The 72,089-nt window shown below is 42.8% G+C and overlaps 1 protein-coding gene across 5 annotated transcripts; it reads left to right on the top strand.

Annotated features, from left to right (window-relative positions):
* The first annotated feature begins 38,942 nt into the window (after positions 1 to 38,942).
* Positions 38,943 to 71,074, top strand: LONRF1 (LON peptidase N-terminal domain and ring finger 1). 5 transcript variants are annotated; one of them, XM_036456127.2, is made up of 13 exons: positions 38,959 to 39,791; positions 48,168 to 48,286; positions 49,648 to 49,770; positions 52,300 to 52,449; positions 55,102 to 55,342; positions 55,445 to 55,541; positions 56,803 to 56,917; positions 57,850 to 57,966; positions 61,865 to 61,986; positions 65,014 to 65,172; positions 65,291 to 65,453; positions 66,737 to 66,889; positions 69,752 to 70,275. In XM_036456127.2, the coding sequence occupies exons 1-13, from the start codon at positions 39,050 to 39,052 to the stop codon at positions 69,908 to 69,910; spliced, it is 2,460 nt and encodes an 819-aa protein (XP_036312020.1). In that variant the 5' UTR covers positions 38,959 to 39,049; the 3' UTR covers positions 69,911 to 70,275. The 5 variants fall into 5 exon arrangements, with proteins under 5 accessions (XP_036312025.1, XP_036312023.1, XP_036312021.1 ...); XM_036456132.2 differs by lacking the exon at positions 57,850 to 57,966 and having other exon boundaries at positions 38,943 to 39,791; positions 69,752 to 71,074; XM_036456128.2 differs by lacking the exon at positions 49,648 to 49,770 and having other exon boundaries at positions 38,957 to 39,791.
* Positions 71,075 to 72,089: the final 1,015 nt, after the last annotated feature.

The following is a 72,089-nucleotide window of genomic DNA, read 5'->3' as shown; positions in this document are numbered from 1 at the left end:
TACTAATAGTTTATTGTTGACTGAAAGCCTTATTCATAACAAAAACATTTAATTAACACATATTTTTTGTGGTATATGTATTACATACTATATCTTTAAAATAAAGTAGTCTAAAGAAAATATTATTAAGAAAATCATAAGGAAGAGGAAATACACTCAACAGTATTTAATGGCAAAATGCACACATCAGTGGATCCATGAAGGTAAAATCTGAGCTGTTTAAGAGTCAGTTGTATATGAATATAGTATAGTAATAATACTAATTTATAGATCTCATTTAGAAATATTATAGTCTTTCAATACAGAACATAGAGGGAAAAAAAGAAACTAAATTGAGTTTTGTTTGGTCTTGGCAACGCATTGCAGAGTCCTCAGAGGAAGCATGGTCTAGACCTGTGTTGTCTAATATAGGAACCACTAGCCACGTATGCTTATTTGTATTCAAAAACTGTAGTTAAATATTCATTTCCTAGTTGCACTAGCCACAGTTTAAAAGCTCTATGCTATATGTGGCTATTGGATAGAACAGATAGGAAATATCTCCATCCTTGCAGAAAGTTCTATTGCCAGTACCAGTGTAGACACAGAAATTCTCCGTAGGCTTCGTCACTACTGTCAACAGCAACTGTTCAGGGTTAGACAGCCCCTCGGAGTGCGGGAAACTGAACAAGCCTGTTTGTAGTTCCCCTTCCCCACCACACCCATTGGCTTCTCAGTCCCTGCTCCCTTGTCCCATCCTACAAGACACCCAGGGCCATTTTCCCACTCTTATACAGCTACCAGAAGACGGGCCGGGCCCTTAACTGTTGGAAGTGTAATATATAACTTTTTACGTAGGGGTGTCGAACTCAATCAGAGAAGGGGCCAAAATCTAAAATCCAGCCTAAATCGCGAGCCGAATGGTTTACTGAACAGTCATAAACTGTCATTGTGATGGAAATGCAGCGGAGTGCAGTGATGACAGCGCTGTGCGGGCCACATTGCAAGGCCTGGAGGGACGGATTTGGCCCGAGGGCCTTGTGTTTGACACATGTGTTTTACAGGAATAACTCTGCTTTCAAATTTAAAGTAATTATTTAAAATGCCTCTCCTTTTAGAATTTCAGGAGGAAACTCTGGGGCATGGGATATCCCCTATTCTCTAAAAATCATGGTGGCCCCCTAGTTTTCTGGGTCCACAGCTGGTTTTATTTTGACTGCACTGACTGGCTAAATTAAAACATGAAATATCTCTTAGGGGGATCAAATTTTTAGACACAAACATAGCATTGTAGCCAATACACTAGTAAGTTTTTAAAGTTGATGCTACACATCCTATGTGCCACATAACTCTAATGAGGCTGCCGGAAACCAGTTCAAGCCTGTCATAACTGCAAGAGTTTCATCGAAAGGTTGATGGAACTTAGGGACTCAATAAGGCCTGAGTCACATATGTTATCGCCTGTTGGGAATAGCTAAAGGCATTTCCCCAAACCTGAAAAAGATACATAAATTGATTGTTTATGGCCAGACAGCTCAGGCATATTAATCCACATGTTATTGCCTCCTGTTTGCCAAACACCTGAACAGCCGGGGGTAACTCTTCCAGTCTGACAATGGACTCTGTACAAAACACTACCCTTGGAAGTGTATATCTCCACCTCACCTTAGGACAATTTCTGTTAATAAAAAGCAAGGGGTCCTAAGATGAGGAGAACTTGATTTCTTCAGCAGCTCCTCTGCCTTCCCCGATATACCTTTCAAAATTATGTTTTGTATCTGGACTCTTATTTAATCTATACACAGCCCCTCTCCAGATTGCTGAACCCTTCTAGATGCCGGATCAAGACCACTTAAATGATGCCCAATGTCCGGCACATGTCAACTGAACAAGCAAGAGTTTCATCAAAAGGTTGATGGAACTTGGGGACTCAACAAGGGCTGAGTCACATATGTTATCACCTGTTGGGAATGGCTAAAGGCAATGTGCCACATAACTAATGAGGCCAATAGAGCAGTGAGTCTGAAGTGGTTAAACAATAAAATTTGAAGTCTGCTGCCAAGTAGAGCACTTAATGATGTTTGACCTTAAGTGTCACGGTGTTAATAGTACAGGGTCATATCTATTTAGATGAGATCAGGAAATTATTCTTCCTGCTTAAAATTGCTAAGTTTTAAATGTTTCTATTGCCATAATGAGGCAGAATACGGAAGTCTGAATCAGAGGGAGAAATGTGAGGTCACATAATAAAGAGAGGAGACATTCCTATTATATGGTAGGCATTCAAAGGGGTTCTTGAAGGAAAGCAACCCCTTTAAATTAGCTGGTGAAGACTATATCAAAAACCAACACTGTGAACATATATATTACGACTATTTTCTACCTTTCATATATGAACCTCAGTACAAAACAACCTCTGATTAAGATCACACAGAAAATATATAAAAAAAAGAACAATAGAACCTAGAGGCTCAAAATAAGATGAGAATTCTGACCAGACTAGAACAGAAATAATTCTACTGGTCACATCAAGGAAGGAAGCCAACAAATAAAGACTTACTGGAGGGAAAAAGATATGAATCAATATTAGAATTCTCATTCTACATTAAGGATTAATTAAATTACTAACTAAACTCTATACTTAAATGCATATGCTTCATGATGTATAGTCTGATTATTTGTTTTTTAAACCCCAATTAATATTTAATTATTCATAGATAGATGAACAGATCTCATATTCATCCTTTTTATTCATAGGTAAGTATTTGGGTTGGCTGGACTCAATTGATACTTGAATTTGAGATTGTGTGTCATAAGTGACAATTTGAGAGACAGGGTACTCTACCCAAAAATACCTTAATAGGGCTTGTTCCTAAAGTTAGCAGTCTAGTTCACAAAGGTAAAAAGACTCACAGAAAGAAAAAAGTATTCCAGTTTGCCATAAGGGAAATGACTATTATTCTAAAGCAAAACTGTTTTGTGAAAAGCCAGTTTGTCAAGCTGCTAACTCACTAAAGGCCATTTTAGCAAAAATCAATTCACTGTGATCAGCTGTTAGACTACTGAGGGGTTTATGGTTTGTTTTTTGTTTTTAGCTTTTCCTCAGTGTCACAGCAGTCATATCATTATGAATTTCTAAGTCCAGCTCAGCTGAATGTGAATCTCAAGTGTGTTTCCAGTTTCAGATACAAGAATACTTCTGTAATGTGTAATAGGAGACAGTGAGCCTTACCTCAGTGATATTGTTTTGTTCTCTATGTTTAAGGACTCATATCCTATCCCAGTTGCCCTACAATTGCTTCTGTTTCCCAAGGCAAAACACCAAAACACCTGGTTTAAGACCGTTGTCTTTCAGCATTCACTTGGTCAACTGGCTAGGGCCAGGCGATCATGCGGGTCATTGGCTTTTGGCAACTGGGTCATCCAGTGAAGTGCCCGCTAATTAAATAGTCACTTAGTGAATTGAATAGAACCAACTTTGATTCTGTCCCATCTTGAAGATGATGTGTGCATGGGAGCTACCACCCAGAATAATTTAGATAGTCCATGACATGCACTGACCTGCACATTGATCTTTCTCACACTGCTTACATTAATTTTTAGTCATTCTCATATCAACTTCATGATTTTTTAAATATCCTCATAGTACCTATACTATTATTTATTTAATATGCTTATGTAAATGGACCCGCTTTTTAAATTAATTCATTTATAGGAAAATTTTATATGATCTTACAGAGCATATATTTCTGTAAATTCCCTCATTTGACATGCCTGTATTTTAATCTTTTAAGTGCGCATAAAAATACATAACTCTGTGAATAAAAACTATTCATCTCAACTACCCAAGCTCATCTCACATATCATTATAGATATATAATGGGGTTCAGGACAGGCCACCCCCAAATATGCCACATTGCATATTAATTATTTTGAATTAAAGTTATTCACCAAATAGCCAGTGGAAAAAAAGAACACTTTGACCCTCATCTGTTTCTCCTGAAAGTAGGAAATAAATCTCTCATACACACCAGGAGATAAAGAGGCATCCTTATGCCAGAGATAGAGAATTCAGGGCTGAGAAGACTATGTAAACAAACTCTGCTTAGGATCTTCACTAATTATGTGTCCATGCCTAAGTTTTTTTTGTCTTGTAAATTCCTCACAAATTTATGGGGTTTTTTTTGGCCTAAAAAATAGAAAAGCTGCCTGTTTTGGCTACTTTTTAGTACCATATCTCTGAGACCTACATACATACAAAATAATATTTGCTTTTTCTCCTGCTAATCTGTTTAGTGTGACTTTAATTCTTAAACCAGCAAGAAGAACCTGGAAAGGTAGCAGGAAAATTTCTTTGCTTCCTGACACATGAATGGATACTTTGGAAAAAGTTTATATCTCTCTATATAAAAGCCTAAGCTGCCTTTAGGACCAGTCAACCAAATGACCATTCAATTAGTCACTATGATGTGCACTGATCACCAAGGGGCAGACATTCAATGCAGGAGCTGCCCCCTGGTGATCAGTGTGCTCCCACAGCCAACTTTTTGCTGCTTGCCCGATTGGGACTGGGCAAGATGGCCCCAATTGGCCCCAATCACTGGCCAGGTGGAGGTACCCCACTAGTGCACGAATTCGTGCACGGAGCCTCGAGTAAAGGAATAAAGAACATGATAACCTTGCATCCTGCTTAGCAGCTGCCTTCTCCACAGCAATATTACATAGGACCAGTGGTTCTCAACCACTTGCCCAGGTCAAGTGATTAAGTATCCCCCAGTGGAGTGGGACCCAGGCATGACATTTTGTTTGTTTGTTTATTTACTTGTTTATTTGTTTTCTTTATTTTATTGATTTCAGGGAGAAAGAAAAAGGGAGAGATAAAAACATCAATGATAAGAGAGAATCATTGACCGCCTGCCTCCTGCACGCCCCCTCCTGGGGATCGAGCCCACAACAGAGCATGTGGCCTTTGCCTGGAATCGAACCTGGGACATTTTAGTAGGTAGGCCAACACTCTATCCACTGAGCCAAAATGGCTAGCATGGGGCATGACATTTTATAAAAGCTTCAGGTTGATTCTAACTGCAGTCAGAATTGAGAACCATCGCACTGGCCCATATTTTCCTCGTTAATCCCATAAGAGAAGGAGCAGAGAGGAGTTTGTGCAATGCCGCATTCCCTAACACTAGAACAACAGCTACCCTGAGGCAGTATGGAGTGACTATTCTAAAAAGTGTAGCTAGTACTGCCACTTGGGAAGCAAAAATATTGTTTTTAAATTTTCTGCAGTAGAGTAAACGACTAAGAGGGTGATCCTAGAAGACTGTGTCCTCAATGATGAAATTAGGAATTTCCTTAAATTGTATCCTCTGCTTTTTGTGGTTCTGTTTTTTTGGGATTTTTTTACTTTACCTCTTTGCTACTCTTTGTTCTTGTGGTCCAAGCAGTATTTCTGAGACCTAATTTATCTCTCTTTCTGATTTCCTCTTTGTCCTTGAGTGGAGTCACTCAACTTTTAGCTGCCTCACTCTCCTCACTCTTAAAATAAAAATAAGAAGAATAAAATTCCTGAGCCAGTTAACAGGACTGCTAGCCTGCTGTACTGGAACTATGTCCTACAAAAGCTCTGATGAATAATAATAGCTTGTTTTTAAAATGTCTTCAGCTATGATACATGTTTCTATGAAAGATTAAACAAGTAGCATTAATCATTTTAAACTTTCTCCCCCTTCCCTCCCAGGCTAAGCATACATGAACAGATACAATATGGGCTTTTATTGTGTTGGCAAGAGTATTTACAAATGAGTGTGTGTGTGTGTGTGTGTGTGTGTGTGTGTGTGTGTGTTTACACAAGCGGTTTAAAAATAACCCAAGTGAACTAAGTAAAGTAAGTGTATGGCATGCTAACCAGGAATATTAGGACGCAAAGGCCTTTCAATATCTGAATTAGCTCTGGCACAGTTTCAGGAAAGAACAGGCTCACATCTCTTGCATAAGACTTATGTAAGAGATTAGATGTGGTGCCTGAACTATTCCAGCAAGGGAAAAAGAAAAGTATGCTACATTGTCATTACTTGCTTAGCTCTCTCAGTTTTAATGAATTCTTTGCTTATAGAACAAAATGATCTCTAACTCTTTAAAAAATAAAAAGCTTAGTTTTTCTAGTGTTTGTCACACAAGAATAGGTGGATGCAAACCAAGAAAACAAAGCTTTGGCACAGGCAGTAAGTAAGTAACTTAGAAACCGGGTAAATATTTAAATAGATTCATATATAAACAATAACCGAAGTAGCAGTTTTACTATTAAACTTAAAATCTCAAGGCCACATTCCACACATAGCGGTTACATATCACTAAATAAATAATTAGGTTTTCCCACATAACAGAAATTATTAGCTCCTCAAACTTTTGAACTAAAAATTTATTGTCATAATTATTATACTCTGAAAAGGATTAGATCAAACCTGATACCCAGATACTTAGGCTTCTCTGTAGTAGAAGGTTTTGTTTGGTTCTCATTTATAACAAATATATATATTTTCTCATGGAGCTGGGTGGTATAGAGAAAAGAAGTTGTCAGACAAACCAGTTTAGGAATAGATGCACATATCATCACTTACTTGTATGATTGCTGGGGTACTTGTCCCAGCCTTACAAAGGGTTCAGCATTCTGGAGAAAGGGGCTGCGTGTAGATGAACAAGAAGGAGTCCAAAGAAGAAAGATAATTTTGAAAGGCATTGGGATCAGAGAATCTTCAGGTGAAGGAGCTAAAGACTCCTACCTTGACCAAGGACCCGTGCTTTTATTCAACACAATTTGTCCTAAGGCAAGATGGATATAATACACTTCAAATGGTAGGGTAATAAAAGCATTGTCAGTTTGAAGAATAGCCTACAGCTATTCAGGTGTTTGGCCAACAGGAGGCAATAAAATGCCTTGAGCAGTTTGGCAGTTAATCTTATTCAGGTTTGGGGGAAGTGCCGGTTAGCCATTTCCAACAGGTAAACTACATATGTGGCTCACCCTTGTTGAGCCTCCCAAGCCCCATTAACCTTTTGATGGAACTCTTATAATTATTACATGCTGGAATTGGTTCCTGGTATATGACCCAAGAAAACTGTTTAATTACTCTGAGCTTACTTTCCCAATTATAAAAGGAGAATAAGATATACCTCTTAGTGTTGTTGGGAGGGCTTCTTCTTTTTTTTTCTTTTTCTTTTTTTTTTAAAGTATATTTGTATTGATTTCAGAGAGGAAGGGAGAAGGAAAGAGAGCTAGAAACATCGATGACTAGAGGCCTGGTGCACAAAAATTTGTGTACTAGGGGAGTCCCTCAGCCCGGCCTGCACCCTCTTGCAGTCTGGGACCCCTGGGTGAATGTCCACCTGCTGGCCTAGGCCTGCTCCCTGGGGGATCAGGCCTAAGCTGGCAGTCAGACATCCCTCTGGAAACCCAGGAGCCCTCGGGGGATATCCGACTGATGGTTTAGGCCAGCTTCCCAGTAGTGGGCCCGCAATCAGATATCCTCTGATTTATAGCCAGTTAGTCCGAAGCATAAGTGACAACCTGGACTTATAATTGGTGTCTTAAGTGGGCAGAGTGGAGGGACAGGCTTGTAGGCTTGAATCTTTAACCTGTGGAGTCTGACATTAACTCCAGGTAGGTAATATCAAAACTCAATTGAAGGGCACACAGCTAATGAAGCAGAACTGTAGTGTGGGGAAGCCCACCCCACACTTGATGACCAGAGTACAGAAATGTAAACATAGCCGGGTCCGGTTTGGCTCAATTGATAGAGCGTCGGCTTGGGGACTGAAGGGTCCCGGGTTCGATTCCGGGCAAGGGCATGTACCTTGGTTGCGGGCATATCCCCAGTAGGGGGTGTGCAAGGGGCAGCTGATTGATGACTCTCTCTCATCAATGTTTCTAATTCTCTATCTCTCTCCCTTCCTCTCTGTATAAAAATCAATAAAATATATTTTTTTAAAAAGAAATGTAAACATAGAGAGCAGAAGAGAAATGCAGAAGTGCCTTTCCTAGACAGCTTGCTATGAAACTGGCATGTTCTCAGCACTTTACTTAGAAAACAAATCCATTTAATCCTCATACTAATCCTGTGAGGTAGGTATTGTTATTATCCTTCCTTTCTTGATGAGCAAACTTAGCCCAAGTCACCCATCTTCTAAGTGGGTAATAGGATTGTGTGAGGTTGTGTGCCTTTAGAACCTGCAAGTGGGTGAGATAAATAAATATATCAGCACTTAGTAAACCACAGGGTTCATATGACATTCTCCTGAAAGGTCATTACATCTACTTCTCGTTCCAGAGAATAAATTTTGCAATGAGGTAATATATATCCCATGAATCTGTAGTGCCCCTACTGAGCCAGGATGTCCCTTAGATGGCACTTACCACTCAGTTTGAGCTGCATTTTTGAACCAGCTGTGCCCTGACACTGAGAGTTATAACAGGCCTCACTCAATCCCTGAGCCTGGCTTTAATGAGAAAACAGGTGCTAGGGTGGTTCGTCCATACACTGTACTTTGAAAAGCGCAAAGTTGAAGGAATTGAAAGCAGATTTAGTGATCTATTAAGCACTGGGATAATGGAAACAAGTCTAAAATATCCGCATAGAGAGAACTTGGGCTTCGCAGTATGTTATCGGAGAAATGAAAGTATGCACATGTGTTTGGCTTATGTACATGAAAACATCAAGTCACAATTGTTTTAAGATGAGGCACAGTCAGAGTCATAAAATGTCTTTAGAAACATTATGTAATGAGATGGATAATGTGCGTAAACTAACCACAGGGCCATATATGGAGCAAATATGAGGTAATCTGCAATGGTTTTATTATAATCTCTTTTAGAGCATCTAAACTTCTCAGAATTTATGGTTGGAATGAGAAATGGGCCTTTCCCCAAGTATTCCTAGATGGGAGGTAGGTTTAAGGTAAGCTGTACTGATTTCACTAACTTGCCCAAAATCTCAAATGAAAAGCTGGAGCCCTGGCTGGGTAGCTCAGCTGGTTAGAGCATCCTTCCATTATGTCAAGGTTGTGGGATTGATTGCTGGTCAGGGCACATACAAGAATCAACCAATGCATGCATAAAGGAGTGGAACAACAAATCGATGTGCTCTCTCTTTCTCTCTCTCTCTCTCTCAAATCAACTGAAAAATAAAATAAAACATAAAGCTGCTCACAGCACCTGAAGTGTGACTGAGGATCACCAACACAGCTGCCCAGCCTCCTGCGGCACTGGCTGCCCTCCAGACACGAGGCTGCCCTGCTTCCTTTTCTGGTGAGAAACATAATTTCAAGGCTCCCAACATTCCATGAATCAGCTACTTCAGTGTAGCTGACTCACTTGGTCCTTATAAGTAGTTATTACCATGGCCATGTATGTTCCATATAGAAATTTGCCCAAGGACAGTGAACCGTGTACAGTTCACAACTGTTATAACCAAAACTATGATAGCTCTGCTTGAGGATTAGCAAAATCAATTTTGCTAATTGGGAAGTAGTTCCACCACCTTTTGTTTCTTTATATCTGAGTGGCTTGAAAGTGACCTTTTTTATGCCTTTACTGTTCAGTTCAGTCTGGGTGTATAAAGTATTGTTCTATTTATTTTAGTACTAACTCTCTCCCCAAATGCCCAAACACATCAATTGATAATGCATGCCCCAACTTAACTGGGTCACACAAAACAGTCTGATATCCAAATAGACTGAAAGCCAAAGGCATGTGCCCACAGGTATATGGAGGAACCCCACTCCTCTGGGGCTCTTCCTGGGGTCCAGTAGGCCACAAGTGAATGGCTGATATGTAGCCGGAGGGACAGCAACAGTGTCAACCAGAATATTAAATATTAACGAAGGTCATTTCCTATCATGCTTTTATTTATTTTTAAAATATATTTGTAAAAAATATATATTTTTTATTTCAGAGAGGAAGGAAGAGGGAGAGAAAGATAGAAACTTCAATGATGAGAGAGAATCATTGATCAGCTGCTTTCTGCATGGCCCCCAATGGGGATCAAGCCCACAACCCAGGCATGTACCCTGATGGTGAATCGAACCTCAATGTCCTGGTTTATAGGTTGATCCTCAACCCCTAAGCCATGATGGCTGGGCCCATCATGCTTTTATTTTTATTATTTTTAAACTTTTAAAAAATATATTTATTGATTTCAAAAAACGAATGCAATTGTGTTTAGTTTGATCTCTTCTAAACTTATCTGGTTACATGCCGAAACCGGTTTGGCTCAGTGGATAGAGTGTCAGTCTGTGGACTGAAAGGTTCTAGGTTCAATTCCGGTCAAGGGCATGTACATTGGTTGCGGGCACATCCCCAGTGGGGGGTGTGCAAGAGGCAGCTGGTCGATGTTTCTCTCTCATCGATGTTTCTAGCTCTCTATCCTTCTCCTTTCCTCTCTGTGAAAAAACAATAAAATATATTTTTTTAAAAAGTTAAAAAAAAATATATATATATTTATTGATTTCAAAGAGGAAGGGAGAAGGAGAGAGAGATAGAAACATCAATGGTAAGAGAATCATTGATCGGCTGCCTCCTGCACACACCCCCACAACCCAGGCATGTGCCCTTGGCCAGAATCGAACCCGGGACCCTTCAGTCCGCAGACTGATGCTCTACCATTGAGGCAAGCCAGCTAGGGCCCATAGTGCTTTTAGATGAAACAGAAATAGAAGTTCTCCAGCGAATATCCTCATGTATCCCTGGAGTGATACCCTGCTTCCCCGAAAATAAGACAGTGTCTTATATTAATTTTTGCTCCCAAAGATGCACTAGGTCTTATTTTCAGGGGATGTCTTATTTTTCCATGAAGAAGAATACGGTACACATTTATTGTTAAATGAAAATAAAGGAAATTTATTACCTGTATACGGTACGGTAGTACGGTAGTTGTCAACACAAACCAGACAAACTGTGAATCCTACAGTATCAAGAATTTACTCATTTACTCAATGACAATCATGGCATCATCTTCTGGAACATCATCATAACAATCCAATTTCTGAATTTCCTGGTGAATTTCTTGTGACTCCATTTCTTTCAGAATCAGTGGACCAAATCATGTTTAGCCTACGGGGGGTGAGGGGTGGGGGAGGGAGGGCTTATTTTCGGGGGGATGCCTTATATTTCACTCAGAAGGAAACATGTAAGTAGGTCTTATTTTCAGAGGATGCCATATTTTCGGGGAAACACGGTATGTACCTCAATTTTGACAATAGCACTACCTTAAAACATAAAGAGTTAGAGTTATAGAATGTTAGCCCAGTTGGTATTGCTCAGTGGTTGAGTGTTGACCTATGAACCAGGAGGTCACGGTTCATTTCCCAGTCAGGGCACATGCCCAGGTTGTGGGCTTGGTCCCCAGTAGGAGGTGTGCAGGAAACAGCCGATCAATTATTTTTTTTCTCATCATTGATGTTTTTATCTGTCTCCCTCTACCTTCCTCTCTCTGAAGTATATATATATTCAATATATTTGAATTTTTACAGAGAGAAAAGGAGAGGGATAGAGAGTTAGAAACATCGATGAGAGAAACATCGATCAGCTGCCTCCTGCACACCTCCTATTGGGGATGTGCCCGCAACCAACGTACATGCCCTTGAGCAGATCCGAACCTGTGACCCTTGAGTCCACAGGCCGATGCGCTATCAACTGAGCCAAACTGGTTAGGGCTATATTTTTTTTTTAAATGTTATAGAATGCCAAAACTAGAGCTCCTTCAAACCCATCATTTAAGGATTGATGAGTGTAAAGCAAAGGTCCCTGAAAGTTTTTCCAAGTTGTTTTCTCTGCCTCCCCACAAGCTCACCCTGGACGTTACAATTTAATGCCAGATTGCTTTTCAGCTACTGCTCTCCCCAGCACCGTTTGGTAGTTTTGCTGCACAAGATTACAGAGCTGACTGATTCCATCGGAGAGTTGGTGGCGTGCCCATGATGGATGGACCAATTCTAGCGTATAATAGGAATACATTTCCGTTTGCCAAATGCTGTCACTGAAGTGGACCTCCAGTCCCCAGGGAGCAGTGGGCTGTGTGGCCACAAAAACAATGCCGCTGTAGGTCAGATCTGTTTTTATACACAAAGACCGGTCATCTCGGGTCATATGTAGATGTGATCTGATGAAGATATTTAGATATGATGAATGTAATTTAAAATGTATTTTGGTCGAAACCAGTTTGGCTCAGTGGTAGAGCGTCGGTCTGCGGACTGAAAGGTCCCAGGTTCGATTCCAGTCAAGGGCATGTACATTGGTTGCGGGCACATCCCGGGTAGGGGGTGTGCAAGAGGCAGCTGGTCTATGTTTCTCTCTCATCGACGCTTCTAGGTTTCTATCTCTCTCCCTTCCTCTCTGTAAAAAATCAATAAAATATATATATTTTTTAAAAAAGTATAATCATGGCCGAAACTGGTTTGGCTCAGTGGATAGAGCGTCGGCCTGCAGACTGAAAGGTCCCAGATTCAATTCCGGTCAAGGGCATGTACCTTGGTTATGGGCACATCCCCAGTAGGGGGTGTGCAAGAGGCAGCTGATCGATGATTCTCTCTCATCGATGTTTCTAACTCTTTATCCCTTCCTTTCTGTAAAAAATCAATAAAATATATTTAAAATATATTTAAAATATATTTTGCTGGGTGAATAATGACATATATGTAATACCTTAATCAATAAAGAAATTTTAAAAATAAAATATATTTTGCAATGAGGACAGAAACATTAAAAAATCACTGTTATGTTTATGCAAAAATTATTATTATTAATTATTATTATTATTATTATTATTATTATTGCTGTAAGAGCTTTTCATTGTATGGCTTTAAAAACAGTGGACATTTTCATTGAAGATGAGCTATGAGAGGATTTGTGGATCTGAGGATTGCACTAGAGTTATGCCAGAATGATGAACGGAGATCATTACTAACTGAAGAGAAGACCAGAACAACGACCTATGAATACAGGACTTGATCAAGTGTTAACTATTTCTTCAGCTGTTTCTTGAGACAGATGTATATCAATAAGAACAGAGAATAAGGAGAAATTCAACTTATCCTGTTATATGCATATGGCAACTCTAAGATGTTAAATCCTACATGCAGCTGCATGTTGAATTTCTGGTTTCAGACTATCAATCTGAAGGCTTTTAAAGGTATAATTGTGGACGCATGGGCTCTTTATTCTTTGGCTTACAATTACAATAATTGTTTTGAGCTTCAGATAGTCCAACCCTTGGCCATCTGAAGGCCCTTCCAATTCTGCCCTTTTTAACTTGTCTTACTTTTTATTTTGAAATCATTTCAAACTTACAGAAAAGTTGCAACAGCAACACAAAGAAGGTTCTCATTCCGTGACCCAGTCATTAACATTTACAGCGTTCTCTCTCTCCCTGTGCTGTTTTTTGCTGGAGCCATTTGAGTGAATCATAGTCATGATGCCCCATTAACTATAAACACTTGAGTGTGCATTTCCCAGAAGCGAGGCCCTCTCTTACGTAACCAAAGGACGGCCACCCGATCCAGAAGTCAACAACAATACGGCATTGCTGCGATCCTCTAAATGTCTGTCACCTCCTCGCTCAGAAAGAAATCCAGTGCCCAGCTCTCGGTGGGCAAAAGGCAGTTCACAATGTTATAATATGCAACCAAGAACTAAAATATCTGTTTGCTATGTAGAGCTTGCAATTCCAGTAACTGTGTCTAGAACTGGAACATTAGTTCAGTGAATATCCTTGGGTGATGTATGGCCTTGTAGAGAAAGATAATTGAGAGAAATCAGCCATAAATCCAGTTCATTATTTTTTGTCTCTCTCTGGCAAAATACATTCTTTTTCTATATAAGGACATAAGTTTCTACAAATAGGTACTCTTAAGAGCAAGAAGACCCCTGGGCATATGTAGGGCTTTGCTGACTTTAAAATTGCTTTACCTGCACTTATTGGTCTTTAGAGGGGCAGACTCAGAACTTACAAGTTCTCAGGCATTATAAGTCAGCTCTGGATCGTGGTCTGTGCATAGCACAGCTGACTTCCCAAGACACTGGAAGTCTGGGGGTTAGAGGTCTTCAAAAAACTGGGGTGCTCTCAGGGATTCACGAAAATATAATATAAATGTTGGGGAAAATATAAATATCTGGGCTTGCTTTTCTCCTTTTCATGATAATGGCATTTTTTATTATTTGTTTTCTACTTCCCACATGCTATTAAAAAAAAGGTTTATTTTCTTTTATTGACTTCAGAGAGGAAGAGAGATGGAGACAGAGGTAGAAACATCAATGATCAGAATCACTGAACGTCTGCCTCCCGCACGCCCCCTACTGGGGCTATTTTCTCTTTATCGGAGGTGTAAGATAAGCCAAACTGCTTTTCCTTTTACAAAACTTAAAAATATTTTTTGAACACACATGCACACAAAGCAAACAATACCTTTAATATAGAGTACAAATATTTTCTCAGTCTATATTTACATACATATTACCTTGCCATATGGTTTATTTGCACTCCAGGATTGAGAAAGCCAGTTGAAGTCTCTGTTTATATAAAGCCTTGTTAATCCCCTCCTCCCATCCTCACCACTGGAAATGCTATCCTTCATAAGAGAAACAGGCCCTTCATCCAAACAGTCTATCTAAACCCTAACCAATGAGCTCAAGTGGTTGCTAGAGTGAAGTGACAGCTCACATCTCATGCGATGTATTTGTTTTGATAGGAGACCCTTGGGTCACGTCTGTTTATAATCCTTCATTAGACCGAGAAGAGGGTGACATACAAGCAGTATGACCCAGGCAACCACAGTGAAGAATCACGCTTTCCCACATGCATGAACATGTCCCAGCCGTGCGGCCTTGCACGTAGACTGGCTTGCCCTTCTCCACTTCCAAACTAACCAATGATTATTTTTACTTATTTATGGCAGCCTATCTCCAAAAAGAATTCGAGGCAGCTTGCAATTGATTAATAGCCATTAGCTAAACAGACTCCGGGGCCAGAGTCGGGTTTCCTCTGGAAGAAAGTTTCACCACACTAAACATAACAGTTGATCAATGCCAGGAGTCAGCTAAAATTGCATGGGAACACTCATTCATGCTCATTATGCGTTTTCTGTGCTCTGGAAATACCAGTGCACTGCAAAAATGGCATAATGTGGGTTACAACAACCCAGACTACTAGCAATGATGGAAATGTTGCTGCCAGCTTCAAAAATAAGGGACATCTACGCAACAAACTATAGAGAGCTTGTCTTTATTTTAAAAAATATATATTTTATTGATTTTTCAAAGAGAGAAAGAGAGAGGGATAGTTAGAAACATCGATGAGAGAAACATCAACCAGCTGCCTCTTGCACACCCCCTACTGGGGATGTGCCCACAACCAATATACATGCCCTTGACTGGAATTGAACTTGGGACCTTTCAGTCCTCAGGCCAAAGCTCTATCCACTGAGCCAAATCGGTTTTGGCAGAGCTTGTTTTTCAATAAAAGTGGCCCTTTGTTTACATAGGAAATATTTAAATTTGGTCCAGCACCACAAAATTTGCCTGTGGAAAACCAGTGAGATTTGCTTATTTGTTTTTTGTGTTTTTGTTGTTTTGTTTTGTTTTATTTTGTTTTTGCCAACCTGAAGAACTACTATGCCAGGAAGAATTTTGTTTTTGAACATGCACACAAAGAGGCAAGAGTTCTCCCAAATAAGATCTAGAACTCTGGAATATTTTATTTCCCAATTTGGAATCTTTTATTGCAGAGGCCTTGAGCTGTTTTGGATTTTTTTGTTATGGATTTTCCAAAAGAGCACATTATAAAATACTAGGGAACGCATGCATGAAATTCATGTAAGAGTAGGCTTTGAAGATGCGGCTGCCTTGGGCCTCGAAACCCCAGCTTCATCAGGAAGGTCGACCAGAAGGTCATCCAGACAGTCATTCCACTGTTTGGCAGCTCAGTTGATTTGCGTATTATGCTTTTATTATTATAGATACCCCAAATCTGAATATCCCAGTCCAGTCCCCATTGATTCTTGCTTAGATCAGTGGTCTGTAAACTGCGGCTCGAGAGCCACATGCGACTATTTGGCTCCTTGGATGTGGCTCTTCCACAAAATACCACAGCCTGGGCAAGTCTATTTTGAAGAAGTGGCATTAGAAGACGTTTAAGTTTAAAAATTTGGCTCTCAAAAGAAATTTCAATCATTGTACTGTTGATATTTGGCTCTGTTGACTAATGAGTTTGCTGACCACTGGCTTAGACTATTGCAGTAACCTTCCAATCGGTCTCCTCTATTCCACACCCACTGAACTAAGGTCTATTCTCCACAAGGCAGGCTCTGAAAATGGAAAACAGATGGTGAACTCCTCTCCTCAAACCCTCCAAAGGCTTCTCCTCTTATTCAGGGATGTGATTTCATTACGACCCATGACCTCCCGCTCTTACCTACCGCCCTGATCCCATCTCTGGCTTCTTCCCTTTGCTCACTCTGTCCTATTTTCTAGTCTCTCTACTATGCTTCCAACATCCTGAGCCCACTCCTACCCTGTTTCCCCGAAAATAAGACAGTGTCTTATATTGATTTTTTCTCCCAAAGTTGCGCTAGGTCTTATTTTCAGGGGATATCTTATCTTTCCATGCGCTAGGTCTTATTTTCGGAGGATATTTTATTTTTGGGGAAACACAGTACCTTTGGTCTTCTTTCTACATGGAATATCTTTACCCCAGTTACCTTTGCAGTGTCTGCTTCAAAACCACTGGAGTGGCTCAGTGTTGAGTGTCAACCTATGACCCAGGAGGTCACTGTTGGATTCTCGGTCAGGGCACATGCCGGAGTTGCAGGCTCAATCCCTAGTGGGGGTGTGTGTAAGAGGCAGCAGATCAAAATTTTCTCTCATCATTGATGTTTCTATCTCTCTCTCCCTTCCTCTCTGAAATAAATATGTATATTCTTCAGCACTGTACTCAAATGTTACTTTACCTAAAATAACTTTCTCTACCTAGTCACCTTATATGAAATGGCACACTGTTCTCTCTGTTCACCTTCACCTTGCCTTATTTTTCTCCTAATTCCTTATGTGACATGACATATACGTACATATTATTTGTTTACTCTCTCCCCAGCTAGAATGCAATCTCCATACAGGCAGGACTCTGTTTCTAAGCTTCCATAGTCCCTGCATCTGAGCATTGCCTGGAAAAGTGCTCACTGTTGAACAAACAACTTCTACTCACAAGCTGAGACATCATTTTTTATTTGCTTTAGACTAAAATTACAACTAAGTGCAGTAAAACTGATAAGATTACACAGATCAAAAGTTCTGATTGGAAGCCATTTATGAGTACATCATTACCTTTTTTCCCCCATCATCACCCCCCAAGTTCTTATAGACATATTTTCCCTAATCATACCGACCATGAAATTTATTTATTTATTTATTTATTTATTTATTTATTTATTTTAAATATATTTTATTGACTTTTTACAGAGAGGAAGAAAGAGGAATAGAGAGCTAGAAACATCGATGAGATAGAATCATCGACCAGCTGCCTCCTGCACACTCCCCACTGGGGATGTGCCCACAACCAAGGTACATGCCCTTGACCGAATCGAACCTGGGACCTTTCAGTCCGCAGGCCAACGCTCTATCCACTGAGCCAAACCGGTTTCGGCACCCACCATGAAATTTAATACCATAGATATATTGTTTGTATTTATATACTGTATACATCTGTGTGCTGTGTGCGCGCGCGCGCACACACACACACACACACACACACACACACTTATGCTTTATAGCCAGCTGGTCAAAAGTTCAGGTGACTAAGCCCTTAACCTGTGGAGTCTAACACTATTTTTGAGTATTTAGTGTCAGAGTGAATTGTAGAACATCCAGCTGGTGTTACAATAGTTAGCACGAAGAATAGGCAAGATCACGAATAACCCTACTACACATTTTCTGCTACTGTTTCCAGGATTTCTCTCCCTCCATCTACCTTTTTCTTGTTTATTTTGCATAGCTTATTACGAAAACACCACTCTGATCATGGTTGCTCAATGTTTTTGAGATGACCACTACAATCTATTCTATTAGGATAGAAAGGCCTTTCTTTTTCTTTGCTATGGCCTTCCACAATTTATGAAAAGTACTTGGTAATTAACCCCCAAGATTGTTAGCTCCTCTGATTCAAACAGCCCCTCTGTTCCTTGCAGGGGGGGAGGGGGGGAAGCCACATGCTTATCTGACAAGCTCAGGGATGCCCTGCATGGCAGTCATACAAACTGAAAGACCAAAAGTAACCACAAAGGATGGTCTGAAATTAAACTAACTAAAAGCAGTTATAGTGGGTAGTCACCTCCTAGGCCGGTATTTTTTTTTTTACAAGGTCAATTTTTACTTCAACTGAGCCTATTCTATTGTCCTCTTGCATCTAAGAGAACATACCTATGAAATGTCAGAGTAATTTGTAACTTCCCTTCCCCCACCCTCTTCTGACACCTGGGGCTCAACCAAATGCATCTGGGCTGGCAGGACAGAGATCATAAATTCCTTCCTTCATTGCTATTGTTACCATGTTAATTGTAGATTGTTAACTATCCTGTGCCCAATAATGCATCTATCATTTTACTTTTCATCCAATCCCAGAGGTTTCCCCCTTTGCTTTCTCCCACCTCCCTAATCTATCACCAATGGATTTCATGTAACTCACTTCCATCTCCTCCTTTGATGTAAGATATAAAATAAGGTGAAAAACCACCATTCTCTGGAGCATTATCCCAATCTGTTGAGATGCAGCTTCCCAGCAATTGATAGTTTGGCTCAAATAAACTCACAAAAATTCTTTACAGGTTTGACTGCTTTTACGTTAACACTTCAAACTGTAAGACAAGGTAAGCTCCTCTCAGCACAGTGCCCTCAGCATCCTGGATCTGTCTCTTGCCTCCACCGTGTTTAGATGGAACAGACCCAGGGACGCCCCTTCGGGTTTCCCACACTCCAGGTCATACCCAGTCACCGCCTTCAGAACCACCTCAGCCACCCTCAGCCTCTGAGACCAGTCAACACCATTTTGTATGTTTTTTTTACTTTGTTTTCTTGCTGCTGAACAGCCATGAGCTCCCAAATTCGTCAGAATTATTCCATCGAAGTGGAGGCTGTGGTCACCGTCTTGGCCCTGGTCAACCTGCCTCTGCAGCCTCCACACCCACCTCTCTCTGGCTTCTATTTCTACCCGATGAATTGGCCTGTGAAAATGTGGTACTTCTTCCTCCAGTTGTCAGAAAAGAAGCTCGGGGGCTCTGAGCTTTTCTTAAGATGCAAAACCAGCTCGGTGGCCAAAATGCATTCCCTTCCAGGATGTGCTGAAGCCTCCCCAAGGTGAGCGGGCAAATCTCAGGAGCCATGGGGGCTGCCCTGGCCTTGGAGAGAGGCCTGATCCAGGCCCTTTGGGAGCCGCAGGCCCTGGTTCTATCCACAGACCCTCGTCTCAGTGACTTCCTGTAGAATCACTTCCGGGTGAGAAGGTGAAACTCATCAAAAAATGGGCGACAGCTGATTCACCTTGGCAGGCTGCCAGCCCCGGCTGGGCTGGGTAAGTATCTTATGTAATAAAGAGGAAATATGCTAATTGATCCTCTTGCCCTCACAAAGATGGCGACACCCACAGCCAATAAGGAGGGAATATGCTAATTGACTGCCACACCCTCAAAAAAATGGCTGCACCCACAGCTATCAGATGGCAGAGCCCAGTCCCCTCAACCCCACATGGCAGCAGATGGGTCCGGCCGTGCCGTGTGCCTGCCTCCAGAGTTCCCCAGTCCCCTCAGCTCCCCAGCCACCTACGGCCAGCCGGGCACAGGCAAGCCTCGGATGGTGCTACCCAGCTGCCCAGGGCATCCAGGCTCAGGTAACCAGAGCCAGCTGATGCTTACGCTGCTGGCAGTGGCAGCAGCAGAGGTGAGATGGGGGCATTGCCTTCCCCTGATCATCAGGTCGCCTCCTGCTCCTGAGGGCTCCCGGACTGTGATGGGGAAGGCTGGGCTGAGGGACTCCCCCACTCCAGTGCATGAATTCAATCAGCTGTCCCTTGCACACCCCCTACTGGGGATATGCCCGCAACCAAGGTACATGCCCTTGGCTGGAATCGAACCCGGGACCTTTCAGTCCTCAAGCCGATGCTCTATCCATTGAGCCAAACCGGTTTCGGCTGAAGCCCTCGTTTTTGTTAATCCTCACTGGAGGGCATTTTTCCATTGATTTTTTTGTGTGTGTGTGACAGTGGAAGGGAGGGGGAGACAGAGAGAGAAACGATGAACACATCAACCCACACATGCCCTTAGCAGGGCCAGGGATCAAGTCTGCAGTTGAGGTACAAGATCTGTGCCCTTGACCGTAATGAAACCTGGGACTCTTCAGTCTGCGGGCCAACACTGTACCCACAGAGTAGATAAGGCATGGGCCTCCCTGAGGTTTTAATTACTCCAGGGAAATCAGGGCCAGAGAATTTCTAGTTGGTAGAAGTGCTCTATTCCCTCCCTTCCATACCCAAGCTGCTCCCACCCTTCAAACTCTTTGAGACTTTCGCTCTAAGAATGTTTCACAGGCTTTTGAAGTTGCTGATAAAGACACCTCCCTAGAACATCTGCCTGGACTGTCTCCTAACAGCAAACAAACTTTTCAAAGACATCACCCCTGATGTCTGCTCAATTTCTACCCCAAAATCCTCTCTTCCTTGTCACCTAGTAATAGCTGCCAAGGCTTTAAAAGGGGGAGCTGCTTTTTGTTTCTTGACTCTGTATTGATTAGCAATGCACTGGGCCTTTCCCATCAGGGAAGTAAAATAAACTTCCTCTCTGCGTCTTTTCTTTTAGTTGTGAATTCTTTCACTGCCCGAGTCACCAGCCAAAACCCTAACAAGATCTGTGAGACTTCGCATGAGAAATCTCAAGAAACTATAACTTTTTGCCCTTAAAGACACCTAATGGTGAAGCAAGCCTTCCCTGTTCTGCTCAAATATGGCCTAAGGCTTCTAGAAAAAATGAAAATGACTTTCCCTCCAACCTGGGACATGACATATCAGAATGAGCCTTCCTGGCTAGAAGGACCTGCTATGCTTTTAATAACTGATCAGTGCTACATTCTAATAATTGATCCAGTGGTGTTTTCAACAAAATATCACAATCAAAGAGGGAAATGTTAAAATATGTATGTGTGTGTGTGTGTGTGTGTGTGTATATATATATATATATATATATATATATATATATATATATATATATATGTGTATATATATATATATATATATATATATATATATATATATAAAAGTCTGAGTTTCCATCCCAGAGGGACTGCCTGGCACATCTTATGCCTCAAATCTTTGGAATTTTAAAACAAAGCAACCTGTGGACTGGGCCTAAAGCAACATCAAGCCCCAAAGAACTGTTTCTAAGGAAAAAGCACAAAGTATTAATATATATTACAAAAATGAAAAAGCATAGTTTAGAATTAGCAACACTATGTGAACTTATCTGAAGCAATAAAAATGCCTTCCTTCTATTGATGTAATTGCTCCCTTTCCCTTCCTCAGAAATACCTCTTGCCCTTGTCTCCTAACCAGAACACTGGGTTTCTGCCCGAATCAGCACTTTCCAAATGGCTATTCCTTTTTAGCTCAAATAAGTGCTTGTTGACTTGCACTTTGGCTTTTTATTTTTCAGTTGTCAATTTAAACTATCTTTAGCCTCTAAGATACAGTAAGATCTTTTATGAATGAATGCTCTTTTAGATGTTGAATTTCCTTCTGACGTGGACTCTCAGAGGAATGTGTGACCATTTGATTATAAGTATCTGGAAGTGCTTTATTCTAAGACAAGAAACTACCCAAGAAATGACTTGTATCTGGGAGGAGATATTTATGTTAGACTAGGGGCCTAGTGCACAAATTTGTGCACCTTGAAAAGAACTGTGGGCCATAAGGCTGTGGTGGGCACCGGGGCGGGTCTCCACTCATTCTCCACGCCCCTGCCAGTCCCCTCCCACCATAGCCTGCTTCTCCATCCCCCTGACCCCACCTCTTGCCCATCTACCAATGAACTGACAGTGGAAAGTGACTGGGGCCGGTGCTAGCAGAGGGTGTGAGCAGGGCCAGCTCCATCAGTGGGTGCAAGCAGTAGCTGCTGCCTGGATTGCCCCTCAGGAGCAGGGGGAGGTGGAGAAGCCCTCAGGGGTGATTGGGCCCGGCAGCTGCTGCTTATACCGGCTGTTAAGAGCCTTGACTCTTGGTTTGAATTTAGGCTCCACCTCTTATTAGCTGCACAACTTTGAATAAGTTAGTGTATTTCCTCATTAGTGAAATGTAGTACCTATCTCAAAAAGTTATTAAGTGAATTAAAGGAGATAATGTACTTGTGTATGGCACGTAGTAGCTAATAATTGGCAGCTAGTTTGATAATCAAGCTAATAAATGGCAGCTGGTTTGATAATGGAACACCTAGTTGCACTTGATGATATGCAAACAAGGATTTATGGCCTTCAGGGCAGCTCTCTGTAGGTACTGTCACCCCCTATCACCAGAGGCAGTCACACAACCACAGTGCTGCCTTCAGTGGGTCAAAGGCCTGTTCCCTGTGACTTGCTGGCCTCATGTTCCAGGTCTTCCTTTACAAAACATGATTTTACACAGCCTGCCTCTGGTGCTGAGAGGAGGAAATCATTCCTGGGGAGACCCTGTGTAGGGTCCCTGTGTCCCTGTTTGCCATATGCAATTGGGTGAGAACAGTGACTTGATGATATCTCTCCCTTCTCTTCCCTGCTTTCCCACTCCCATCTTTCTTCTGGAGCCAAAATGGCTGATGTTCTGCATGAACCTTAGGATCTTAGCTCTTATCTTTGGTTCAGGAAACAAAGATGCTGGGGGGGGGAGGGGGGGGGCTGTTTCTCTGTTTTTTTTTTGTGACCCACATGTAAAATGACAGGTTCCTGAGTGGAGGAGCTGGGGATTAAGAAATTAAAGAAAGAAAAAAGACCAAGACACAGAAATAGATTCAAGCTGGGACCCAGGTGGGAGGCTGTCACTCTGATGGAGGGACAGTCAACACCCACCACAAAGCATACAGCGCATTTATTTATTTCCAAAGGGGGGCTTAAGGTCAAAGAAGTTTTGGGGGTGCCCAAGTCCTATTCATTCCCTCATTCCTGGGATTTAGCATATCATGACCTGGGTAAGTCAAGGTCCTATTCGTTCCTCATTCCCAGCACATGGATAAAGATAAGAAATCAGTACTGATAACAGTCTCCCACATTTTGGGGAAAACATGTTCCCAGGGTGTGGCTCTGCCTACACCTTGAGTTCAGCTGATGATAATTAAAGGTCATCCATGTGCATTCCCAAGGGGCCCTCTATAGTTGGTCACGCTCCCAACCCGCACATATGGTACATACATTTGTGGAAGGCCTTGTTTTTTTTATTTACCTGGCTTGCTTCCTGAGAAATGATGACTTCCTCCTTCTCCCAACATTGACTACTGTATTTTTTGGACCATAAGACGCACTTTTTTCCCCCCAGAAGTGGGGGGGAAAAGTCCCTGCATCTTATGGTCCAAATATAGCCTACACATATACTTAAAAAAAAAAGTTTTTTTACTTGCCCGGCTCTGTGTGGTCTCTGTATGCTTGCCCGGCTCTAAAATGGTTCTAAATGCTGCTGTTTACTTTACAGGGTTGATTACATGTGTTTATGACTGTGATGTTGGGTTTTAATGCACATAAAATATTTTAGGACACTATTTGTTTCAGAATCTTTTTTTCTTCATTTCCCTTCTCTAAAAACTGGTGCGTCTTATGGTCCGGAGTGTCTTATGGTCCGAAAAATACGGTAATTCCGGGGCTTGCTGTGGTCATGATCAGTGATGGCCATCTCAGATACTGTGCAACTGGCCAACTACTTGTGTTTTTATGGCCAGTCTATCACAAGTGTAACCGGGCAATCTATGGGTCCGTGCTGTCTGTCACTACTTGAGCCAATTAATCAGAGACAGGGTTGAATCATATATGAGCCTTTATTACAATACTTCTGGCAGTATGGGAGAGTGGCAGGTCATCCACAAAAATCTACTCTGCAACCCCCATAAGCCAGCTGCTTATAGAGGGTAGGACAAAGATTGCATGGGGAAATAGGGATTACAGGCCTGGGGAAGTAGGAGGTTGGGGTGGGACTCCATTGTTTGGGCAACAAGGTTGTTACTCTTTCCATGATGAAAGGCAGTTCTTGAATGGAATGGATTCCCAGGTTCAAGGTTGACTCCCAGGGTCTGGGGGTGTACAACTCCAAGCCAGGTCAGAATGTCCTTTCTTGAACCACAGAAGACAATCATGGTTAACAGAGCAGGATTAATATTTCCCATAACTGCTGAAAATGGTTTGGCTCAGTGGATAGAGCATTGGCCTGTGGACTCAAGGGTCCCAGGTTTGATTCTGCTCAAGGGCATGTACCTTGGTTGCAGGCACATCCCCAATAGGGGATGTGCAAGAGGCGGCTGATCGATGTTTCTCTCTCATCGATGTTTCTAACTTTCTATCCCTCTCCCTTCCTCTCTGTAAAAAAATCAATAAAAAATATTTTTAAAAAATATTTCCCATAGCCATAGCTAGTCCCCAATATTCTATTTTTGTATATTTTTGTATATATTTTGTATATATTTTGTATATATGGTCCTCGCACAAGGAGAGGTTATCATAAAAAGAAAATATACAAGTACATAGTATTTTCTGACAGTCTTGGTACTGGTGAAGAACCACCTAATTTCTAACATGTTCTACAAACCACACAAGCTTATTTTATCCAATCACCTAGAAATTTATTTTAACAACTATTCTATTATATTTCAGTGGATAAAACATGTTTAACCACCTCCTGTGCATCCCACCGACCAGGGAAGGATTCTTGCCCTAAAGTTATGGGGATGGCACCTGTGACAGATGAGATTCCCAGCAGTTTGTCACATGCACTCACAACCCAGGGGAGGGCAGGGCCCACCATGCATGGCCGTAGAGGAACAGAGTGCACAGACATAGGCTGTGGGAGGCAGTCTCAGAGAGTGAAGTGTCAGAGAGTGAAGGGACCTGCAGTTTCCCTGGAGGATGTGATTGGCTTCTTGGAGGAATTCCAAGGCTGGCAGGGAACTGAAACTCCCTCCTACAGGATAAGCAGGAACTGCCTGTGGTCTCCTTGATAAAGAGGGTTATTTGGCTGCGGACCTTATCCATAGGTGCAGGGTGGGGAGGGGCAATGCCCTGAGGACATGCAGGGCCCTCCACTTGTCAAGGCAACAAATAATATTAGGCCTTCAATTAAAAAAAAAAAATAGACCCCTTTGTGGTGGGGCTGAGGCTGGAGTTTCTGTAGGGGAGGAGTTGTGTCCTAGACCCCTGGTCCCCTGGAACTTACTCTTTTTCTTTCTCTTTTTTTTTTTTTTTTAATATATTTTATTGATTTTTTTTTACAGAGAGGAAGAGAGAGGGATAGAGAGATAGAAACATCGATGAGAGAGAATCATCGATCAGCTGTCTCTTGTACACCCCCCACTGGGGATGTGCCCGCAGCCAAGGTACATGCCCTTGACCAGAATTGAACCTGGGACCTTTCAGTCAGCAGGCAGATGCTCTATCCACTGAGCCAAACCGGTTTCAGTCTTACTCTTTTCTTCTCCCTTAGTGCTGCAGGCGAAGGAGAAGGACGATAATCTTAGGGTTGCCTTGTCCTCCCCAGCCTTGGGATATTGGGTATGATTTCTGGAGGGAATTCTGTTCTTTTCCCATCTCTCCTGGACTTCAGCCTTGGGTTGGGACACGCAGTAGCTTCTTGTCACATTCACTGTGTAGCCTTCACTCTGCCAGGCTGAGTGAGAGGTCCTGCTATGGTCCCTGTACCTGTTTCACGACAGCCTGGCTGGCTCTGCTCTCGGTGTCACTACGCACGTGCTGCCCTCCGGGGAGGCACAGCAGCTCCAGCTGGGAGTATGCGCCTGAGGCCAGCACTGGCTCCACCTGTGCGATCACCTCTGAGGAGGCCAGGGAAGAACCTGCCATGGACGTGCTGGCTCCATTCCTGCTGGCCCATGAGGGCCACGGTGCTGTTTATATGCCAAGTCTGTAGATTCGGTCGCCTCCGTGTCCACAGCACCTGCTGTTGTGCCGGTTACTGCCACTGCTGCCCCTCACCAGGCACTGCAGGTGTGTTGGGGAGTGTGTTTCCATGAACACAGTGCGTGCTGGAGGCATGATCACATCCTCCGGGGAAACTAGATGTCACTTCTCTCCCCTGAGAGTACAAAGCCTGCCTCCCACAGCCTGTTTGCTCACTCTGTTCCCGTGTGGCCCTGCATGGCCTCCCCCTCAGCATAATGGGAAGAGGTGCCCCAAACACCTCAAGGACCACAAAGAGGCTCTTAAAAAAAATTAATATATTGGTCCCAGGTTCGATTCTGGTCAAGGGCATGTACCTTGGTTGCAGGCACATTCCCAGTAGGGGTGTGCTAGAGTCAACTGATCGATGATTCTCTCTCATCAATGTTTCTATCTCTATATCCCTCTCTCTTCCTCTCTGTAAAAAAATCAGTAAAATATATATATATATTTTTAAAAATTAATATATATATATATATATTGACTTCATAGAGGGAGAGAGAAACATCAATGGTGAGAGAGAATTTTGATTGGCTGCCTTCTGCACACACCCTATTAGGAATTGATCCCAAAACTGGGGCATGTGCCCTGACCGGGAATCAAACTCTGACCTCCTGGTTCATAGGTTGACACTTAATCTCTGAGCCATGCCAGCTGGGTCATGAGGAGGTTCTTGATGCTGACTTGATGGTGATCCCCTTCCTTTTGGAGCTCCATGGCGACTGGGCCAGGCCTCACACACGGAATGTCTTTTGTGTGCTCACCTGGGATGGCCTGGTACCGCTGTAAGCTTCCACCAGTGGTCTGGGGGCGGGGAGGGGAGGAGAGAAGAGGTGTATACAAGGTTTTTCATGAGCAAAATTATCTCTTCCATCTGAAGGGGACACAGCTGAAGGTAAATGCTTCTCCAGCGGCAGGTTTTAGGTGGGACTCTTGTTTCCCATGACTGTGTGGATGGCTATCTTCACAAACCAAGAGAAGCTGCCTGGTTAGCTCCAAGGTCTCTGTCGGCCTGGGTGTCTCGGCCACATCTGGCGTATTTCACAGTACGCAGCTGTTTGGGCCAGGAGCACAGAAGCAGGTATTGAGAGGCAGGAGCTGGTGGACACGAGGCTCAAGGTCACCTCGCTTTTGCTGATCTAGGTAAAGTCATTCTCAGTGCTGATCTAGGTAAAGTCATTCTCTATATTCTTGGATATAGCACACTTCCCTGTGTTAGCAGCGGCAAGAATGGCACCAGGTGTTAGACCAGTGGAGTCAGATGGGACCTGGGTTCACTAACCTTCATGCTTGAGTTCTGGCTAGGAAAGAATTCAGAATCGAGACTCAAACCATAAGAGAACATTTATTTAAAAAATCACAAAGGTAAACTAAGTAATTTGTAGAAGAAGTGGGCTTAGGAAACAAATTATATAGGTAAAGGAAGGCACTTTGTAGCTTAGAAGTGAAGAAGGTGAAGGTGATGCTGTGGTGTTTCTCCTTTTTCCGAGTCCCGCACGGAAAAATGACAGGTTCCTGAGGGGAGGAGCTGGGGGTTAAGAAATTAGAGAAAGAGCCGAAACCGGTTTGGCTCCATGGATAGAGTGTCGGCTTGGGAACTGAAAGGTCCCGGGTTCGATTCCGGTCAGGGGCATGTACCTTGGTTGCTGGCATATCCCCAGTGGGGGGTGTGCAAGAGGCAGCTGATCGATGACTCTCTTTCATTGATGTTTCTGACTCTCTATCTCTCTCCCTTCCTCTCTGTACAAAATCAATAAAATATATTTAGAAAAAAAAAGAAAGAAATTAGAGAAAGAAAGAGGCAGAAATTGATTCATAAAGCTGGGAGCTAGGTAGGTGCCATCTCTCTGATGGAGAGACAGTCACCCTCACCACAGACAACACAGCACATTTATTGGCTTCCAAAGGGGAGTTTAAGGTCAAAAGGAGTTTCAGGTGTGCCCAGGTCCTATTCATCAAAATCTGGGTAAGCTCCTCATTTTTAAAAAAATATATTTTATTGATTTTGTACCGAGAGGAAGGGAGAGAGATACAGAGTTAGAGACATCAATGAGACAGAGTCATCGATCAGCTGCCTCTTGCACACTCCCCACTGGGGATATGCCCGCAACCAAGGTACATGCCCTTGACCGGAATCGAACCCGGGACCCCTCGGTCCCCAAGCCGACGCTCTATCCACTGAGCCAAACCGGTCTCGGCAAGCTCCTCATTTTTTTTTTTTTTTGTACAAGATTTAGCATATCAAGACCTGGGTGAGTCAAGGTCCTATTTGTTCCTCATTCCAAGCACAGGGATTAAGAAATCAGCACTGATAACAGGATTCTGCCAGTGCCCTCGGGCTCAGCTGATAAGAATTAAAAGAATGTCCATGTGCCTTCTCAGGTGGCTCTCTACGTGATGCCACTGAGGGGATAGGGAGAGGGAGGGGGAAGGGAAAAGGTGAGGGAGGGTGCATGCTTAGGGAAGGAAAGCAGAACGATGGGCCTTCTTCCTAAGGGTTGTAAGGGTGGAGATTTTCGGGGAGGTCCCAGGGAAAGATCTCAGTGAAATACTCATCAGTTTTCCACATGTGTCCTTTCAGGATGGTGGTCTCCTCTGTTTAATGGGTCGGAGCCAAGGCAGAGGGTGTTATTCAATGCAATTGGTCCTGAGGTCAGCCTTGGTGTCGCTTACCTGGTTTTGCTGCTTTCCTGGGCCTGAGACTGAAATACCACAAAAGCCCAGATGTTACCTCTATGGAGGAGAAGGTCAGGGGGTCCAACGGGCATGGCCAGCAATAGGCTAGGGGAGGAACAGTAGCCCCAGGGGCCAGGTCCCACCCTGTAATTACAATATTTGTTGCTGGGTACCTGGGACTTTCCCCCCTGGTGACCTTCTGTACCTGGTGCCCGTCCTTGCTCTGCCTACCGCACCTGGACAGCTCTGGCTGCATTTCCCCGTGGAGGTGAATGTGCTCACCTCACCTCGCTTTCTGCTGGGAATAAGGTATCAGATTCGCTGCTCATGGCTGCCTTTTATGACAGCTCTGGGAGGCTCCTCCACATCTCGCTCCCCTGCCTCCCCAGGCCTGGCTGGCAGGTGGCTGAGCTTCAATCTTCGCAGCCCGTTCCCCACTTCCCTTCTCTCCCCCTTTGCTCTAAAGCAGTGTTTTTCAACCTTTTTTGGGCAAAGGCACACTTGTTTCATGAAAAAAATCACGAGGCACACCACCATTAGAAAATGTTAAAAAATTTAACTCTGTGCCTATATTGACTATATATAAAGTAATTCTCTTGAATAGGAATCAAATAAACACAAAGAAAGTATTTTATAATTACTTTATTATGAAATATTAAGTAAACAAAATAGTGAAAAATTATAAAATTCTTGTCTTGTCTGCACCTACGGCACACCAGGCAACATCTCGCTGCGGAACAGCGGTTGAAAAACGCTGCTCTAAAGTACTGGGGCAGGGACAGTTAAAAAAGGATCCGGCACGATTACCCACCACTCAGCCCTGGAGATCCTGATTGGGCCCACTAGACCAGAGGAGGGGGATGGTCCATGGCGCCCCTGCACTCCACCTGGCTGAGATCCTCTGAGCCTGCCGTCCCCTGAGCCTCCACCTAAGCCACCTTTACCGCCCATTGTGACCTAGTCCTAGCGCATCACTCTGCCCTTTGTCCTGTCACTGAGAGCCCCCCACTCAGGCTAAGGACACCATTCAACCCAGCTCTTCGCAACACAGCGGCCCCGCCAAGAGGAGGGGGATGTAGGAGAGGGGGCGGGCGATGTCTAGATACTAAAACCATGGGGAATGGCCCACCTAGGGGTTGGGGGTTAATTACAAAATTAAAGATTTCACTAGGGACCCTAACTGCTTGATTTTCCACTACAAAGTTATCAAAAGGCAGGGATGTGTTTGTTCAGAAATTACAGCCTCTGTGAACCGGAAGGGACTGTAGAAATCACATATCACAACCCCTTCATCATACAGAGCTGGAGATCCTTGGCCCGGAGGACGGGGAATCCAGGGGCTACCTCTGGGAAAGGCAGTTTGGGGGCCTCCTGGTAAGCACCCTCGGGGCTGTGGCAACCTTTCCTCATGCATGTAAGTGGCTCTGCTTTTTCAGATAGACACAAAGCAAGTTTCAGATAGACACAAAGCAAGTCTGATTTATCCTGCGAACAACTCCAAAACATTCTTTGAAGCAAGTTGTTTATGTAAACGGATAGAGATAAGAGCTTAGTAAACTCAGCTATTGCTGGCTACATCGGAGCTATCTGGTTTTGTTTGGAGCCAGATAAGTTGGCTGCATGCAGCCAGTTCAGGGGAAACAAAAAAATGGAGCTGTTCAGTTACTTAAAATGCCTCTTCTGCTCTGAAAGGTTTGATATGAATCTGGAGAAGCACTTTCTCATGGGTCAGGACCTCATTTCTTCAGGCCCGAGTGGATGTAATTGAGGGAAAGAGATGGTGGTACCTGAATCAACAAACCCTCCCTGGCCAAAGTCACCATGGAATAAATGGACATGGGGGAAGCTTCGGCTCCCTCCACACCGCATAAGCATATGGTCACCTAAGAAAGGAGCCAGAATTTTATCTTAGTATTGTCACCTAAGAAAGGAGTCAGTGTCTCGGGTCCTGAGTTTTCACGAAGACCGAGGTAGGAACCAGATTAAGTGAGTTTTCAGAATTCCGGAGAGTCACGTGAGCTAGTCAGCTAGAAGTGAGGAGGGTCACCATGAACTGAGACATGCACTCCAATATACTCCCAGGCCTCACATTTACTGAGAGCTCTAGTCCTCATCTCTGATTATAAGGCATTTCATTCAGTGTGTTCATTTATGTGTTTGCAATTCGGTTTCACAGGAAGCTTTTTACCAGTGAGGAAAAAAAAAAACACGTATATTTTTATTAATTTCAGAGGAAGGGAGAGGGAGAGTTAGAAACATCAATGATGAGAATCATTGATCAGCTGTCTCCTGCACACCCCCTACTGGGGAATGAGCCCAAAACTCAGGCATGTGCCCTTTACCGGAATCGAGCCCAGTACCCTACAGTCCGCAGGCCAATGCTCTTTCCACTGTGCGAAACCGGCTGGGGCTGTTCTTGTCTTCTTGAGGAAAAGATTTCAATCAAGAGACAAAGTGTAAAAAAGCAAGCAAGAATTTATTGACTGCAGCAAAAACTTAGTTCAGTGAAGCAAGGTCAAATGACTCCTGTCCCATAGAAAGCGCTTTCTCCCCTGGTTGCAAGACTCAGGGGGTCCCTAAAAGGGAGGAGGTAGGTGCCTGTGTGGGAAGGAGCGGGGGGAGGGAACGGCACCATGTCGTGTTTCCTGGGACCTTCATTTCCAGGGTTTTGGGGGCTGGGAATTTAGCTCCCCTAAGTAGGGATAGATTAATAGACTATTCATCAGCTTTATGCTGATGTGCCAGAGTGAGATTATTCTCTTAACTAGAGGCCCGGTGCTGGGGGCGGGCGGGGCGGGGGGTTTGGGGGGACCCTCAGCCCAGCCTGCACCCCTTTGCCTTCTGGCAGTCAGACATCCTTAGTGCTGCCACGGAGGTGGGAGAGGCTCCCACCACTGAGGCTGCACTCGCCAACCATGAGCCCAGCTTCTGGCTTAGAGGCGCTCCCCCTCTGGGAGTGCAGTGACCGCTAGGGGGCAGCTCCTGTGTTGAGCGTCTGTCCCCTGGTGGTCAGTGCATGTCATAGCCACCGTTGCTCTGCCATTCAATTGATTTGCATATTAATCTTTTATGCCCGTGGGATCGGCTGAAACTGGCTCTCTGACATCCCCCGGGGGATCCTGGATTGCAAGAAAGGGGCACAGGCCAGGCCAAAGGACCCCACCAGTACATGATCAGGGCCAGGGAGGGATGTGGGAGGTTGGCCAGGCAGAGAGGGACCGAAGGAGAGCTCCAGGGCATGTCTAGCCCGTCTTGCTCAGTCCCGATTAGCAGGACCCCAGAAGCAAGCTAACCTACTTGTCAGAGCGTCTATCCCCTAGTGGTCAGTGCACATCATAGTGAGTGGTTGAGCAACTTTAGCATATCATGAGCATATTTTGCTATGATTGGTTGAAGGGACAATCAGACATTTAGCATATTAGGCTTTTATTATATAGGATGTGTCTGCCCTCGGGTGGTGTGGTTGGCAAATGGCACTCACTGGATTTCTGTTATCTGTCTCCCTGAGTAGGGTGATTTAAGTTACTTACCCTTTGGATGGGGAGGAGAAGTGCAAACCATTTACTCGTAAGTGTCCTTGGTTTAGGGAAGCTAGGATTTACTAGGTGGCTGCAAGCTGCTGTTTTAACTATCTCTAGTCTTAGTTTCCCTATTCCGTTTGCCTTGGAATTTCCCGAGCCCCTTACTATGCTATAAGAAGCCGATGACATTAATTAAGTAGAGACATAAGAATATGGGAACTACCTTACTGGGTTAGACTCCTGGGCCATCTAACCTCGTGTTCTCTTATTGACAGAAATATCAAAGGCTGGGTCATGGGAGAGCATCATTGTTTTTCTTGACTAAGTTCAATAGGGTTTGACTTTCTCTAGTAGTATTTTAGTGTCCACCATTTTTACACTTGCTTAAAATGATGGGAAACTCAAAAAGTTAACAATTATAGTCCTGGCTGGTTTGGTTCAGGGGGTAGAGTGTCAGCCCTTGGATGTAAGGGCCCCAGGTTTGATTCTGGTCAAGGGCACGTACCTCAGTTGCAGGCTTAATCCCCAGCCCTAGTGCAGGAGGCAACCAATTGATGTATCTCTCACATGGATGTTTCTCTCAGTGCCTCTCCTCCTCCCTTCCATTATCTGAAAATCAATGGGAAAATATCCTCGGGTGAGGATTAACAGACAACAACAACACTATACACCCAAAAACAAAACAAAAAAACAACTTTAGACATATAGTTAATAGGCTTGGTAATTAATGCATGTAGGAAGCTATTGTTCCAGGGACTGGGTGTACCCCTGGACTTGCCCTGACTTCAGGAGATCCCCAGCAATTCGACCTTTGTGCTCCAGGAGGGCTGCAAGGGACCAAGATGCACTGCAAGTGGCCAAGAACAGCATCTGAGCCATTGTGCTCCAGGGAGAGGAGGACCGAGGCCCAGGAAGCAGATGAAGACTTGCGGGTCAGCAGAGGAGGGAATGCTCAAAAAATCCCCATACTGCAGCTTTTGTCTGATTAACCTTTTCCACCGAATGTCAGGCCCCTTACCTACTTTCTTCTCAATTCCAAGCCCTTTCCCTACACCTTTTGCTGTAAAAAGGGTCTGCTTGAGATAAGATGTAAAATTGTTTTTTAAGGGTACTTTAATCTGGCTGCTCTGCGGATGTAATGATAAAGACAGAGGCCCATGAGAAGGCTATTGTGATAATCCAGCTGAAAATGTTCCCAGTGGCTTGGACCAGGGGGGTGCAGGGGAGAAGTGAGATGGAGTGAGATTCTGGATATAGTCGGAGGTAGAACAAAAAACATTTTCTGGTCTTGCATATGTGAAGTGTGAAAGAAAGAGCAGAGTTGAGGAGGACTCGAAGATTTTTTGGCTCATATAGGCATCCTACCAACTCTTCTCAAATCTTCAAAGACTTTCTGATATTCTCAAGAGTCTAGCAAGCATTTTTATATGACAATAGTAACCTTAATGTAGATTCTATCCAATTATTGCTTTATAATTTTCTTTTTCAAATATCCTTTCCTGAGGATACTTTTTCCATTGATTTTTTAATTTTTATGTTTTCCTCCATTGATTTTTAGAGAGTGGAAGGGAGAGGCAGCGACAGAGAGAAACATCAATGTGAGAGACGCACACTGATTGCCTCCTGCACACACCCCTACCTGGCTAGGGATCATTTCTGGAACCAAGGTACATGCCCTTGACCAGAATTGAACCCAAAACACTTCAGTCCAAAGTCCGAAGCTCTAAACAATGAGAAAACTGGCTAGGGCTGCTTTATAATTTTCAAAATATGAAAACTTTATTTGCTATGTTAAACTGTTATATTTCTTTTTTCTTAGTTTATATATACAGGTGTACATGCACGTATATTTTGCTGAATATAACTTTATTTATCTATTGCCAATTGCAAAATTACTTCTCTTACCTAAACAATGTCAAAACCGGTTGTATTATTTTTTGAGGAGAGACGCTGGTGGCTTGGGCCAGGGTGATCGTGTGTGGAGAAAACAATGATAAGAGTTCAGATTCTAGATATATTCCGAAGGCAGAACCTGAAGGATTTTCTAGTTGACCCGATGGGTAGTATGAGAGAAAGAGGGGAGAGGTGAAGATAAACTGTCCTAGTGTGTTAATGGTAATATATTTTTGTCACAAGAATGAAGAATATCAAGTGTTACCATTAATGTGTGTGTGACTCATTCAACTATGATTATCTAGTGTCTTCTCAGGGCCCTACGTGCTAGAGACAGATCAGGGAATAAGATGGGCAGAAACCCCAGCTCTCTAAGACCTTGCATTCTACAGGACAGAAAACACACACACACACACAAACACAATGTTAGGTGACAATAAGTGCTAAGGGTCAGAGCACAGGGAGGAGGGTAGAGAATGCCAGGGGAATGCATATATAGTCAATTCTCAAAATCCTTTATTCTGTGGGGTTTATTCCTATGTAGGAATAAATGATACTGAGATTTATTAGTATCCGATACCGAGAAATGCTCTCATTTTATCAATTTGTCTACCAAGAAAATACAATATGGGTTACATACTTAGTGCTTCTGGATTCTTCCGAGTATTCGAAGAATTAAGCATGGTCGTGCCCTTGAGCATTCTGACGGTGTTCCCCGCAGGAATAACAGAGAATGCTTTAAGAGTGAGTAGGAAACTGGACTTGGTGCCATACACAGTAGCCATCGCAAGCCTTTGGGTTTAGACACCTACTCAGCACCACTTCTGTTTAACCTACTCAGGTTGTCCTCATTAGGGCTTTTAACTTAGAACACCATTATGGCAATCATATACTGTATTTTTAGCATCTTATATAAACTTCCCCACAAATGCCCAAGTTATATAACACCCCCCCCCCCCCCAGGCTTTCCTCCAGCTTCTCACAGATTTACAGTAGGGGCAAGGAGGTGTGTGTGTGTGTGTGTGTGTGTGTGTGTGTGTGTGTTGGAGGATCCCTGTCCAGTAGCTGAAAACGTTCACGTCTGAGAGATCCGGAGCCCCCTCCTCTGGACAGGGCTGGGTGTGCACCAACACAGCGTGCTTCCTGATCCCCTCCTCTTCTCTTCCCAGCCTTCACCTTCTTCGATTACAGTCTCATCAGGTATCATGTTGCTAGACTCTCTGCCTCCTCCCATTGTGTTCACACAAACCCCTAGGGCTTGGCTCAGAGGCAGAAGAGCACCTGAGAGTTCCAGGTCCCTCGTTTTTTGCTCAGGCGACTTCCCCGCAGCTATAGAGGCAGAGACACAGTCAATCCCAAGAGTCTGGATTACCCCTCCAGCAGGACTGCTATGGTCCACCACCCCCCCCCCCCCCCCAGCCTCCCTGGCTCCCTGGTCTCCGTGTTCTCAGGTGTATACACGAGGGATGAGAGAGGTGGTCTCTCAAGCCCCTTCCATCCGTGCAGGATGTATGGATAGATATGCTACCGGATAGGGGACTGAGGACATTACACTTGAGATCTTCCTGTTTTCTATGCAGACTAGAATTTTACCAAAGTGAGTCAGGAAGAGGACATTCATTGTGCTTGGCTCTTTAAAGCTTACATCCAGCCTTTAAATACACGTCTCCAGCTAGTCGGTGAGCAAGGGAAGCACTGTGCTACGTGCCTCTCTCGTAGGAGTTTAACTCAGGAAAAGTCTCCTCCTGGCGTGGCGGCGGGGGGGGGGGGGGGGGGGGGGAGGGGGGAGGGAGGGCAGGGCTCTGCAGGCTGTGATGGTGATAAGCATTTTCCAAATTAGGAAACAGATATGCTTTTCTTCTTACTCTCTTACATAACTGATCTATTTTAGAAGACAACACTAAAATTAAAGCTGAAACGGAATATAAACCTCATGATTTTACTACTTCGTGAGAAAAGGAACAAGCCAGTCAAGCTCCCGAGGGAAACAGGGGAGAAAGAGCCCTCCCCCCCACGCTTCCCTCCTGCCCTGGGGGCTGCCTCACGGGCTTCTCTCCCTTCCCCACGGCAGCCTGCTGGGTGACTCAGAGACCAAAGTCCGAGTGTTAGACGGGGAACCCAGAGATCCTCATTTCCCTCATTTCCCTCTCCTCTGAATGTAGAGGCGGCCGCGTCGCAGTGCCTGTCCCCGTCGTCGGGGGCGCAGGATGACAGGAGAGGGAACTGCCATCGAACCAGGGATTGTTGTTTTGCCCCAGACTTCCGGATTCAGAGGGAAACGGTGCAGCACACAAAGGCCACGGAGGCAGCACAGCCTCTTACATAAATAAGTTACATAAACGAGAACCAGTTATGTAAATGTATAAACCAGCAAACATGAATGATAACCATTCACGAGCACCAAGGACAGCCCTGCAGGATGCCTCCTCTCGTCCCATCTCCCCCCACCCCTCCCCAGCCCTCCCGTGACCGACATTTGTGTTTGATACACTCTTACTTCACACCAGAATCAGATGTGGTTGTCACATTTATTAGGGAAAGAAACTCCAAAGGATTCATTTTTTTTTTTTGAACCGTACACTGGGACATTCCACAATAAAACCTGATGTAAACTGTATTTGATAAGAAAGCTATGCATGTTCACCAGTTTATACTTCCGGTGTAATGGCCATGCACACCCTGGGTATGGACTCTTGCACATTGGGCAAGTTGCTGGTAAGGACAGTGATGCATCACAAAAGTCAATGTTTTTGTGCCCATGGAGACTTGTTGTACCAGTTATGAGTTCAAGTCTCCAATGAGTATGTGGATGTTGGATTAACGTTTGGCTCAGTGGATAGAGCGTCGGCCTGTGGACTGAAAGGTCCCAGGTTCGATTCCGGTCAAGGGCATGTACCTTGGTTGCAGGCACATCCCCAGAGGGGGGTGTGCAGGAGACAGCTGATCGATGTTTCTCCCTCATCAATGTTTCTAACTCTCTAACCCTCTCCCTTCCTCTCTGTAAAAAAAATCAATAAAATATACTTTAAAAAAAGTCTTCCACTTCTTGAAGGAAGGTGGTCATGTAGGGGGTTAGAATTAGATTCAAGCTCATGCTCATGACTTAACCGCCTGTTCCCCACCTGAAATGATGAGCTAGTTGCTCCTGTGTCTTAGCTGTAATTTGCTTCGTTTGACGTGAATGACAAACTTGTTTGCCTCTGCAACCTGTTGGAAACCAGAGCCTCCGCTGTTCCTCAGTTAGCTTTCCCCCGGTTCCTTTTGGGGAAAGACAGCTATATCTCCTCGGAAGTAAACACATAAAACTCAGAGCAGTTTTTTCCACATAAAGAGGGATGGTAAGCGTCAGCCAGTTTTAGACACAACATGCTCAGGTTAACATGCCATCTGAGTAGCTTATTTTGAAACTCTCACGTCAAATATTTCTAAGATCTAATAATGAAATCAGAGTTAGGTGTGATCTTAAACTTTTCCGTATAACATTAGCTGTGTGATTTTAAGCAAATGACTTTTCCTCTCTGGGCCTTTATGTCTAACCACTTGAAAAAAAGAAAAGTTCTAAGTCACTTTCAGCATGAACAACCCAGTACCCTATAATTAAGTCTATAAATATTTCTCCTCTGAATTTAAACAGCAGTCGCATCAACCTAGAGCTTTAAACTCGCTGCCAGCAAGTTGAGAAAAGTAACCTAGTGCGCATAAATATGTATTTATTCATATCTATTTTATCTATCAGCAAAACTGCAGACCCTGCTTGGGTTGTAGTGATATGGTGAAAGCCCTGTGAAAAGCATCGATCCTTTTCATTGATCATCCTCTCTCTTAAAAACCCCCAAATATAGCCTTTAGCCAGCTCGCAGCAGTTAATGAGAAGCGGGGAGTACAGCCCGTACCTCGGAAATCTGTGGGCTTCCTCCGTGGCAGTGGGGGTTCATTTTAAATGGGAAAGGCAGCCATCACTGGCACCAGGGAAGACTGCTTTGGCCTCTGGAAGGAGGTCACCCCAGGATCGTGACTAGGCTGCCTTATTTCCAAGGTCGACTCTGGACTTCGGGAGGAGTCACAAAGTCATCAGACTGCCTTGTGCACTCCTAGGCCCTCTGCCTCTACCTGTCCATCTGTAACTTGGGCACAAACTAGGGACAATGCATCTTGGCGCCCGGCCACAGGGACACTACACCGGGAGGCCCCACAGGCCAGAGAGGGAACAGGTCCCCACTCGGGTGGGCGGGACGGCGATTGGGGGCGCAGTCCCTCCCACAAGGCCGATCCCCGGGCAGACGAGCGCCAGAGAAGCACAAGCAGGAACGAGGCGACCGGCCTGGGCGGGCGGGTGTGGGGGGCGCACGGCTGGGCGGCGAGGGGAGAGGATGGAGAGCGGGGCTCCGCGGAGCTTTGTTCAGTTACAAGCCAGGCCCCGCTGTCGGGAGAAGCCAATGAGATCCGGGCTGGGGCATCATCTGACCTCGCCCGCTCCGCCAGGAGGGGCTCCGGGAGGGGCGGGGCCAGCCGGCCGGCCCCCGGGGACCCGGCCCGGGAGGTGCGGGGGAGTCCCGGGCGCGCAGGCAGCGCCGGCCCCGCCCCGCCCCCCGCAGGCCCCGCCTCTCCCCCACAAGCCCCGCCCTCCCCGCAGGCCCCGCCCCTGGGGCTTCCCGGGCGCGCGCCGCCCGCCGGGTCCGCGCGCCACGCCCCCCTGCTCGCCGGCCGCGTGCGGAGCCGCGCGCCCCGCAGGCTCCGGGACGGTGGCGGCAGTTGGCGGCGGCGGCGGCGGCGGCGGGCCATGTCTTTCCCGGCCATGGCGAGGAGCTCCTCGAGAGGCAGCCGGGAGCCGGCGCCCCGGCCGCGGAGCCGGGGCCGCTTCTGGGAAGTGGGCGGCGGCGGCGGCGGCGGCGACGACGGCGGGGACCGGCTGGAGCGCGCGGCCGCCGCCGAGTCGGAGCGCTGGGAGCTGCTGCTCCGCCGCGGCGAGCTGCTGGCGCTGGGCGGCCACCTGCAGGGAGCGCTGGAGGCGTACGCGGCGGCGCTGCGGCGCGGGGCCCCGGTGCGGCCCGAGCTGCTGGGCATGCTGGTGGACTGCCTGGCGCTCAAGTACCGGCTCCGCCGCGGGCTGGGCTGGGGCGGCGCGGCGCGGGCGGCGGGCGCGGGCGCGGGCGCGGGCGGGCTGCTGAGCTGCCCGGGCTGCCGGGGCTTCCTGAGCGAGCCGGTGACGGTGCCCTGCGGCCACAGCTACTGCCGCCGCTGCCTGCGGAGGGGGCTGCGCGCGCGCTGCCGCCTGTGCCGGGCCAGCCTGCCGCCCGCCGCCGCCGCCGATGCTGAGGGCACCTCCCCGCCGCGCCCGCCGCCGCCGGCCGCCGCCATCGCCGCCTCGGGCTTGAGGACCAGCGTGGTCCTCAGCCACCTGGCGGAGAAGTGGTTCCCGAGCCTGCAGGCGCGGGCGCGGGCGGCCGGCCGGCTCGCGGAGCTGCTGCACGAGGGGCGCCACCGCGAGGCCCTGGCCGCCGCCGGCGAGGCGCTGCGAGCAGGTAGGTGAGCGCGCGGGGATGCCGGGGCCCGGCGGACCGCGCCCTCCTGTCCCGCCGCCCCCCTCCCCCTCTGGCGGGCGGGCTCCCGGGAGCTCGTCTGCGCCCCCCGCGAGGCCGCCCGACTCCCCCGGTGGCGGGTGGCGGGGTCCCCGCGGTGCGGGAGGGGGCGGCGCCCGGCGGTGCTTCGGTCACAATGGGGATCGCCCTCGCCGCCGCCTGTGACGCGGCGCGGGGAGGGGCGCGCGGGCGCGGGGTTCCCTTGGCCGCGGCCGGGCGTTGGGGGCGCCCCGGGAGGAGCGGGGCCGGGGCGGGGGCCGGGGCCGGGTCCGGGCGGCCGGGGTGCGGGGGCGGCCGGGCGGCCCTTTCTCTTCCTGCCGCCGCGCTCTTTCCGGGACCCGGCCGCCCGGCCCCGCGGGACCCGGCGCGGGGAGACGGCGGCCGGAGCGGGGGAGGTTATCTCCCCCCGCGCCCAAGCGGAGGCCGGCCGGGCAGGGTTTCCCTCGGGCTCCCCTAAAAGTCAGCGGGGCGATGGGGAGCCGCGGGAGGGCGGGATTGCATAAGCCGGGAGGCGTTGTGTAACGGGTGACGTCCGGTGGGCGTGGCGGGGCCGGGCGCCCGCACCGGCCCGGGGTCCGCGCGGGGGTCCGGCCGCCCCGGGGTGTCCGGGTGGGACCGGGGGACCCGAACACGCCCGCGGGACTGGTTGCCGTGGGTGGTGTCAACCCGCCCCGTTTCAGATCGTACTTATTGCTCAAACGCTCTGGGGTGCACCTAGTTGAGGGCCCAGACGGAGCGCTGGTTTCCTGGAGTTCTTTGTCAGGAGGCTCCCGCCGGCTTCCCGGCTCCCGATCAGCTGCGGGGAATGGCCTCTGGGGCTTTTGTGTGTTTCTCCTCCGCCTCCCCACCCAGGTCAGCACGTTTCTTAAGGTGGTTTTAGGCTGTGGACGGGGACACTGCCTGACTTATCCGTGTGCAGTGTAGAGGGGTTCAGTGAATCCGTGGTTCTCCGCCGGGGAGAGTTTACACCGGTTCCCCTCTCTCCTTCCCCCCGACCTTATCCGGAGACATTTTTAGTTGCCGCCCCTTAGGGATCAGTGTTGATACATCTAGCTAGGGATGCTGCTAAACACCCCGCAGTGCACAGGACGGCCACCCACACAATCAGGCCCCAAATGTCAAGCTTGTCATTGTTAAACCTTGTATTAAATAAGCCTATTTCAAGCTTAGGGTCTGTATTTGCATGAAATAATACGTGGGATGGGGCGTTGGGGGGGTGGGGTGGGGAGGAGATAATCCCTAAGAAAATACACGTCTAAAATAGAAGCTGATGTTAAGTAATAGGTAAATTTATAAACTGCCATTGAAAGTATTTTGTTATGCTTCTTTTACCCAAGTGCTTTGTCCTTTTGAATTAGTAACAATATATAAAGTTATTTTGTACCTTTGGAGTTCAAAGCACAAACCTGGTGCATTTTCATATACTTCCACTTTTTTAAAATTTTTTATATGGAGTAAGCAGTTATAAATAGAATAGAAGGGCAGACCCGAAGCAAAAGAACTGTTTGGCATTCAAAATTCTGATGCAGACAACTCGACCTCTCTGGATGATTAAAGTAAGAGGGGGGGAAACTCAGACCGTCTGCCGCTGTCCTGATTTTAAAAACAAGCAGAAGCTAGGGCAGTGAAATGACTTGTCCACAGCCCACAAACAGCTAACTGGTTGTAGAGGCAACAACACTGTCCTCCAGTTCTAAATGTGGGACCAGGACTCATCTTAGATTATAGCTCATCTAATGAAAATGTTTAATATACATTTCTAAGGAGTTTTTGTCACTAGCATAAAATAATGGATGAAGCTTATTGTCATTCTATTCAGCATTATGGTCTTGTGATTTGACCTCTTATATGAGGTGTTTCATAAGAATTTAGGCCCTAATCCATGGAAGAACAGGGAGACCTTTACTAATTAAGGTCTAGCTTAATGTTCTGTGACCAGTAATCTTTTAATTAAGGGCAGTAATCTTTTAATTAACCTTGAATTGAGGGCATTTTAAGAAGTTTATTGATTTTAGAGAAAGAGAAAGGTAGAGGGAAACATAGCTTAGTTCCGCTTATTTACGCATTGATTGGCTGGTTCTTCTATGTGTCTTGACTGGAGATTTGAACTTGCAACTCGGTGTATAGGGATGATGCCCAGCTATGGCCTAAGGTAGTTTTTTCTTTAACTGAAATAGACTCTGAAAGATCTCTTTCTTTTCCAATTTACATAGATTGCACATGGGAATTTTGCCTATTCAGCTATTTAATCCTACTTTTTTGTGACTAGAATCCAAGTTTCCTGACTTTCACTTTATTAGCCTATTTTCCCCTCATTTTTAGGTCTTTCAAAAATCATCAATTGAAAATATGTCTGAATGAAACTAAGGAGAATAACCTTTTTTTATCCTTTGAATTTTTAGTGATAAAAATATGTGTTTAACAGTTTATGCGCACAAATGAAAATATTTAGCAGTTATAAATCTATTTGTATAGTTAGGCTTTAACTTTTCTGAGTTGGCTAGTTAGCTAGATATGCATTTGGATTGTATTTATATAATTGTACTGTACTAAAGATACAGTCATAATGAAAAAGAACCACTATAATTTCTTAATGTACTTCTTATAATGAAACAAGTAAATACTATTAAATAGAAAAAAATAATCTAGTCTACAGTTAGCCCACACATTGAAATTTATCTGTCAACAAGAAAGGAAAGCTTGAAAACCTTTGCCAAAATCAGAAGTTTCCCATTGAGATTACGTAAGTTTCTGTTGAATTGAAATATATTTAGATAACACTTAATCCATTGATCTTTTGGTATTAACTCTCAGATGTTTCATGTCTGTCTTCTCAGTATTCAAGGCTATTATATAAAAAGTCTTGTCTGCATTGAATCTTTACACTTGAATCTATTGAAATGATGACATTTTGCTCTTTGTCTTCCTTTTAATTTTAATGAATTTTTACAGATTTGCCTCCTCCCTGTGTTCGTCCCTCTCCCCTCTAAAGAAGGGAACAGAACAGTACAATTTACAGTTTGAATTGTTTAAATAATAATCATAAAGGGCAGAACACTATATTTTAAAATACTTAGAGAAAGAAGTTTTTGTCTTTTAATATAGTTTCTGTTTATATAGTCCTTGACTACGAAAGTATTTTTAGATTCTTTACAGTATCTGATCTTCACAAAGAATCTTGTAGAGTACTGTTGTCCTCAGAAGGAAATTATGGTACCTCAGTTATGGTACCATGTAGGCTGGTGGTTAAAGCTGTGGATGCTGGGAGCTGACTGTCTAGCTGTGAATTCACTTACCTCCGACCTTGGGCCTGTGGTCTCACCACCCTGTTTTGATTCCCTTATCTGAAAAGGGAGGATAGTATCTACCTCATTGATAGAATCCTACACCCACCTAGGTCTGTTGTGAGAATTGAGACAAAACAGGTAAAGCACTTTGAATGATGCTTGACAGAGTAAATGCCCAGAAAACAATTAAAATACAGGATTTTTACAAATGTAAAAGTTGTGCTACAACTATAAGATGATTTAACTTAAACTGAAATCTAAATCTTGTGATGTCAGGTCTTGTTCTTTTCTCTACCACATTGATAGATTACCTGAGTGAGGGTTAAAACCTGATTAGATTAATTAGTGGTAATAGTTTAGCCTACATCAATAAAACATATTGAAAGGCTTTAGGTAACGGAGATGAGACAAATTATCTGAATGCATCTAAAGAAATGTAAAGGGTTTTAATATCTTAATCAAGGAGGGTAATGTGAAGATATTTGAGTTTTTGTTGTTTTGTGTGTTTTGTTAATCCTCACCCAAGGGTGTTTTTTCTTTCTCCAATGCTTTTCTGAGTGAGTGGAAGGGAGGAGAAAGGTTGGGGGAAGGGGAAAGAGAGAGAGAAACCTTAATGTGTGAGAGTACATCAGTTGGTTGCCTCCTGCACTGGCCTGGCCCTGAGATTGAACCTGCAACCCAGGTACGTGCCCTTGACCGGGAATCAAACCTGAGACCCTTCAGTGGTTGGGCCGATGCCTAACCACTGAGAACACCGACCAGTGCAAGATTTGAATTTAATTAATAAATTTGTGCATGTTACAACTTTACAAAGGGCTTGAAACATTGTATCAAGAGCTAATCTCATTTTTCTATCTACTTTTTAAATATTTTGTAATACTAACAATCACTATTTATTGAGCACTTGTGTGCTGGACAGTGTCTTAACTGTTGTTTTTTAATCCTCATATGAGGCTATTTTTCCATTGATTTTTAGAGACAGTGGAATAGAGAAAAACAGAGAAATATTGATGTAAGAGAAACACATTGATTGGTTGCCTCCTGCAGGAGCCTGCAACCAGGTATGTGCCCTTGACTGGGATTGAACCCAGGACTCTGGTCCGAACACTCTATTCTCTTGTTTAGTCCTCATACCAGTCTTAAGTTGGAGGTATCACCAGCAATCTATAGGTGAGGAGACTGAGGTTCCGAGAGTTACGTAAACTTCTAGAAGAGATCCTACAAGCTTCCAGAATGGATCAGAACACAGATCTGAGTCCAGTGGTTATAATCTTAATATGCCAAACTGCTATTCTTGGACTTTATTAATCATTCACTAATAAGTTGTCAATTGATATCTTTTAGTTTAACTGTGATAACCAAGTACTCCATATTGAACTTGATAAAGTAAAAGAAAAGTTTGATATTTTGGTTTGCCATTAAACTTTGTGAAATAGCTCAATATATAAGTCAGAGAAATAAAAGACAATCAGAAGAATGAGAAAAAGAATATGAACAGGGAATTTTTACACTTACACATGCAGTCAAATAGCCAATAAATACGTTGTTTTAAAGGTCAAACTCACTGAAGAAATGCATGTTAAAATAATGCTGTTTTTAATTTGTATTTTTCTAGGAAACAAAAACAGTTTGTGGAAGTATAACCTAAGTAACGTTTTTTAAACTATAAAAGGAGGGTTAGGATATATTGGAAATTCTGTATATCTACGTAACTTTCTACAGTCATCCAGCTTTATAAAAGTAACTAAGGGAATAAGTGGATATATAAAAAGTCATCTAGATAGATGTCTATGCTACTACTTTTATATTAGCAAAAATTGGAAGTAAAAAATTGAAGAGCAGGGAATTTTCTAGATTATGTATATAGTAGACTACTTTGCAACCATTATAAATTATGTTGACTTAATTACATTGACAAAAAAGCAGGCTTTAAACAGTATATGTGGTATATTTTGTAAAACTACATAAAAATGTAATCCATACACACAGAAAAAGTACAGGTTCTGTGCCAATACTGGTTATTTCTTTGTGGTGGGAAAGATATTTTTAGTTCTTAATTTTTATATTTTTCAAATTTTATAAATAAACTAACATAATTCGGAAAAAAGTTTGTTTTTTGAAAATGAGCCAAGGAAACGACATATTCGTAATCACATATAATCCTACGATTGGAAAAAGATAGGGAATCATGACAGGAGACCTCTGTCCTCAGCCCAGGCATAGGTATATAGCAGAATTTCATTTCAGCTTTTTTTTTTCTGCCCTATGACTCACAATATTACTGGGTCTAGGAGAAGAGAAAATGAGAGCATGAATTGTGGGCCCATTTTAATGAACTTCTATTTTTGTAAATATTTTAGGAAAGCCAGAACTTGAGGATATAAAGTCAGGAAATGATGGAGAAAGCACAAAAATAGATTTTAAAATTAATGCTACGCACATACAGTGAAGGAACACAATCATAATAGGACACTTGTGCCGTGTCGAAACCTGTTTGGCTCAGTGGATAGAGTGTCAGCCTGTGGACTGAAAGGTCCTGGGTTCGATTCCCGTCAAGGGCATGTACCTTGGTTGCTGGCACATCTCCAGTAGGGGGTGTGCAGGAGGTAGCTGGTCGATTTTTTTTTTTCTCTCATCGATGTTTCTAGCTCTCTATCCCTCTCCCTCTCTGTAAAAAAATCAAAATATATTTTAAAAATAATAGGACACTTGCTGGTGCTATAGTGTGCCCTGGTCTAAGTATTTAGTGTGTATTATATGCTTTGGCTGGTCAAGGGCCTCAAGTGCATTTGGCTCTTTTTTTAGAAGTAAGAAGAGATGGTCCTGATCTCAAAAAGTATTGAATTTGAACTCAGCTGATATTTTCCCCCTAATAGATTCACCCAATATAATCATCTACCAATACTTGAAGTTCTCAAGACAGACATTACCTATGAAGAGTTGGGAAGCAGGAGCTTTAATATCTGGCCCTATTGTCCTTTCTTAGTCTCACAGTCTGAGTGTTTTGTGCTGAGGGAAGAGGGGACAGGCTTGCTTTTGCTTTGGTCAGAGTGGACAATTTGATAGGTTGACAGGGTTTTCTCAAAGACAGTCTTCTCAGGCACTTCCTCCAGTGCCCTCCTGGTGAGAGCGGAGCAGTGAAGGCATTGACGAAAGGGTGTGATAACCACCATTCTGAATATGCATTAAGTATGAGGCGATGAGGACTCGCTGTAGAAGAGAAAAAACTGGGACATTTAAAAAAATCCCAGTAAGGGATCCAGGAGCGGAGGCGGGCCCAAGGATGCCGCTGGAAGCACTCGCTGTGGGCGGAGAATTGCACGTCCTGTCCTGGCCTGGTCTCTCCAGCTCTGGTCTGATGTATTTACTACTCACTCTTGCACTGTGTTGGCGCCAGCTGCTCTCCACGTTCTGAGCTCCAGCTGTGCTTGTCAAATCAGGATTACATGACGCTGTTTCACAACAAAGTCAGTTTTTTCTAATTTGATAATAAGCTCCTCAAAGACAGGGATAAAGTACAATCTTTTGAACACTTCCAGGGGCTAGCTTTGTGCTAGAACTTTTCATTCTTGATTGGTTAATCACAGGGAGCTATCATTCTGTGTGCTTTTGTTCAGAGTGATTTCCAGTTATATTGCTGTAAGAAACAAAAGACAAGATGCCCTAGGTGTCTTTTATTTAGGAAGTAAGAAATATTTTCATGAAATATAAGTTGTGTTCTTTAAGGTTTCTCATTGGCATATATTTGAGGGAACAGTGTCATTCCACTTCTCCATCACCAGCCATTGAAAAGGCCTAATTGTTCAGTTGAGAGTTATCTGTAATAAATGAGTAAACCCTGGAGCTATGAGTTTTCTGGTAGTTTATTTAAAAAATATGTTTTGCCCTAGCTGATTTGGCTCAGTGAATAGAGCATTGGCCTGCAGACTAAAGGGTCCCAGGTTCGATTCTGGTCAAGGACACATGCCTGGGTTTCAGGCTCCTTCCCCAAAAAGGGGCATGTCATCAGTGATTCTCATCATTGATGTTTCTCTCTCTCTCTCCCTTCCTTAAGTCAATAAAAATATATTTAAAAAATGTTTTTATTGACTTCAGAGAGGAAGGGAGAGTGAGAGAGAAACTTCAATGATGAGAGAATCATTGATCAGCTGCTTCCTGCATGTCTCCCACTGGGGATCGAGCCCACAACCCAGGCATGTGCCCTGACCAGGATTGAACCCCTTCCTGGCTCATAGGATGACACTCAACCACTGAGCCACGCCGGCTGAGCTAGACTTCTGTCATCATCTATATACCTGTAGTCACTGAGTATTGTATTGGATGAACCAGTTAAGTGTCTGAAATTCCCATTGCCATTAGATACTAATTTGATTTCTCCTATAGAGACATAAAGGACAGTGAAGTAAAAAAAAGCAACAAAGTTTTTTCCCTCAGGAATATTTGAAATTAAATCAATTTGGGGATGGCTCAATACCATTCTTGCTAATGGCAGGGATTAAAATTTTGATCTCTTAATCATCACCCATTTTCTCCCAAACCGGGACTCTTATAGACCTCATGAGATAGAACTTTGGTCACTCTTTGTTACTGTGGAAATTCTCTGTGCAGTAGTGACACATACAGTTGTTTGTAAATAAGGATTCAGAAACTAGGCTGTAAAATAATTACAATTTATCATAAAAAGGCAAATCTTCTAAATATCCAAGATGTCTTTTAAATCTATATAGCATGCCCTATTAAAAAAACACATTTCTTTTCTTAGAGTTGATTATTCATATTCTAAAAACAATTCCAGTGTTTTTAAGAACCATAATTTCCTCCACTAAAATAGCGTACATAGTGATTTCATAGGACTTCTAGATAAAATTTAGCATGTAAGTAGGTTGCACCTGTAGTGTGCTGGGTTCACAACCTTTGGTTTGGTGGTTATCGACTGGAACCATGAGAGCGGTTATTAAATCTAGTATGATGTATTTTGTGGATTGTACAATAATATTTTAAAAGCAGTCAACTTTTATAACATTTATTTCAGAGCCCAGCAACTTGATTTTAAAAATTTACCGCGCTGAGTCCTATGCTGGCCTCGGAGAGTTCAGAGCAGCCATAGAGGATCTGAATGCAGTGCTCTTTCAGCTGCCAAATTGGCCCGAGGTAAATGACTGTTTTACATTTTGCATACATTTTAAAATCTCAACTGTAAGGAACATGCATTCAGTTATGGTTATATGTTTTAGCAAGATGGTATGGTTGAATCTTAAATATAGAAAGTTCTCAAAATCTAAGATCAATACTTTGGATAACAATCATCTGATAGATTTGTAACTTGTAAGAGATCTGTTTCCTAGCTAAAGAACAACTGAATTCAAGACACAGGGAAAAAGAGACTCTAGTATACAGAATTTCCTCAGACTTACTATTGGCCATGTTGTGAAGATGGATACAAACCGGCCATTGGTGCATGGGGTTTGTTAATGGAAAGAGAAGAGGCCCTTGAGGCTGGAGAATTGATTGGGGCCTTTTGATGGGAACCAGATGGTTAGGGGGCCAAGGAGCTGGCCTTTCCATGGTTTAAAAAGACTTGGCGGCACGTATACAATCAGTTTACCATTTGTCCTTTTTATCAAGTTGCCAAGGCACATCAGTCCATCTCCCATATGTATTCTTTCTTTTTAAAAAAAAATATATTTTATTGATTTTTTACAGAGAAAAAGGGAGAGGGAAAGAGAGTTAGAAACATCGATGAGAGAGAAACATTGACCAGCTGCCTCTAGCACACCTCCTACTGGGGATGTGCCCGCAACAAGGTACATGCCTTTGACCGGAATCGAACCCGGGACCTTTCAGTCTATTCACTGAGCCAACCCAGTTAGGGCTCTAATATGTGTTTTTTATGCTAGAAGTTACTCTTGTGACTTTTTCCTCCACTCAAAACTGTGCCTTAGAAGACAGGACAGTAAGGATGCTCCAAAAATTATAAATTAACAAAAATTAAGCAGAATTCCATGCTGGCATGATGGGTTAGTACCATGGTTGGCGAACTGCGGCTCACAAGCCACATGCAGCTCTTCCACACAATACCTCGGCCCGGGCGAGTCTGTTTTGAAGAAGGGTCGTTAGAAGAAGTTTAAGTTTAAAAAATTTCGCTCTCAAAAGAAATTTCAGTCGTTGTACTGTTGATATTTGGCTCTGTTGACTAATGAGTTTGCCGACCACTGGGTTAGTACAAGGCACGTATATATTAAGAATAAGAGGGAAAATGATCTGTATGGACAACTTTAAAACTTTAAAGGAAGAAAGAACCCTTGGACTTAACACTGGAGTGATACAATTAGAAAGGTGATTGGAAGTCATTTTCTTGGCCTCAGTTCCTCTCTAAGTGCCTCTCCGGGGCAGTGTGACTCAGACTCACTCAGAGTTCAAAATGAGCATTTCTGAGCACACCTTTACTTGATATTGATTTTTTAAAAACACAATTCTACAAATAAAAGTACTGCCTATGTGCTCTATTGAAGGTCTACTTCAGGAAAGGAAAAGTGCTCCACGATGCTGGCTTTCTAGGTGACGCCTTACAGCTGTTCCTGCAGTGCTTGGCCCTCGACGAAGACTTCGCACCTGCAAAGCTGGAAGTGAAAAAGGTAATTGGTTCCCCAACTTCAGTAGTTTAAGGCAGGGCTAAGACATAGTTCTTTTAAAAAACCCTAATTAGAAAACTGGTAGAAGAACGTAAGGAATCTGTAAGTCAAATTTAGTAGCAATTGGATAGGTGGTTTTCAGGTTCATATACGTAGTAAATTAGATTCTTACTGAAATAATTTCATTCAGAGATATTTAAATGCATTATTTTTACTTAGTTAAATTTAGATGTTCCTTAATAGTCTTTTTAATCCGAGCCAGACGAGTTATCCTTAATTAAACATTGCTGTCACGATGTTTCTGCTCAGGAATTTTTATTGGCCTGCCTTTTGCCTTTCATTTCAGGTCTGACCTTGGCTTACTCTCCACGGGTGCCAATAGTATTGCTCTAGTCAAATTGTTTCCTGATTTTTCTGAGCAGTCCATCTTCCACTTTCCAAAGTTTGTTCTGTGCTGTGTTAGTAGGTGTTAATTAAAAGAAAAAGGGAAGGGAGTTCTCTGATCAAATGATTTTAGGAAACATTGGGTTAAACCAAGTTAAAGAGGTTTCTTCAAAACTCAGAGGTTTCGCAATACTGGCATGACAGTGGCATTCAGCTGTTGTCAGAGTTATTCACAGAGCATTTGGAAAGACGAGTCATTGAACATTTTTTGGGGAAATCAACTCTAATACAATTTCAATGCCCAGTCATGATTCTTCCCTTAATATCCTAAAAACATGCTACGTTATTTAATTACTTTGCTGTGTTTCTTAGAGAATGATGTTTTTTTTGTCGGAATCTTAGGTGCATGGTAAACATAAAGATTCCTGGGCCCTACACAGAGCTTTGGAGTTAGAATCTCTGAACTGGGACATAGATTAAGAAGCACCTTGGCAGAGTCTTGTGTTTACTGTTGTGTATTTTATGACAAATCTCTATTTGTTAGCCTTTCTTCCTGATGAGATTGCTGTAAGGGCTTCTAATTTGTATTTTCCATGCTGTTAGATATCCTTATATATCTGTAAATATTTCTTTGTTGGTTAATAAGGTCAAGTGAATGCAAAATAACAGATGCTTTGAAATATTTGTTTTTCCCCAATAAGCTTGTAAAATTGTGGTATAAATTACATCCATGAGTTTTGAGAAATTATAAACTCATGTAACAGCACCCCATTCACAATATAGATACCTTCATCACCCTAGAAAATTGCCTTGTCTCCTTTCCAGTAGATTCCCAGAGGCAACTACTGTTCAGATTTCTATCACCATGAGAGTAGTTTTGCCTGTTCTAGAACTTCATATACACAGAATCATAGAGTACTCTTTTATGTCTGACTGCCCCCCCCCAGCATAGTATTTTTGAAATACATTCAGTAATTTAAGAGTTTTTATTGTTCACGAGGTATTCCATTGGTGTTCACAGTGAATAGTGATTTTCATTTAGATTATTTCCAGTCGCTACTATGAACATTCTTGTCCCAGTCATTATGTGGACATATATTTTACATTTCGTTGGTAACCAAATAGGAGTGGAGTGGCTGGTTCTAGGGTAGTTGTGTTTTCACTACATGTTTTTAAATCAAAGGAAATGTGAAATATACAGATTTTTAAATGTTTATTAAATGGGGTATTTCTTGAGCACCTACCAGATATACACACATATTTACATTGTCTATATTTCCTCTTATTTACATTGTAACAATCATGAAAAATTCTGACTTTTGTGTATTTGAGAGCTAACACAGCTAAAAAAACCCAAGAAAACAAAAACCCAAACCTTTAAATTTAGACTTTAGGAAATGCTCTACTGAACACATAAATAGAGCTTGTTTGACAAACAAAAAAATTTGAATCCCTCTCATTTCCTTGAACCTGGTTCTTCTCCTGTCTTGACCTACCCTGTTTCTTTGAGAGTTTTGCATCTACTCCTGATAGAAGTGCCCAGATATTTTGACACTGCAGCTGTGACTCCCAGCTGTTATGGGGCAGCTGCTGTTTAGTGCTTCCAACCGAAAGCTGGCATGGTGACTGCCCAAGCGGGTTAGTTGTTCAGCAAGAAGCAAAATTCATTGTAAATACATGAAGTTTTAAGAGTTCTGTAGTTGCAGGTCTAAGTTCTTTAGTTTACATAAACACCTCAAGCCCAGCCTTAAAATATACATCAGGGGTAAACTGTGAGCTTTTTGATCTTTGCTGATCTCCAGAGGTAAATATTTCCTACGTAAGAGCTCCTCTTTTTTCAGTTCTTACACTAAAAAGTCAGCCTTCACCTTGGGTCCCTCCTCAGGTGTCCAGGTGAACCACACCCATGTCTTCCTTTTGAGCCATTTCTTTGAGATGATTCTTCTCCATTGAGGCACACTTTGGTTTTGTAAGACTTTTAAAAATATTTTTTATTTGTGCTTATTACTTAATCTGTTCTTTTCCTGCTCATTAAAAAATGTCTGCTACAAATTTTCTCAAAATTCTTAAATATTGGGTAACTTTATATTAAATTATCCTAACTGAATAGTTTCTATTTTTATTACTTTTTTAATATTTCTCTTTCAGATTTTATTTGATTTATTATCACCTGAAAACTTAAAAGAAGGCCTGAAGGATTCTTCCTGGAGTTCATTGCCATGTACTAAGAACAAACCTTTTGGTTTTCCGTCAGTAATGGAAGAGTTTCACTCTGCCAGTGAGCTTAGCCCCGTGCAGGTAGAGTGAGAAAAGATCACATGGGTTCAGTGTATCTGCCTCTTTACAGTTTAAGATCTGCACTTCCCTCCTTTCAATACTAGAATCTGTTTAGGTACTTTTAAGCTATTTAATGTTGTCTTAGTAGGATTTTTGTCTATAAAAATTTATTTCACACTAAAAACTTTTATGTGAAAAGACTTGTTCATTAGTCACCATTTTAGGTCACCTGAATGTTAGAAAATTTTTAAATTATTTATTTATTTATTGTCTAAAGTTTTACATATGTCCCTTTCCTCCCCGCTTGACCTGCTTGACCCCCTCTCCCCCAGCCATTCCCACCCCGGGCAAGCCCCCACCGCCCCAGAGTCTGTATCCATTGGTTATGCTAATATGCATGCAGACAAGTCCTTTGGTTGCTCTCTAACCCACCCACCCTCCCCTGCCATTTGTCTCTGGATCTATTCTTGTTCATCAAATTATGTTAATCATTATGTCCCACATATGAGTCAGATCATGTGATATTTATTTTTCTCCAACTGGCTTATTTTGCTTAGCATAATGCTCTCCAGTTCCATCCATGCTGTTGCAAATGGTAAAAGTTCCTTCTTTTTTAGAGTGGTGTAATATTCTATTCTATTGTGTAGATGTACCACAGTTTTTTAATCCACTCATTTGCTGATGGGCACTTAGATTGCTTCCAAATCTTAGCTATTGTAAATTGTGCTGTTATGAACATAGGGATGCATATATCCTTTCTGATTGGTGTTTCTAGTGTCTTGGGATGTATTCCTAGAAGTGGGATTACTGGGTCAAATGGATGTTCCATTTTTAACTTTTGAGGAAACTCCATACTGTTCTCCACAGTGGCTGCACCAGTCTGCATTCCCACCAGCAGTGCGGAAGGGAGTGTTCCTTTTTCTCCACATCCTCGCCAGTACTTGTCATTTGTTGATTTGTTGATGATAGCCATTCTGACAGGTGTGAGGTGTTGTTTTGATTTGCATCTCTTGGATGATTAGTGACTTTGAGCATGTTTTCTTATGTCTCTTGGCCTTCTGTCTTCTTTCGAAAAGTATCTCTTTAGGTCTGTTGCCCATTTTTTGGTTGTGTTGTTTATCTTCCTTTTGTTAAGTTATATGAGTTCCCTGTAAATATCGGAGATTAAACCCTTATCAGTGATATCATTGGCAAATATGTTCTCCCATGCAGTGGGCTTTCTTGTTCTTTTGTTGATGGTTTCTTTTGCTGTGTAGAAGCTTTTCATTTTGATGTAGTCCCATTTGCTTATTGTCTCTTGAGTCTCCATTGCCTTAGGAGCTCTGTTAGTAAAGTTATTGCTACAGCATATGTCTGATATTTTGGAGTCTTGTAGGATTTTTATGATTTCCCATCTTACATTTAAGTCCTTAAGCCATTTTGAATTTGTTTTTGTGTATGGTGTAAGTTGGTGATCTAGTTTCATTTTTTTTTTTTTCATGTATCTGACCAAATTTCCCAACACCATTTATTGAAGAGATTGTCTTGATTCCATTGTATGGTCTTGCCTCCTTTGCAAATATTAATTGAGCATAATGGTTTGGGTCCATTTCTGGGTTCTCTGTTCTGTTCCATTGGTCTATATGTCTGTTCTTGTACCAGTACCAGGCAGTTTTGAGAACCATGGCTTGGTAATATAGTTTGATATCTGATATTGTGATCCCTCCAACTTTGTTCTTTTTTCTCAGGATTGCTGTGGCTATTCCCATCTTTTGTTTTTCTTTTTATTCCAGATGAATTTTTTTAAAACTATATTTTATTGATTTTTTTACAGAGAGGAAGGGAGAGAAATACAGAGTTAGAAACTTCGATGAGACAGAGTCATCGATTAGCTGCCTCCTGCACGCCCCCCTACTGGGGATGTACCCGCAACCCAGGTACATGCCCTTAACTGGAATCGAACCTGGGACCTTTCAGTCCGCAGGTCGACGCTCTATCCACTAAGCCAAATCGGTTTCGGCCCAGATGAATTTTTGTAGAGTTTGTTCTAGATCTTTGAAGTTTGCTGTTGGTATTTTAGTGGGGATTGCATTGAGTCTGTAGATTGCTTTGGGTAGTATGGACATTTTAATGGTGTTGATTCTATCATGTTAGAAAAGTTTTAGTCTCTTGGAAAATGGGGAACATTGTATTTATTTTAGTTTCCTCAGAGTAGGAACAATTATATTAGCATAACTGCTTAAGCCTCACTATAATATAGGTTAGCTGGATGTCTAGGGCTATATAAGTACTGGCAAAAATAATTTATTTGCCAGGGTCTTAGAATTAAAAGTTGGTGCTGTTGGACTGGCTAGGGTGTGGCTCAGTGGTGGGACATGGACCCATCAACCAGGCAGGAGTCATGGTTCGATTCCCAGTCAGGGCACATGCCCAGGTCATGGGCTTGATTCCCAGTAGGGGGTATGCAGCTGATCAATGATTTTTCTCTTATCATTGATGTTTCCATCTCTCTCTTCTTCTTTCCTCTCTGAAATCAATAAAGAAAAACATATTATTTTAAAAAGTTGGTGCTGTTAAATGAACAGTTAAAATGGACATTATAAATTACTGAAATTTCATTTTGGTTTGATTCTTGGTGAGAGCAGTAAAGGATAGTGAAGAAATACAGATAGTCTTGTTATTGTATTTTTGCAGAATGAAGAAATACCTGAGGCCTCGGCAGAGCCTGTCAAAGGAAGCTTAAACCGTGCTCGGTCAGCACAGGCTATAAATTCCACAGAAATGCCAGCCCGAGGGGATGGCTTAAAACGAGTGTCCTCAGAACCTTTGCTCTCTGTTCAAGTAAAAGGTGCCCTCCTGAAAAGAAAGCTGTCTCTCTCTGAACAGGACGTGATTGTTAATGAAGATGGAAGAAGTAAGCTTAAGAAGCAAGGAGGTAAACCTTTCACTGCACTCATATAAAACGTTTGTTTATTTATTTAGAATGACCTTTAAACTTTCTCACCAAAACAACCCTGTCGTTTCTTTGTTTAAATAGAAATGCCCAGTGAGGCCTGTACCTTTTCATTAACTTACGGCGACATCCCAGAGGAATTAATAGACGTCTCAGATTTTGAGTGTTCTCTCTGCATGAGGTATGTAAAATTTTTTTACAAGATGAATATTTTATATTAATGTAAATGAAATACAGGGTAGATAAAGATAACCTACTCAGTAATAACAGATAATGTAAGTGGACTAAATGTGCTAATTTCACTCCTAGCTTGACCTTTCATACTTTGGACAAATAAATTCAATATATGAACCTCTGGTTTCCTTATTTAGAAAGTGTTTGCCTAGCCTCTCTCACAGTGTTATAAGAATCAAATGACTTAAACATAAAAAGTTCCTGGAAAATTGTGAAGTTTTATAAAGGCTGTACTTTAAAACATAGAAATACTGTAAAAATATAAAATATTATTGTTAAAACATAGAAATACCCGTGATTTTATATTTGGGTAAGGATTCTAATTCTGTGCTGTGTGAGTCTGACTCATTAAAGAACCACTGGATAAGGATTTTCATTATGTGGAGTGCTTAGAATTCTAAAAGACCGATGGTTTGGAAAGAACATTTTCCACTTACATGAGCTGTGTGGCGTCAGAGGAACAGGGCCCCCAGAGTCAGGAGACCTGGAATCGGCCCCACAGGCTGGTGGTAACTGGCTGTATTCCCAAGCAAGTCTCTAATCGGAGCCTAGGCTTCTTCCTTTCTGAGGTGGGGGATTAGTCCAGACAATTTCTTACGTACCTACGTATCTAATAATACTTCCAGGAAATCATACTGTAAGTAAAATTAGTTTTCCCATGTTATCTGAGTATTGCCTTTGGTATTAAGCCCAATATTTCTTTAGTAGTTAACTGTAATAGTTATTGGATTATTCCTTTCAATGAATTTTACAGAGTATGCCTTTTATAAGCTTATTAAGAAAACGAATTTCAAAGAGATAAGAAAATAAGAATTTATACGAAGGCTATTTAGTGGTTATGAATTATCTATTTTACATTAAGTCTTGAAAATCTGGTATGTATTTTACATTTATGATGCATCTTCGTTTGGACTGGCCACATTTCAAGTGCTCGGCACCACATGGGGCGAGTGGTTGTTATAGTGCTGGTGCAGCTCTGGGAGGTTGGCAGGTTTTGATAGAGAACTTTAAAAAAGTTCTTCAGGAGCATTTTGTGTAATTGCATTAACCACTGCCCCCTTCTTCCTCTTCTACCCATCAGACCCTCCTTCCTCCTTCTCTAAATAGGGATTAGTGTTATGGTTCTATTAATAGTTTGTCCATTTTTTCCCAATAAACAGTTTAATGTGAAAACTAATATGTACTTCATGCATTTTGGTTGATTTCAGGTTGTTTTTCGAGCCAGTAACAACCCCTTGTGGACACTCATTCTGTAAGAATTGTCTTGAGCGTTGTTTAGATCATACACCATATTGTCCCCTTTGCAAAGAAAGCTTAAAAGAGGTAAACATTTTATCTGTTTATTGGTCTCAAGTTTGGCAACATGGTTTTATTTCTGGTCAGCCAGAGAAATAGTGATTATGACGTTCAGAACAAATTACATTATATATGCTGAGTGACTGCAAAGGATGATGCCTCCGTACCACATGAGCGTGTTGGAGAAAGTGAGGTTAGAGAGGGTAGGGAAAGCAGAGAGGACCTGGAGACCAACCCTTTGGTACTTAAATGTTTTTAGCAAAGCGGGTATATGGCCACATACCAGGTCAGGAATTGGTTCAATATTAATGATGACAATATTGGGGAAACCCCTAAGAATAGGCTGGATTTCTGGCCTATTTCAGTCCCATTAACATCTGGAACAGTTCTGTTCAGTAGACTTTGTGCACTGATGGAAATGTTCTATTTCTGTGCTATCCAACATGTTGCTACTAGCCACATGTGAATATTAAGCACTTGAAGTGTAGTTAATGTGCCTGAGGAATTGGATTTTTAAGCCATGTAAGTAGGCACATGGACTGGCGGCTGCCATGTTGGACAGGACAGCTCTAGAAAGCGGTTGGCTGGGAAGGAGGGGAGGCACAGAGTCCACAGCGCTCCTATAGAGTCCGGGGTCAGCGCCAGTGCCTGTGAGAGGAAAGCAGCAGATCCCAGGGGGAAGAACAACACCCTGTCAGTCATGCAAGGCAGGTGGGGACCCTCTGAGTGAGGCCAATCCTTGGGGTTCTGTGCTCCGGCTGCGCTGGTAGGTTGATCAGGGGAGAGCAATCCTGTCTCTGGTAGTCAACAGGTTGTTTAAAGAAAAAGTATCTTCCAGGTATTAATAAGAAATTGATAAAACCATTTTGCTAACATACATAGCTATTTCCTGTATACATAACACAGCCCTGTGTAGGTACCATAATATATGTGCATTATGTTTGATATGTGTCTTTTAGAGCAAGCTGATATGTAAAAAACAAAACCACGTACAGAACATTCACAAAGTCAAGAAACTATATAAACGTATTCCTAAAGAATTTGTTAACTGCATGTTCAATAAATACTGTTTTCAGGTGGAGTATTCTCAATATGCTTTCCTGTGTCCCCAGAGTTTTTAGTACTCTCTAATATAATTTTATTTTACATTTTTACGGATTTTAGAGCAAGGAAAGGAGGGAGGTAGGGAGAGAGAGGAAGAGAGAGAAACATCAATTGGTTGCCTCCTGCATGTGCCCTGACCTGGGATTGAGCCTGCAACCTGGGTATATGCCTTGCCTGGGAATAGATCCTGCTACCTCTCTGTGTATGGGACAGTGCTCCTACCCATTGAGCCACATTGGCCAGGGCCCTAATATATTTATTAAGCTTTATTTTCGATTAATAATTAGGTATGCAGCTCTAAATTTAGAGATACCTCACCTTAAAAAACTGGTGTTTGGCCAAGACTGGTTTGGCTCAATGGATAGAGCGTTGGCTTGGGGACTGAAGGGTCCCGGGTTCGATTCCGGTCAAGGGCATGTACCTTGGTTGCGGGCATATCCCCAGTAGGGGTGTGCAAGAGGCAGCTGATCGGTGACTCTCTCTCATCGATGTTTCTAACTCTCTATCTCTCTCCCTTCCTCTCTGTACAAAATCAATAAAATATATTAAAAAAAAAAAAAAAAAAAAAAAACCAAAAAAAAAAACTGGTGTTTGAAAGAAAATACACATTTTAAAAATATAATCTTGTGTCCTGACTTTGAAAATACCTGTATAACGTAATTTGCATAAGCTAAATCTATATTTTAAAGAATTAAATTGATATGCTCTACAGTTTTGTGTCTTTCCTACTTGTGATTTTATTTTGCTCGTTTTTTAAATTTGAATATATTTTATAGCAGTGTAATAATACATTGACTTGATATTTCCCTATTGCTGGATTTGTGAATTGTTTTGTTTTCTCTTTTTTTATATACCATGTGTATGTCTTTGACTCTTTCCTTAGGTGAATTACTAGCTTAAATGTCTTGTTTTTAAAAGACTCTTAAAACCAAGTGCCAAAGTTTGTAGGTCCCTAGAAATGTACAAATTTAGATTCCTATCAGGAATGTAAGAGAGGCCATATCTTCCCAAATTTAATACCTGCATATTAAATTTTATAACATATTTATTAGCTTAATAGAAAATTGTAATAACATTGCCTTTATAATGTCTATAATTTAATTAATCTGTATCTACATTATCTGCTCAAGAGTACCACTCTTTAGTGGTTCTCAAAGTGTGTTCCCCTGACCAGCAGCATCCTGTTACCTAGACCCCACTTGAGAGCCACTAAATCAGAAACTCGGCTGGGACACAGCAGTCTGCATTTTAACAAGCCCTGATTCATGCTAAGATTTGAAAACCACTACTATCCATCTCCTAAACTCTCATATTTCCCACTCTGTTAAAAAATATATATATTTCTTTTTTATAAAAAATATATATTTTTTTATATTAATGATTTCAGAGAGGAAGGGAGAGGGAGAGAAACATCAATGATGAGAGAGCCATTGACCAGCTTCCTCTTGCACAACCCACACTAGGGATCTAGCCCACAACCCAGCGTGTGCCCTGACTGGGAATCGAACTGCGACTTCTGGTTCATAGGTTGACGTTCAAGCATGGAGCCATGCCAGCTGGGCACTTATTTTTTATTGGATAATGACAAAAACCTTTATTTTTACTGGGTCTGCAGATTAAAGGATGACCTCTCTTTATCTTATGTTCTCGTGGTCTCCTAAGAGTTTTTCCTCACGACTTTTATTAAATAAATTTGTACTGGGCATTTGCTTTGCACAAAGTTCTGTGCATACGCTCTGACCTGGTCCCTTCCCCTGTGCAGTTTACAATAGTTACCGAGATGTGATGTATTCCTGTCTGTGCTGTACAGTGCAGGGTGTGGTAACTGCCTTTTATATGTTTTTTGGGAGACAGAAAAATAATTAAGAGTTTATGAAAAAGGTAAAATTAGAGCCAGACGGTAAAAGATCGATGGGCTTTTCACAGGCAAGAGTATAAGAGATTGCTTCTAGCAGTTGCAACAATGACACCAAATGCATGAGAAGCGGTTGCTCAGAGTGTGAGGAGTGTAAAATGTCCCCTTTCTATTGGGTCGGCAAGTAAGTAATTGCGGATTTTTTAAAGAAAATCAAAGACAATTTTTTCATGGAACTAAATAACTTTATTCTGTAATGTATTGCCCATTTTGATCAATGACCTTTTGCCATCTTTCATGCAGTATCATAATCCCACGTTCAAAAAACTTCTGGTTTTTATTAGCAAAAAACTGAATCAGGTACGATTTGACATCATCATCATTATTGAAATTTTTACCATTCAAGGAGTTTTGTAAAGATTGAAACAAAAAGTAATCAGATGGTGCAAGGTCAGGACTATATGGTGGATGTGGCAAAACATCCCAACCAAGCTCCATTAATTTTTGCCAAGTGACCAAAGATGTGTGTGGCCTTGCATTGTCATGATGGAATACAACACCTTTTCGATTTGTCAATTTGGGCCGCTTTTCTTCAACTGCATTGTTTAATTTCATTAGTTGTTCAATGTAGACATCAGAATTGATCGTTCGGTTGGGTGGTAAGAGTTCAAAGTAGACAATTCCTTTGTAATCCCACCAAACTGATAACAAAACCTTCTTTTGTTGAATATCAGCTTTTGATGTTGTTTGAGTTGGTTCACCTGGCCTGCTCCACGATCTTTTCCGCTTGATATTGTTGTAAACAACCCATTTTTCATTGCCAGTTATCAGTCGTTTTAAAAATGGATCATTTTCATTACGTTTCTTTAGCAAATCGCAGCTGCTAATGCGTTGCGTTAACTGTGATTCTTTCAGTTTGTGAGGAACCCATGTATCGAGTTTTTGAACATAGCCAAGTTGTTTTAAGTGATTTTCAATGCATGTATGTGATACATGAAGCTTCTCTGCAATCTCACGTGTTGTACTGTGACAGTCCGAATTGATTATTGCTTTGATTAGGGCGTCATCAACTTCAACTGGACAACCAGAGCGTTTTTCATCTTTGAGTGAAAAATCACCAGAACGAAATTTGGCAAACCAATTTTGACACTGCCGTTCTTTTAAGGCTTCGTCACCATAAACAGCACATAACTTTTTATGAGCTTGCGATGCGTTTTTCCCTTTGTGGAAATAAAAAATCAAAATATGACGAAAATGTTCCTTTTGATTTTCCATTTTTCAACGAATGCCAAACGAAAACTACAAAACAGATCAAAAAACTTTTTTCACTGATTAACAGCTGAATAGCCAACTATCAAATAACAAAATGTGTTTTACATTTTTACTACGTCTGCAAACCTAAAAATTCAACTGAAGCCATATATGTGTGAAACCCGCAATTACTTACTTGCCGACCCAATACATACAGGGCTCATCTGGGAAAAGCAATCACTTGACGAGGTCTGAGTATAATAAGGTGATGGGAAGGAGAATCTGAAAGGAAAAAAAACATTGCTGTAAACTCTGCTACTGAAATAGGGAACACGAAAGGGTGTATGTGTAGTTTTTGCTTTTTAAAAAATAAAATGCGTCATTTTTTTTTTAATTCCTTAACTTATTCTTGTTTTTTCAGTGAAAATGCTAGTTTCAGGTATGCATGAGCTGCCAGATGCAGCTTGGCCTTCTGTGTGGGAGTTGCAGGGCAGGGCTGACAGCTGCTAAGGGATTTGTGATCAGAGCTAGACACAGGCCTTACGTAGGGTGTGGCTCAAGCTGCCACCATGCAGTGTTAGGCTCTTGAGCAAATCCTCAGACAGTGGCCTGTTTAGCATCATCCATTGTAAGGTTCCACTCTGATTCGGTTAATTCAGATTGACTGTATAAATATGTAATAAAGGCTGGACTGTATCAGCTAAATTGTTTTGCCTGTTTTATACTGTAGGAAAAGAGAAATGTAAAATAATATTGTCTTTTAGTATCTAGCAGATAGGAGGTTCTGTGTCACACAGCTGTTGGAAGAATTAATAGTGAAGTATCTGCCTGATGAGCTGTCTGAGAGAAAAAAAATATATGATGAAGAAACTGCTGAACTCTCACAGTAAGTTTCTTCTCATAAAAACACAATCAAATTACAAACCACCACCCCTGAAAACAGGAGAAACCTTCTCGTGGCAAGCCGGATCCTTCCTTTAGTTCAACCTGTATAATTAACCAAAGGCATATTTCAAACAAATACTGGTCAGCTTCCCCTGTCCTAAATAGAATTTTTAAAAAGTTCATTGGGTAACTTCCAGATGTTCTGCTGGGAATTATTGACTCACTTAAGCAGCATTTAAGTGGGGGAGGGGTTTCTTACAGTAACATCAGGCAGCGGAATCTGGAATGGAGAGGCCGAGCTGCTAACAGTGGTTGCTGGGAACAGCAGCCCTCAGGTATCAAGGCAGTGTAGGAGGAAGTCAGGAGACAAATGGCCAGGATTGGCAGGGGGGTTAGCCAATTAGAGGTTTGGAAGAGGGTAGGGAGGTAATTTAGGGGACACATTCTCAATTAATGAAAATATTGACTTGCAGAATCCAGTTAGTCACAGGAAAGTGAAGAGCCTGGCGGTAACTTTGGGATGTAGTGGAACAGATCATTATTATTAAGAGTACTTCTTGGCTGATTGGGGCTGGGTAGGCTGGTCCTAGTTTTGTTTGCTCTGTACACCTTTCCTTCTTGTAATTTCTTCACCTATGTCTTTTCCTCTTTTACCAGTCATTTGAGTCTCTAAATTTCTTTCATAGTCTTTTCCTTTCATTTTCTTTAATTCTGTCTTTAATATATATATATATATCAGAGAGGAAGAGAGAGAGAAACATCAATGATGAGAATCATTGATTGGCTGCCTCCTGCACGCTCCTTACTGGAGGTCAAGCCTGAAATCTGTGCACTTGCCTTGACCAGACCAGGAATCGACCATAACTTCCTGGTTCATAGGTCAACCCTCAGCCACTGAGTCACACCCAGCCAGGCTCCTTTCATTTTCTTTTTAAATTTTTTTTAATATATTTTATTGATTTTTAACAGAGAGAAAGGGAGAGAGATAGAGAGCTAGAAACGTCGATGAGATAGAAACATCGACTAGCTGCCTCTTGCACACCCCCCACCGGGGATGTGCCCACAAACAAGGTACATGCCCTTGACCGGAATCGAACCCGGGACCTTTCAGTCCGCAGACCGACGCTCTACCACTGAGCCAAACCGGCTTTGGCATCCTTTCATTTTCTTTTAACTAGACACTAAAGAACAAAACTGCAATTTTTGTATGCTGTTTTTACTGTACAACTTTTGGGTTTCTTTATTTCGAATTATAAACAGAAATTATATTCACTTCTAAAAAAATTGTGATTGTAGACTCTTTAAAAAAATATTTTTATTGATTTCAGAGAAGAAGGGAGGAGAGAAAGATAGAAACATCAATGATGAGAGAATCATTGATCTGCTGCCTCCTACACATGCCCCACTGGGGGTGGAGCCCGCAACCCAGGCATGTGCCCTTGACCGGAATCAAACCTGGGACCCTTCAGTCTACAGGCTGACGCTGTATTCACTGAGCCAAACCAGCTAGGGTGTAGACTCTTCTTTTTTAGTATGTGCCCTCCAAATTGGGCCATGGCCGTCAGTAAAATACTTTGGATCTTTTCGATATGGAAATCGATAAGATTTGTCTTCTGGTACTGATATTTTCTTGTGTGGTTCTATGATAGAAAATATTCTGAAGTGCAGATATTGAAGCTTTTTGATCAACACTGCAAAAAGCTGCCAGTAAGAAAGCTGCAGAGATACTTTAAATGTTTAACGTAGAGACACACCAGACCCTCACAAAGCAGTGCAGTCGGTGAATGAGGTGAATGACAGCCAGTAGTAATGGGAGGGGAGCTGAGGTGACTGAGGGAAGCTTGAGGGCACCTTGCTGCTCACTGACCAGGCGGGTCCTCCTCTGAACTTACAAGTTTTGCTGATTAATGGGTCTATTGGTTTTTGCGGTCCCCCCCCCCCCCCCAAGTTTTTAGGTCCATAAGGAGAGTGTCCAGTGATGGTAAAATACAATTTTTAAAAGTAGAGTAACTAGCACTTGTACATTAAACATGTTTTTATTCAATATTAATTTTTGTAACTTATGGTCTTTTTGAAGAAAAATTAGAAAATATAAGTGAGCAGGGGGAAAAAGCCAGAATAGGTAATCCAAACAAAGGGAGCCTCCTTTGGCATTTTGGTATATATCCTATGTTTTAACATATATAAATACATCTTCACCATAGATGTGATCATTTTATTCATATTCCACAACCTCTTTCCCATTAATACAGACATTTAAATGTATACCATGTTTTGGCTATGCCATGATTTATTTTATTAGTCTTTTTTGCTTCTAAGTTTTGGCTACTGTACACAGTGCTACATTAAACAGTCTTAGTGCCTGTTGGTTGAAAGGATGTGAACATTTAAAGACATTTTTGATGAATACTGTCACATGCTTCTTCAGCATGACTGTACTCACTGCCAGCGTCCCAGCCCCTGGCAGAGCTGGGCACCGCCTGCATCCTCTCATTTTCTGCAAATCTGGCAATGGAAAATGTATCATTTTAATTACCTGGAAAAATGTTATTACCTATTTTGATAGTTTGAAAATATTTTTAATGCCTAAGAATTTTTAATGATTTGCATTTTGTGTTCTCTGGGAATTCTTTTTTTCTTACTGTTATCTAAGAATGACTAAGAGTGTTTTATGGATAAAAGATATTAACTCAGTCATGTTACAAATATTTTAGAGAGATTTTAAATATAGAATAGAATTCGAGTCCGTTACTTTTGGATTCGTAAAGATACCGAGCTCTGTATGATAACCTGGCAGCTGGAGTTCAGGCGGACTTGCTGACTTGTGTGCATAAGAGGATCACAAACATTGCTTTAGTGCTAACATTGTGTCCACGTAAGTGGACTGATTGTTTTCTTTCCAAGAATAAAAGTTACCTTATTTAGGTCTACTTTCTTTTTGTTTGCTATGAATTTACTATTGTGGCAGGCTTCACTCATTTTGGTTATAAATTCTGACCAATAATAATGCCACTTTTCTCTTCCTCAGCTTGACCAAGAATGTCCCGATATTTGTTTGCACTATCGCCTACCCCACTGTGCCTTGCCCTCTCCATGTATTTGAGCCAAGATACAGATTGATGATTCGAAGAAGCATACAAACTGGAACTAAACAGTTCGGGATGTGTGTCAGTGACACACAGAATGGGTATGCTTTTTGTGTACTTCTAAATATTTTTATTTACATTGGAGCTTTCCTTGAATATTGTTGAGAGCACGTGTGCTTATTGCCTGAACTTTGATATTAATTAGAATTTTTCTTTTAGTTTTGCAGATTATGGTTGTATGTTACAAATTAGAAATGTACATTTCTTACCTGATGGAAGGTCTGTGGTGGATACGGTTGGAGGAAAGCGGTTTAAGGTTTTAAAAAGAGGAATGAAAGACGGCTATTGCACTGCAGACATCGAATATCTGGAAGATGTTAAGGTATCACACAGTGTTATTTTCCAGCACACGGAGATGTACTCTGTCCTGGGCATTGTACAGGCACCTGGGCAGATAAAATCGTTTCTTCCTCTCAGAGACCCTTGTCAATGCTTATGCAAGTTTGTTTCAGCTTACCTTTTTTCTTATCTTGTTCTTAATCATTGTGAGTTCCCAGAGGAACTGGGAGATCAGACCTACATACTGTGTTCTCCAGGCTCAGCAGCCAGCACAGCCCTCAGAGTGTGTGTGTGTGTGTGTGTGTGTGTGTTCGCAAGGCAGGCACTTAACAGGTGCAGTGGTTGAATTTTGACCTTTTATAAGTGTACAGTTCAGTGGCATGAAATGTATTCTCATTGTTGTGCAAAAATAGATGCCTTTTAAACTTGTTTTGTGTTTCATTTCGGATCTTTAAAAAATAAAAAGCATGGTTTTTTTGTGTCTCTTTTGTGCTGTAGACTCACCCTTTATATCTCAGAATGTTTTTAGAGTTCTTTTGTTGTTTTCCTCTTGAGTCATCCTTGAGTGTGAAAGGCTGAGTCAAGCCTGGTATTTGCTGAGAAGAGTTCACGTGTATGGCCTGGAGTGCTCCCTGGCAGGCAGTGAGTGGGAGAGAAGTGTGCATTAAGGCAGTCAGCATGAGGTGGGTGAGCTAATGCTCCATCTCCCACCTGCACTCGTGAGACCACTCCGGACCGCAGGCTGCAAGGCTGATGCATTGAATTGGGACTGCCACTATCCAGCAGTCTGCAGGGTGTTGGGAGGAATGATGGAGGTGGCCACAGCCTCAGGCCTTAGAGCAGGAGACCTTCATCACTGCATAAATTACTCTCTGCCTTTTTATATGCTAAGTGATTCTAACATTTTTTGATTTTTGACCCCATTTTGTGTGGAAAATCCTGTTCCCTTTCTGCCCTGTCATCTGCACCTTAATCCCCTTCCCTATCTTTCCTTTTACTGTAGCAGCTGGACTCCTGCTTTTTTTCCACTGCTTTCAAAAGCCACTGATCCTTAAAGACAAAGGGCATTCTCAATTGGAGCAGGCCTTGGCCTAAGAACTCCCTCGCAGTTTTATTCTCCTCCTAATTGGGGCTGTTAGGAGGGTCCGGTAGCACTGTATTACGTGAGGCAGGAATATGTGGTGTGTAATGTATAAGAAGAATACTCTTAACAGCCAGCACGGAAATAGGTAGTCCCTATTTTTCGATGTTTTCAGATGTCTGTGGTGTTGATGATACTAGACCAGGCAGCTTAGACACAGGTCTTACCTACTGTTGTATTCCTAGGTGGAGAATGAAGGTGAGCTAGAGAGTCTCAGGCAGCTCCACGATTTGGTCTACTCTCAAGCCTGCAGCTGGTTTCAGAATTTAAGAGACAGATTTCGAAGCCAAATTCTTCAGCACTTTGGATCAATGCCCAGGAGGGAGGAAAACCTTCAGGTAAGATGTTTCTGAAGTATCACTTTTTTTTTTTAAATAAACCCAAGCGAGTAGGTTTTTAAGGTTTTGTTGTTGTTGTCCTTTTTACATAGCATCTCTTTGGAATCATGCCTGCATTCTCTAGCTCAGTGGTACCCCTGCATTTGATATGGGAGGGGGTGAGTAGGTGTCACCTGCAATCCCGTAGGAGTGAGGGCCAGGAAAGGTCAAACCTTAACTGTGGGGCCATTTTCACGAAGGAGAAATAAGGCATTAAAAAGGGGACGTGGCCGAAACGGGTTTGGCTCAGTGGATAGAGCGTCGGTCTGTGGACTGAGGGGTCCTGGGTTCGATTCCTGTCAAGGGTATGTGCATTGGTTGCGGACACATCCGCGGTGGGGGGTGTACAGGTGTATATATATAAAAGGTGTGGGGGGGGGGAGGGAGGGGGGACTTGGTACCATCATGTAAATTGTGCCAGCCAGCCAGCTGTCGTTCTGGGACAGTTGAGAGATGTAGATATCATCTTTTATTCCCAACTCTCAGCCTGGCAATTAAATTCATTTTTGTCTCTTCATGTTTATAACGCTGCACTCCTCTGAAACTGCTGTCCTTATGGTCTAGCTCAGGTGCTTAGGGTTTGCTTTTAAGCTTAATCTAATTAATGTGTATCAGGCATTCTCTGGGCAAGAGATCTGTGCAGTAGGCACTGTGAGGCAAGAAAGAAGGGGCCCCAGCCTGGAAAATCTGAGCTTAGATGCATCAAAGCACTAACTTTTAGGCATAAGCATTTTGAATTAGAAGAAAATGTTTGTGGTCAGAAGGTAATAGATTTCATAAAGGAATGACTATAAGTAAATAGGAAGATGGAGAGAGAGCAGGTCCCACTGTGGTGCAGACTGCCTCTCACCTCTGTGCTCAGAGGTCAGTGCACGTCTGTCTGAATCCCAGCTGAGTCCTTCACCTGAACTTGAAATTTCAGCATTAGACCATCTCCTAATTGAGCACTCACTCTGTGTCTAGCATGTTTGTTTTATCCTGTCTACCTGAATCTGACTAAGCTTAATAGAAAAGCTTTTGATAAACACAAAATTGAATAAAGAAACTAAATACTAACAAATCAACTTGTAGAAAAAGTCAGCATTGCTTTCCCACGGCCTTTACCACTGTCACCTTTTATTCCTGTCCTCCCCGCTGCCACCCGTTAGTCTGTAAGGAAGGATTCAGCGAGGGAAAGAAGAGCCCCGCTCTGCTTCTGGAGTGAAGGGTTCTTGAAGGACGTAGACCTAGCGCCCCGGCCTGGAGAAGATCGGGGACGTGTCAGTGCTCGGAGAATCTGCCTCCACAGACCTGGGCCTGCCCCGGTGTTGCCCAGTGCCTCAGCTGCAGCCGCAGAGCAGGTGGTTCTCAGGAGTTCTCTGGAAGCTTCTATAAATCTCACATCTGCCCACACTTGGCAACAATCTCCAGAGAGTAGTGGCTTCCTCTTTTCCAACTTAATACATCTCACACAGGAGTGCCTCTCATTGGCCAGTCTAACCTGGGACCATATGGGGAAGGGGGTTCTGGGAAATGTAGTTTTCTGATGTCTCTGATATGCAGAAGGAGGTAGTTGTGGTGCTGACTAGAGCACAGATATATGTAAATATAGATATCTAGTTTGAGTCCAAGTGCATTGAGACCAACACCGATATAGCTCCTTTTGTCATTCTGAACTTTCAGGTTCAATAAGAAGCAGTTCAGTTGTGGTAAAGGTGGCTTAACAATTCTTTTGTATAAACTCCTGTTCTTTCAACAGACAGTAGTCAGCCCTTACAACATCAGGGGACTTCTAGCTTTCTGAGGAGTCCACAATTCTTTGAAGCTATTTCAAAATACCAACTAACTTGTAAAAAAGTGTTTTAGCCCTAACCGGTTTGGCTCAGTGGATAGAGCATCGGCCTGCAGGCTGAAAGGTCCCCAGTTCGATTCTGGTCAAGGGCACATGCCTGAGTTGCGGGCTCGAACCCCGGTAGGGGGCCATGCAAGAGGTAGCTGATCAATTATTATTATTGATGTTTCAATCTCTCCCTTCCTCTCTGAAATCAATAAAAACATTTTTTAAAAAGTTTTAAATATGCTTGTTAAGAAAGCATTTCTCGCCGAGACCGGTTTGGCTCAATGGATAGAGCGTCGGCTTGGGGACTGAAGGGTCCTGGGTTCAATTCTGGTCAAGGGCATGTACCTTGGTTGCGGGCACATTCCCAGTAGGGGGTGTGCAAGAGGCAGCTGATCGATGACTCTCTCTCATCGATGTTTCTAACTATCTCTCTCCCTTGCTCTCTGTACAAAATCAATAATATATATATATATATATATATATATATTTTTTTTAAAAAAAGAAAGCATTTCTCAAATAGGGACAGTTTTGCCCCTGTGGGACATTGGGCAATATCTGGAGACAGCTTTAACTGTCACAACCAGGGAGTGCTGCTGATAGAGGGCAGGGGTGCTGCTCAGCAGGCCGTGATGCCCAGGACGGTTCTCATAACAGCCGATCATCTGGCCCCAAATGCCAGGCACCTGAGCTGGAGGAAACCCTGCTTTAAGTAGTTCCTGCAGAGGAAAGAGTGTGGGCTGTGGAATCAGGTCTGGGTTTGAATGTTGGCTCTGCCACGTATGAGCTGAGAGATCTCAGACAATTTGTATTGCACTTCTGCTGAGGTCCAGTTTTCCCATTTTATATGGGTATAGCAAAAGCCTTCCTTGCATGATTGTTGAAAGAATTTGAGATAGGACTTGATAGGGAAAAATGCTCAGTCAAGACCAGCTTGTTGATGGCTGGTTACTGTTATCACATGAATACTTGTTTTATTAATCCTATGAAATGTTGGTTATTTTCAGGCGACTCCTAACGGACCTGCCTGGTGTTGGTGGCTTCTTGCAGTTCTCCCTGTGGATCCCCGGTACCAGCTGTCAGTTTTGTCAATGAAGTCTTTGAAGGAACGGTTGACAAAGATACAGCATATCCTGACCTATTTTTCTAGAGACCAATCTAAGTAACTAACTGCTTGGATCTTCCTCTAAAGTTACCCTAACCTGGCTGTGTCGATGGCCAGGTTGTCCGCTGCCTTTGCACATCCAGTGCTGGTTTGAAAAATGTATGGAAACTCTTGTGTTTTTTTTATTTCCTCAACCTCCAGAATCATGTGGTTCTGCAAATGAATACCCTCAACTAGGATTTAGACCACTAAGAACTTGCACAGGAAAACACAACAAATGTGTTAAACCTCTACATTGTGATGAAGTTGCACTATGTACCGTATTCTAAAAGGAAATGAGAACTGTGTATGTGTGTGGAGTGTGTGTGCGCGTGAGCGTGTGGGTGGTATGTGTGCATTTTCTCTGGCTTTAAGATTTTAAAAGAAGAAAAAAAAGCCATAGAGAGCAGAGCTTGCTGAGGGTCATTTACTGCCCAAGTTTACAACAGTAGCGATACAAGTTTTGGCGAATTGAACTTGCCTCCGATTCCTCTGTCCGAATGCTTCTATTTGCACAGGTATGTGAACTATGGTATTGTGTATCACTCTGTTGGAAATCCTGCTCTTGCTGAACTGTCTTGACCATTGACTATGATACTTTCCTATTTATGTAAATACCTGCACCCCCGCGGCCGACAGGGGTGCAGAACCCAGAGCCAGTTTTCAGGAACAATAGCAAACCTGACATGGTACTGTGCATCTACTCACAAAACACTCAAAACTGTGAAAATATGGTTTACATTTACTTGTACATAAAGGCAAATGGAGAACTCAATTCAGTACCAGTTAAGTTTGTACCTTTTAGGGGGCTTTTCCCATTAACTGCCCATCTGTGTAATTTATAGTTTGACATGATGTGTTTGTTTAAAACAACGACATAGTTCAAACCCGTAAAAGGACCTGAGGGAAGAGAAGAAGCTTAATGTAGAACTAAGCTTTTACAGTCTGTTTTGTTTTCTAATTCTGGTCTCGGTGCAAATGTTAGTTATGCCTTACTCATATGACAGTTAGATCACCATGCTGTGACGTGGTTTATACTCATGCTGCCCTAGACACTTTTGTAATTATTTGTTGCAAACTTAGGACTGTCCCTATTAACTTTCTTTTATGTAAGTAATTTGTAAAAATTTCGGAAAAACTTGCTTTTGCTTATTTAATTTTGAATAAAAGCTAAATTCATAACAAATTTTTCTCAATTGTAGGTCATTGTAACAACAGTCAGTGGGGAAATCAAAACTGCAGAGTGAAGGCACCATTGGGTTTTTCTTAGTTTGTGCATTGAGACATTAACACGAGCTTTCAAAGTACTTTTCTTGGTCAAATGCAGTGACTTAAGGAGGTGTAAGGCCCTAGAACCATCTTTTAAAGCACTATTTTTCAAACTTCTAAAAATCTACGTCCCTTTAGAATGAGGTTAAATACATATTGCCCATTTGGGACCTAAATGGTCAAGTCCACTTGGTTAAATGGACTTGACCATTTAGGTCCCCACTTTCCCAGCTAGGATTTTCCAAACTCTTTTAATATTGAATGTTGATATAAAAAATATGCTCAGAAATGACTGCCTCAAGGACCACCTGTTGCCCCTCAATTATGCTGATTGAGAATGTTCATTAGTTCTGCAGAAAATACTGTCAAAAGAATGGGCCATTTCCCAAAAGCAACTTCTCAGTAGTTTCTGAATTGTTAGGTTACACTTTCTTGTAATCTATTAAATGCCATTAAATGGTGTCTGGGTAGTAGAAGTGCAGAGTTTACCTGCACAGTTCTCCAGATATGTATCAGGTGGCAGTACGAGTTACATGATCTTGAATTTACATCTTTAACATGTGCCTGAAGTGCACACATGTGTGAGCACACACCTACACAAATGAGCATTAAGTGGTCTATACACATGTACTAATAGGAATTCCACGAGTTTTATCATCTGACCTTCATTTTGTGACATGATTTCTGATAGTTGCTGTCTCTAGATTTATATAAAAAATATCCTTACAGCCATGGCTCAGTGGTTGACCAATGAACCAGGAAATCACAGTTTGATTCCGATCTAGGTATATGTCCAGGTTGTGGGCTCGATCCCCAACGTGGGACATGCAAGAGGCAGGCAACCAATGATTATCTCTCATCATTGATGTTTCTATCTCCCTCTCCCTCTCTGAAATCAATAAAAATATATTTTAAAACATATCCTTACAGAA

The sequence above is a fragment of the Pipistrellus kuhlii genome, unplaced genomic scaffold (genome assembly GCF_014108245.1).
Source record: "Pipistrellus kuhlii isolate mPipKuh1 unplaced genomic scaffold, mPipKuh1.p scaffold_m20_p_3, whole genome shotgun sequence".
NCBI lineage: Eukaryota > Metazoa > Chordata > Mammalia > Chiroptera > Vespertilionidae > Pipistrellus > Pipistrellus kuhlii.
This window is presented reverse-complemented; position numbering and strand designations above follow the sequence as displayed.

Coding starts and splice junctions, on each gene's coding strand:
- LONRF1 (XM_036456127.2), top strand. CDS start 39,050: ATGTCTTTCCCGGCCATGGCGAGGAGCTCCTCGAGAGGCAGCCGGGAG. Junction 52,450..55,101: donor GTGAGCTTAGCCCCGTGCAG/GTAGAGTGAGAA, acceptor GTATTTTTGCAG/AATGAAGAAATACCTGAGGC. Junction 66,890..69,751: donor GGAGGGAGGAAAACCTTCAG/GTAAGATGTTTC, acceptor GGTTATTTTCAG/GCGACTCCTAACGGACCTGC.